The sequence below is a fragment of the Engystomops pustulosus genome, chromosome 3, assembly GCF_040894005.1.
Source record: "Engystomops pustulosus chromosome 3, aEngPut4.maternal, whole genome shotgun sequence".
Lineage (NCBI taxonomy): Eukaryota > Metazoa > Chordata > Amphibia > Anura > Leptodactylidae > Engystomops > Engystomops pustulosus.
Window position 1 is genome coordinate 183,019,998 of NC_092413.1, and position 72,089 is coordinate 183,092,086.

Here is a 72,089-nt window from a genome sequence, read left to right on the forward strand (position 1 = left end):
ATTATTATCTCTGCAAGGTATAATGTCACAGGATCGTGTGATAAATGGAATATTAGATACAAGGAACATAAATTCTCTGAAATTAGAAAATTGCATTTTATTTCTTCCAAAATTTTATAATACCGGATTGTTTAAACCACATGTATAACCTGATGCTAATGGGTCCAAATAGCCAATCTTGACCTTGCCCCCACTTAACATATGATATTTATAAGTGGTGTCTTGTCATATGGGACAGAGCAGTGTTGGGTGATATTTTTGCATATTATACATGCACCCGATCATTGCTACTGCTGCTGCTAAGCACAGGCCTTAGAAGTGATGTCAGCTTGTACATAGTTCCTAACCATCCCGTATTTGGTGGGACAACCCCTTTTTTTTTTACTGCTGTTCCACCGTTGGATGATTGTCCTGGGGTCTTCCACTTTGTCCCACCTCCTGGTCCCAGTACCGGCACATTACAGCTGCAGAGACATCACAGCCAGAGCATCGAAACTAGGAGACATTAGCCTCTTGCTGCCACCACACACGTATGCTTCTGCCCTTTTTTAAGCATGTGTGAAGAAAACACCTCTCCTAGGCTGGTCTTGCCCCCCTCCTCCAATTCTGATTCAGAGCCCCGGCTGAAGAAAAGGAAGCAGGGCTGTTGTGGGTGAACAAGGGAAAGGTAACTAACAGAGTTTTTTTGTTTGATACCCAGTTACAGGAAGAGGATATGGGCTACAATATGAGGGGGATGGAGTACACGGGCCATAATATGAGCAGCCTGGAGAATTGGAGGCCACAATGTAAAGGGGACGGAAGACAGAAGCTACATTATGAAGAGGATAGAGGACAGGGGTCACCAGATAAGGGGAATGAAAGACAGGGCCCACAAGATGAGGAGGGGTGGACGACAGGGCACACAATATGTGTAGGATGGAAGACAGTGGCCACAATATGAAAAGAATGGAGGTCAGGGGCTACAATATGAAGGGGGTGGAGGACAGGGGCCACAATATGAGAGGGATGGAGGACAGGAGGCCACAGTATAAAGGGAATGGAGAACAGAGGCCACAATATGACAGGGATGGAGGACAGGGGCCACAATGTAAGGATGGTGGAGGACAGGGGGCCACAATATTAGGGAGCTGAAGGACAGGAGCTGCAATATGAGGGGGATGAAGGACCCCTCATATTAGGGAGCTGAAGGACAGGAGCCACAATATGAGGGGGAAGGAGGACCTGAGCCACAATATGAGGAGGATGGAGGACAGGGGCCACAACATGAAGGGGGGGCGGACAGGGCCACAACTTGAGGAGGATGGACGACAAGAGGCCACAATCAGAGGAATGGAGGACAGGGGCCACAATATGAGGGGGATGAAGGGCACGGGCCACAATATGAAGGGGAAGGAGGACCTGAGCCACAATATGAGGAGGATGGAGGACAGGGGCCACAACATGAAGGGGGGGCGGACAGGGCCACAACTTGAGGAGGATGGACGACAAGAGGCCACAATCAGAGGAATGGAGGACAGGGGCAACAACCTAAGGAGAATGGAGGACAAGAGGCCACAATATATAGGTAATGGAGAAAAGAGGCCACAATGTAAGGGTGGTGGAGGACAGGGGCCGCAATATTAGTGAGTTGGAGGACAGAGGCCGCAATATGAGGTGGATTAAGGGCATGGGCCACAATATGAGGGGGTAGGAGGACATGGACCACAATATGAGGAGGATGGAGGACAGGGGCCACAACATGAAGGTGATGGGGGACAGGGCCACAATTTGAGGAGGAAAGAGGACAAGGACCACAATATGAAAGGGATGGAGAACAGCAGCCACAATATGAGGAGAATGGACAACAAGAGGCCACAATGAGAGGGATGGAGGACAGGGGCCACAATATGAAGTGAATGGAGGACAGGGGCCTCAATATGAGGATGGACAACAAGAGGCCACAATATGAAGGGGTTGGAAGACAGGAGCCACAATATAAGGGGGAATAAAATTAAAGAGGGGGCATTATATGTGGCTAATTTGCATTAGAGGTATTATATGGGTCCATAGTGGATTTTGGCTACAGGAAGGGGGGATTATACTACATGGGGGTCATTAAGGTCGTTATTATACTATGATGTGGGTGAGGCAATGGGCAAAGCAAGACTGGAGAAATGCATAACCACCTTCCCCATATACTCCCGGGGCACTTTCTTGAATTACCCAGCTCAATAAAGTGCCAAGTTAACCCTGTAGTGCAGAGACTAAACTAGAAACAGCATTCATCAGTCCAGGTGCACCTTCCCTAATTGGTCAGGAGTACACCACATGGGCATGGCTTAGGGATATGACATAGTTTTGTCTCTCTTTCTTTAGCCCAAAAGCAGAGAGGTATGGCTTGTATAATACATGACTCCTGAGGCCAGTGGTTAGTTATAAATATAATTTCATGTACAACAAGCCAAGACCATGGGACTAGTTAACAGTGGACAAAGAGATTGGAGATTAAAGGCGTTGTCTAGTTTGGAAAAAAAAATTGCAGCATTTATCTGGTCCCATCTGTACACAAAAACAGGGACTATAAGTATAGACAGATTAGGCTCTTAAAGGAAATCTACCATCAAATCCAAGCTCCGATAAACCCATGACACTTACTCACCGACCCAGGGATTGTGACTGCAGTAATCTTCTTATATTTGTTATCCATTGCCGCCTTCCTTCTAAATTCAACTTTTACTTTTAAAATATAATAATGAGCCAGAAGTGGTTTTGGTGGGCATTACCAGAGCCCCTATATGCTGTAGCCTTACAGGCTGTTACACTGTCCAGGAGCACTCCCACTGTATGGCATTATCTCAGACAGGAATCATGGCTGTTTCTTGTGGTTTGATTAGTGACTGCACTTAACCCCTTAAGGACCAGGCCCTTTTTTGTTTTTGCTTCTTTATTTTTCACTCCCCACTTTGGGCGCTATTTGGGCACTATTTTCCATTACGGTGTTAAACGTAGGAAAATGTAGGGAGAGGCTGATAGAATGGGTTTATCCCTGGGACAACTCCAATGTGTGGATAGGGATACCTGGGTTATGAAGGATGGGGAGCCTGTGGTGGTGAACAGCCTGATTCAGGTCATCCAAGTGACTAGTGATACACGTGGGGTCTTCACCCCAGCTCCCCCCTCCGCCTCCTACTCCACGATTTTTCCATTATTACAGGTAAACTTGTGCCTTGCACCGTGCTCCCCTTTTTCTTACCCAGCATATTCTCTGGTATTAGTATCCCAGTTCATGCACATATATATTTATGAATTTTCTTTTTTTGTGTGGTTGAGCACGGCTATCTGTGTATATAATCTAATACTCTTTCGGAGTGAGGGGGGCCTCTTTGCAGGCAGGGGAAGCTTGCGGTTTGCAGGGTGGCCAGCACTATCATATGTTGGGTCGCCTTGCATGGTTGGATTTGTGTGCTTTGTTCACACTTTTAGATGTTTTTATTGTTGTCTGTTTCTGTTGTGGTGTACTATAATATTAAGAAACTTGCATATTTTGATGGTCATATAGCATACATCTTTGTCTCTCCATTCTTTTGTTTAGAAATTTTGGGTATAGCTTTGACCTTTATTTATTTGATTTTGATCTGAGTAGTGCTAGTCCCATTTTCTCAGGACAAAAAGGCATTTTGTGTCACCAAATCTTATTTTTGCTAGCATAAAATAGATTTTGTGAAGGCAACTGACAATTTTGTGTATGAGTATGAGTTATGTGATCACTAAATGAATTTTGTGTCACGGAACACATCTTGTGTCACAAAACAGATTGTGAACAAACGGTGCCCCATATACTTGTGCCACTTTAGTCTAGTTTGTTGTACTTGTGTGAGCTTTGTTTTTTTGCTATGCATGTGAACCTTTATAGAGGCGGTCCCCTACGTCAGGACACTCGACTTACAGACAACCCCTAGTTACAAACGGAGCTCTGGTAATTGGTAATTTACTGTACTTTAGTCTTAGGCTACAATAAGCAGATGTAACAATTATCAAAGGTGTCTGTAATTAAGCTTTATTGTTAAATGTTTATCCAGCATTTTTAAAATCCAATTGTCACAAAGACCCCCCAAAAATTTGACTGGAATTACAATTATAAAATATACAGTTCCAACTTACATACAAATTAAACTAAGAACAAACCTACAGAACCTATCTTGTACGTAACCCAGGGACTGACTGTAATTGATGGTGCTCTATAAATAAATACAAAATAACAATCAATGGTGGTAAATGGAGTCACTGGGTCACAGTACAGGAACAGAGGCGACACCTACTAACATTGAATCTTTGACCCTAAACATGAACCTGACACAATCACTATGTGTTTCACAGGGAATAAACTCAAATGTTTAAGGGGACTCCATTAGGGAAGGAGACAACTCTGAGAGATAAGTACAAAGAAGATAATATGACAATATGCACAAATAACTTTACCCACACTTGGAAATACCTCATGGCTTGAAATGTGCCTAAGCAATGGTTCAGCTTCACCATGGTGCAAAGAACCTGTCTAATAGCCCACACATAAAATAATAGTAATAGTGATCACTACAAATGTGTTTACTTTTCAGAGCAAAATGCTTCATTTTGCCTTTAAACCATGGATTTATCTGCCGCTGAGCTGATGCCGATTTAGCTCAATTGTAGCTGGGCCGATATCAGTATACACCGGATGTCAGCTGTAAATAACAGCTGACACCCCAGTGTAATACCTGTGGTCGGAGTGAGCGATGATCACGGCTGTTTAACTTGTTAAATGCCACCATCGGTGCTACCGCAGCATTGAAATTGCCTGCTGGGGGTTTCTTCCCCACGCTTGCCCACCCCCGTCTTCAGCTCAGTCTTCAGGGGGCTCCGATTGTTTCTATGGCAACGCTGAGGTCTGATCTTAAATGCACAGACAGTATCAACCTATGCATGTGCAAAGGCTGAATGAGCTAATACCCCACAAAACTTCAGTATTGCAGATTATTGCTTGATCATGTCCCATGGTGGTACTAATAAAATAGTAAAAAAAGAATTAAAAAAGAATGTTCTGTAAAAATAAATATGTAAAGTAATAAAAATGCCCATATGCCCCATTAACCTATAATGAGACATATAGGGGCAGATTTATCAAGCTGTCTGAAAGGTTCTGGGCTCTTTCCCCTGAGGTCTCTCCAGGAAAGCCCAGAGAGTGCTACAAATTTTAAGATGAGTTTTCTCTTTTTATCTTGGAAATGTGTAAATTTTAGGGCAAAGTGAATGAATTACCGACAAAATTTGACCATTCTACATTTCAACTCCATTTTGTTTTAATTACTATGCAGCGCTCAACAGGTTAAAAATCTTGCTAAAAGCAGTTTCTTGTAGTTTGAAGGGTGTACTTTTAAAAATGGGGGTGGTTCATAGGGGGATTCTAATCATTTTATATTTGTAATTCATTAAAAAAAAAAAAGAACCCAAAAATTTCAATTTAGAAATTTTAGGGAAAAAATGAAAACCTCTGTTCGATGTGTAAGCTGTCGGAGGTTAAACTGTTTGTCTCAAAAGCAGGTCATTTCAAATTTTGAAAAATTACGAATTTCTCAAAAAAATTGTAGTTTTTTTTATCAACCATAATTTTTGAGTACAATGTGTAAAGAAAAATCATTCTCAAAATAATTTTGATAAGTTGAAGTGCTCAAAACAGTCACTTCCCAGACAGATATAACAGAGCAGCTGCTGAACCCCAGTCCAAAGTCGATGCCAGACCCCCAACTAGAATTTATGCTTCATAGTACTAGTCTTCTCATATCGGAAAGTGACACCTTATTGGCCCCCTAAGTCTCTTGGGCCCGGTTGCGACCGCACCCTCTGCACCCCCTCAAGTTACACCCCTGTATATATTGATCAAGTATAGTGAGCACCAAGAGGTGCAAATGCGTGGACCATTAGTGTGAGGTAAAATTCAAATGTTTATTCATAAAAAGAATGAAGGCATTTCCGGGGTAAACTTTCCTCTTCATGAGATCCAGAATGCGGCCCCCTTGATGTGTCTCATGTGGAAAACACATCAAGCACTGCTTTCTGTATCTCATGAAGAGGGCAGTTTTCCCTGTAAATCCATCATCCTCTTTCTGACTGACCTTCTGTACTTTCCCTCTGACTGATGGTCCTCTCATTAGTGTCTCTTGGCCTGATTTTTTGGACAAGCCACTATCCTTGATTCATCTCAAGGACTAGGACACTTTTCTGCCTCTATACATTACCCCAAGGGCAATCACAAGTTCAGTTACAGTAAGCTTCCACCTATCCTTTTCATAAAGTACAATTCTATGGGAGTGTTCTATGCCATTTTATCCCCATATATCTATATAATAACCAGAGATCATAGTATCATAATTTATACTGTTGAAAAAAGACACATGTCCATCAACCAAGGAAGGGAAGGGATTGGATGAAGGGATTTAGGGGAAACAATTCTATATAACATAACTGCCTATGTTATATAGGTGTAAAAAGGCATCTAGACCCTTCTTAAAGCTCTCTGCTGTCCCTGCTGTGACCAGCGCCTGAGGCAGGCTATTCCACGAATTTGATTTAATAGATCATTGATGATTAACTGTATAATATAGTTGTGTCCACCCTAAATGCAGTGAATGACATACAAAAGACCCAACTTATTATTGTAAAATAATATTTATTCCATAGCTAGTCATCAGATAGTACTCATCTGCGGATACGCTGGAGCAAATTTCCATATATTATTTATAAATATGCATTATTCTGTGCCTGTATACATTTTCACACTTGTATTCAATAATTGGAGACCTTCTGACAAAGAAATGTTTAATGTCAAATTATGATTGCATCAAATCTATGGGTAATGAATGGCATTTACATATATTGATTGGTAGATCTCATCATATCATGGAAGACCATCTGTAGTTACTTGTTTTGTTTGAATGTCCCTTGAAACTATTTTCAGATGTTGGCAGTCATGGAGATTATTACTAGTCATGACTCACAAGATGCATCATGGCTTTGTTTTGTCAATATCTCCAATCTAGTGAAGCAATCGACTTTATTTCCATGCAAATCTGAGGCAATAAAACAGCACTGCCGAACTGAAAAGAGCAAGAAATGTGACATGTGATACCGGTACATATTTATGAGCTAGAAAACAGATAGATAGATAGATAGATAGATAGATAGATAGATAGATTCCTGTACTCTAAAATAATTTGTGACTGATATTATTGGAAAGTGGACATTTTTATGATCCACAGTAACTCTGCCACAAAGTAATAAGTTATAACTGCAACGCCACCCATCGGGCCTGACCTTATGTTGTGGGGGAAGCTGGGTTCCCCGTGTATCTGAGTGGCTGACTGAAGCGTGGCCTGGCACTAGTAACTAGTAGCAGGGCCAGCTAGGGGATGCAAGAAGAGGGGGAGGCCGCAATATGATGGCTCCCCCTGAGGCACTCCCAGTGTATGTGTGATAAAGGGTAGATGGTAGAGGGGAGGACCGTGATGTTTGCGGCAGCCAGGGATCACATGTGGAGACAGAGGTTATGAGCATTAAACTCATAGTTTCTTTATTCCAAGAACCCAATGCAACAACGGTTGCAGGCTGAGGTAGTTGGGTCCTATCTTCCAGGTCTGATGTAGCTGGTGGTTGGATGCAGCCTGCAGTCTCACAGACCAGATTCAGCAAGTTGCTGGTCTCTTACAGGCCTAATGTCTAGATCAGACATAGACTTCAGAACTCTCTGGAACTTCACCCAGAGGTAGAATTTATAAACTTCCATTCTGGGAGGAGGCATCCAACCAATCACTGAGCTTGGTGCAGATCAGAATTAATAATATATAATATTGATTATAATTGGCTCTCACTTTAACCTAGATTGAGAATAAAGCTGCAATACCAAATATTAACATTAATTAGCGGCAAATATAAGGGACCACCTAGACCTGTACAATAGAATTGACAAGACTACATGAACTATATAGGGGGTCAGATAAAGAATTTAGGCTTGTAATGCTCTCCTGAGTGGGCCATTACATACCCCTTGGTAACTTAACATGCTGTGATCCTAGAAACTACAAGCCTGCGAGTCTAACTTTGGTTAGGGTTTGTTGGAGATGCTATCCTGGAGTATCTCACTGTACATAACCTTATAACCAATTATCAGCATGAATTTATGAGGAACTGGTCCTGTCAGACTTATCTAATCGACTTCTAGGAGGAGGTAAGTTCTGGACTCGACCTGGGGGACGTTGTGGATGTTGTTTATCAGAACGTTTGTATGGACTAGGTAGTGTGCAGGTGCGGCACTGCACTTTGTATCCCTCCACACCCCGTTTGCATGGACCTGGCATACAGGGGATAATAATAATAATAATAAAGGCAGTTTGCAAGGCATTTACTTTTATTTATTTTCTGTATTTTATATACTGTAGAATCATATATGATGGAATGAGACAGAACCTAGAACTTTATTCCCATAGGCCCATTTTATAAATGCTGGTTTATTCTTTGTTCTTGTTTACACATCTCCGTGCTGAATGAGTTGCCATATGTAGCAGTAATGCAGATCTTTTTATGTGCTCATTCTTCAAGGCAGGGCCTGGAGGAAGGAGAGGGTTACTGAAGCCTTTTTAAGGAAGCGTAGACATTTAAGGCAGTAGAACAAGTTACAGAAGCTAAAAAGTGAAGGAGACCTTAATTAGCCGGACTTAGATAATGACACCCCTCTGATATAATGCACCCTGTGCATGACCTGCACAGAGTTCTCTCCATAACCACATCAAACACCTTTGGGATGAACTAACCCTATACCCAGAGTATTCTGTGACCTAAAGCGGAAACATCAAGACCCCGCCTGCCTACAATGGCCTGTGAGGTTCAGTTATGATATCAAATGAGATGAAAAAACAGGTTCCAGTTTATAAAACCAAGATAGGCAACACGTTTCTGGAAGGATTAGAGGTTATTGCAACCTAGGTTCTAATAGAGATCCACACCACCCTCTACCTACTGTGCCCTCTATCAGATGAGCAGCACCAAGAACGAGCACTATTTTGACTTTATATCTACCATTTGATGGAGCGAGGAGTGTTTTCTCATTTAGGCGCAGCATTGGTCACATGACCTTGACCAGGATCTTCCAGTGTGTCCCTTTCACAATGGATCCACGATACACATGCATTTTATGAATTAATTTTTATAACTGGTTAAAAATATGTGTATCTTCTATTATGTTTCCATTTAAGATGACAAGAAATAATCTTCCAGGATCTAGCATTCTCCAAGTGGAATAAATAAAACATATGATAAGGCTCAGTAAGATGAAAGCTAATAGAAATCATCTGCTCAGCTGCTGTCCTGTTAAATTTTTTAATTTGACAAATTTGGATCATTTTCTGTACATGTTATTGTGACCTGGATCATAGTGAGCAGTCTTCCCTCTGGGGCCCCATAAATATACCTCAAACGCTCTCTCAGAACTGACTCCAGGACTGCTGGAAGCTCTCTGAAGCCCTAGGATCACTAATAAAGGCCGTGTTATCTTATGGAGGACGTCATTTACAAAGCAGCCTCATTTTTATCATTTGAAGTAAAACAATTATTTTTTGGGAGGTAATTTTTTTAATTTATAAAAAAACAATTAAATATATGGTATATAAGATAAATATACCACTTTATTCATTTTAAACATATCGGTTTTAATTCTCTAATTGACTACAGACACTGTACTATCTGATAAGCCCCTCCTGCTCTATGGCAGGACAGTATGAACAATCTACTCTGCTTCCCATGTTCTATACCAGTGATGGCGAACCTTTTAGAGGCCGAGTGCCCAAACTAGAACCAAACCTACTTATTTAAATGCAAAGTGCCAACCTTTTGCAAAGTGCAACTTAAGTTGTAACACGTTGCTACCTATTTTGTCAAGGCGTTTAATTGTAGCAGCCTCCGGAGGGCACCAAAACAGTTGCAAGAAAGGAGAAATTCAGTTTATCATTGTAGCTTCTGCAACACCCTCGCCGATCCAATGGCGAAGGAGTGCTTGCGAATAAGCCCCACAGCATGTCATCACGTCACACAGGGGACATTGCAGTGGTAGAATCCTGCCTGGCAAGGCAGAAGTTAATCTGTGTATGATGTAAGATTTTCGTATCCAATGATCTGTGTTATATCTTGTCCTCTGTAAGCTGAGATGTGATTGGAGGAGTAGCCACCACCTGACCAGAGGAGTTACAAAACCCCTGGCCAGGAATGTTCTAGAGAAGTCTCTCTCAGGAGAGAGGAGAGAGAAGTCTCTCCCAGGAGGGAGAAGAGACCAGTCCTGGTCAGACCTGAGGGTCTGCAGGACATCAGCTAGAGGTTAGTTTTAGCCTAGCTTAGATGAGAAGAGAAGCAGACTGGGAACTCCAGTCCAGAATCTATTCAGCCAGCATACCAGATAAGAGCAGGAAGAGCCTAGCCCCTGCCTCTGAAGAGTGGAGCTAATAGATTAGCTAGTATAGTGAGGAAAGGGGTATCATCCTACCTTCAAGGGTGATACCTGAAGCACTCCAGGACGAGCTGAAGCTTCCTATTAGGACACAGCTACCTCCCAGCCTGCCCTCTGCATCCAGGATGGCGATCTACCTCCTGTGGCTTCCTCCAAAAGCATCTCAGTACTCCATCACTCTGTTAAAGGCACGTTGCTGAAGTTCCTGTCGGTTCCAATAAAGAACTGTAAGTTGTTTTTGTTCAACCTCTGCCTCCGTCTGGTCCCTGCTACTACAGCTGCCATCATCACCGGCACCCTGTCCACCACACAGAGACTCATCCTCTAGAGACCAAAGGGTTGCCCCAGGGAGATCCGCTATAGCAGCCTCTCCCTCATCATTTCTTGCCAACACCACCCTGCTGGAGACCTGCCAGGCTGTAGGACAGCCCTCCGGTTCCCCATACCAAGCACCGTGACACTAGCTTGCCTAGGCCGCAACCGCCAGCCACTAAGGTACTGCGGGCTCCAGGCTGACTCCAGGCCCCGAGAAAAGGCTAGGCCCCGGTGGGGGATGTTGCACTTCCTTCCAGGGTCCCCTGAGCAGGAAGAATTGTCGGGCCCAGGACAGTAGCTTTAATAATAATGCAGCCTTGTCTGCACCTCCTTACCTCTCATGTAGTCCCAGGCAGCTAAGGATGTGTAGCTTTAGCACTGATCACAGCACATCCTGGGGGGCCTGGGACTGCAGGAGGAGGTTTTGAGACCTGTCTGGAAACTTTGTGCTGTGGTGATGGCCTGGGTGCCCACAGAGAGTGCTCCGAGTGCCACCTCTGGCACCCGTGCCATAGGTTTGCCACCACTGCTCTATACCATTCTGCCTGCAGATAGGTCCTTTATGGTCAGAACAGCACGAAGAGGAAGAGATAGAGCACTACCCCTACTATACCTTACATCTTACATCCTATCCAGTATCCATGGGCACAGCACAGTATTACTACTCCTATCCTGTATATATGGGCACAGAACAGTGCTACTACTCCTATCCTGGTCCCTGCTACTACAGCTGCCATCATCACCAGCACCCTGTCCACCACACAGAGACCCATACTCTAGACACCCAAAGGGTTGCCCCAGGGAGATCCGCTATAGCAGCCTCTCCCTCATCATTTCTTGCCAACACCACCCTGCTGGAGACCTGCCAGGCTGTAGGACAGCCCTCCGGTTCCCCATACCAAGCACCGTGACACTAGCGTGCCTAGGCCGCAACCGCCAGCCACTCAGGTACTGCGGGCTCCAGGCTGACTCCAGGCCCCGAGAAAAGGCTAGGCCCCGGTGGGGGATGTTGCAAGTGGCGTCACGAACAGGATTGATACTTCTGTGCCTTATTCCGGCATTAAAGACTATCCTTTATTGAAAAAGACTGTGCTGCCTAACCCTGCTGCCATCCGGGTTTAGGCCCAAGTGATTGTGTGTTTCTGGATTGAACTGTGTTGTTGCTGCCACGAGCTGTCGAGCGCCGCTCCAGCAATCAAGAGGTTAATCCCCGCAAGAACTGTACCAGCTCTGCTGCATCCGGCGCTGCCGCGCCTGAAGATTTTACCTCAGAAACTGTGGCGCAGCAAGTAATTCCAGCCCGCCAAAACTTTCACTGGCGGGAAACCCAGAGACATCGCTAAGCTCCGCCCCCTGCACGTATGGCGCGAATCCTTCCTCAGCGCGCTGTGGCGCAGCAGAAAATTCAGCCCGCCACAGCTCATGGCGGGAAAGACTCAAGCTCCGCCCTCTGGCGCGAAACTCTCTCGCGCTGCAACGCCAGTGAGAGCCCACGAGGTACCTCAGAGTCAGCGCAGCCGCCATCCAGCATCAGAGAGGTTAATCGGCCATCTTGGATTTCTCCACGTGCTGTCTCCTGTCCTGCCGACGTGCCGTACAGCCGCCGAGATGAAGAACCAAGTGTCGCATGGCTTGCCCACGAGCCTCATGCTGCACCGCTTACTGCTGTCTCCCGTACGAAGTCTTCAATGGCGGATTCTCCACAGCGGCTGCCTCCTCCGATGATGGACCTCCTGAGGACCACCGGGGATGTGAGTACCATGGCCCCCAGGGCCTATATCACAGTGACTGTCACTATATCTCCCTTAAACCCGGCTGGGGTACAGTCCGGCCTCCCTGCAGAGGGCCAACATCTCCCCATAGGAGGCCTGGCTACAAAAGGGACTCTCTTAAAGGGGCCTGACCCCTTATCTAATGCTGCTGAACGTCCTGCGGAGTATCCAGGACCACCTACTAAGAGGCCCAGGCTGTCCGGTGAGAACGCCCTGCCAGCTACAGAGGTTACCACCGCCAGCGCAACAGCGCCCCCAAGAGCTACAGGTCAGTCCAGGAACAACAATCCTTCAGCTGTCAGCAGTGAAGAAGTTACAGCTCCTGTGGTCATCATCATGCGCTCCACAGCGCCCCCAGCTACAGAAGGTCAGCCATAGAAGTGCCTGTCTCCTTCCTTTGCTGAGATGCCTGCCGCCGTAGATAACCTCCCTGCTGTTCCAGCTCCAGCTTCTGGGTGTTCCATGTCAGCAGTTCCAGTGTCTACCACCAGATGTGTTCAGGTGACAGATCTCAACACTGCTTTCTTCACCCAGGCTGATGATGTCCCTGCTGCAGTTCCTGCTTCCTTGCCTGCAGCCATTGCTCTTGAGCATCTGATTAACCCCTGATGGGCTGAAAGCCTTCTTCAGGTACTGTGTACATATGTAATATTATTTCTGCATATCCCCAAAGAGCCAGAAACTGTCCTGAGACTCTTACCCTTATTTATCTCAGTCAAGAGATTTTCTACTGTTTTGTGCTATGATAGCACCCCTTCCTCTGCCACAGCAGAGATTCTTTCCAAAGGACTCTGTCCCTCTACACAAAGAGGAGACCCTTTGCATATTTCATGGCACTTTTCCCCACATCAAGGGCTGTACCCAGAAGATGGACTTTGTCATTAAAGACCTTCTGTGAGACTTTTGCCAACTCCAAGGAAAAGTTGCTATTGCTATTTGACTACTTATTATTTTGCACTTAATGCCTCCCTTCTAGGTACAGACATTATGCTTGCACCTTTTTATGCCTTTCCTTTGCAGGAAAAGAGACATTCACTATCTTGCTACCCGGAGTAGCCTATCTATCTGTAACGTTGTAATGTTATAAGATGTGTACCCATTGGGCTTCTAAACCAATGTGAGTTAATCTGTTTGCACACTGTCAAAATATCTGCCAGTAGTCTGCATTAACCCTTTCATAGGCTTTACAGGTTGTAGTGTGGCTGTGTCGGACCGTCTTTTTGTAAAACACTGACCGCTACCTTATCCCTCAAACCGAGGTTTGCACGTGGGGGTAGTCCCAAACTGATAAGGGGAGAGAAAAAGATTAGTAAAATATTTCTAGGGGTTTGTTATAAGGCTCCAAATATAATGGAGGCAGCAGAGGAAATGCTGATAAGTCAAATGGATGCTGCTTCAAAGCATGGTGAAGTACTTATCATGGGGGACTTCAGTTTTCAGCAGCTAAGAGGACCTAAAATCCATAAACTGGGACAATGTTTTCAAAAACAAAAGAAACTCATACCATATAAGCATAAGAGAAATAAGAAAAAGCCAATGTGGTTAGCTAGTACTGTAAGGATAGCAATAAGCGAGAAAGATGAGGCTTTTGCATTGCTAAAACACACAAAAGTATCAATGAGGCGTTATAGGATTACAGAGAGAAAAATGAACTCTGTAAAAAAAACATAAAGGCAGCAAATATAGAGGCTGAAAGAAATATTGCCAAGGAAAGTAAAAATAATCCTAAATTATTTTTCAAGTATATAAATGATAAGAAACCAAAATGGAGAGTGTGGTCCTTCTGAGGAATAACCTGGGGTCATGGTGGAGGGAGATGAGAAAAGGGCCAATCTACTGAATGTCGCCTTCTCAACTGTCTTTACACCTAGAGTAGAGGCGGTTCTTTCATCCCCATAGACAGGGGGCATCCTCTACACCTAGAGGAGAGGTGGTTCTACCATCACCATAGACAGGGGGCATCCTCTACACCTATAGGAGAGGCAGTTCTACCATCACCACAGACAGGGGGCATCCTCTACACCTAGAGGAGAGGAGGTTCTACCATCACCATAGACAGGGGGCATCATCTACACCTAGAGGAGAGGCAGTTCTACCATCACCACAGACAGGGGGCATCCTCTACACCTAGAGGAGAGGCGGTTCTTCCACCACCATAGACAGGGGGCATCCTCTATACCTAGAGGAGAGGTGGTTCTACTATCGCCATAGACAGGGGACATCCTCTTCACCTAGAGGAGAGGGGGTTCTATCATCACTATAGACATGGGGCATCCTCTACACCTATAGGAGAGGCAGTTCCACCATCACCATAGACAGGGGGCATCCTCTACACCTAGAGGAGAGGAGGTTCTACCATCACCATAGACAGGGGGCATCATCTACACCTAGAGGAGAGGCAGTTCTACCATCACCACAGACAGGGGGCATCCTCTACACCTAGAGGAGAGGCGGTTCTTCCACCACCATAGACAGGGGGCATCCTCTACACCTAGAGGAGAGGCAGTTCTACCATTACCATAGACAGGGGGCATCCTCTACACCTAGAGGAGAGGGGGTTCTATCATCACTATAGACATGGGGCATCCTCTACACCTAGAGGAGAGGCAGTTCTATCATCACTATAGACAGGGGGAATCCTCTACACCTAGAGGAGAGGGGGTTCTATCATCACTTTAGACATGGGGCATCCTCTACACCTAGAGGAGAGGCAGTTCTATCATCACCATAGACAGGGGGCATCCTCTACACCTAGAGGAGAGGCGGTTCTACAATCACCATAGACAGGGGGCATCCTCTACACCTAGAGGAGAGGTGGTTCTACCATCACGATAGACAGGAGCATTCTCTACACCTAGAAGAGAGGGGGTTCTACTATCACCGTAGACAGGGGGCATCCTCTACATCTAGAGGAGAGGTGGTTCTACTATCACCATAGACAGGGGGCATCCTCTACACCTAGAGGAGAGGCAGTTCTATCATCACCATAGACAGGGAGCATCCTTTACACCTATAGGAGAGGCGGTTCTACTATCGCCATAGACAAGGGACATCCTCTACACCTAGAGGAGAGGCAGTTCTACCATCACCATAGACAAGGGACATCCTCTACACCTACAGGAGAGGAGGCTCTACCATCACCATAGACATGGGGCATCCTCTACACCTAGAGGAGAGGTGGTTCTACTATCGCCATAGACAGGGGACATCCTCTTCACCTACAGGAGAGGAGGTTCTACCATCACCATAGACAGGGGGCATCCTCTACACCTACAGGAGAGGTGGTTCTACTATCGCCATAGACAGGGGACATCCTTTACACCTAGAGGAGAGGCGGTTCTACCATCACGATAGACAGGAGCATTCTCTACACCTAGTAGAGAGGGGGTTCTACTATCACCATAGACAGGGGGCATCCTCTACATCTAGAGGAGAGGCAGTTCTATCATCACCATAGACAGGGGGCATCCTCTACACCTATAGGAGAGGCAGTTCTATTATCACCATAGACAGGGGGCATCCTCTACACCTAGAGGAGAGGAGGTTCTACCATCACCATAGACAGGGGGCATCCTCTACACCTAGAGGAGAGGAGGTTCTACCATCGCCATAGACAGGGGGCATCCTCTACACCTATAGGAGAGGAGGCTCTACCATCACCATAGACAGGGGGCATCCTCTACACCTACAGGAGAGGTGGTTCTACTATCGCCATAGACAGGGGCATCCTCTACACCTAGAGGAGAGGCAGTTCTACCATCACCATAGACAAGGGACATCCTCTACACCTAGAGGAGAGGTGGTTCTACCATCACCATAGACAGGGGACATCCTTTACACCCAGAGGAGAGGCAGTTCTACCATCATCATAGACAGGGGACATCCTCTACACCTAGAGAAGAGGCAGTTCTAGCATCACCATAGACAGGGGGCATCCTCTACACCTAGAGGAGAGGAGGTTCTACCATCACCATAGACAGGGAGCATCCTCTACACCTACAGGAGAGGTGGTTCTACCATCACCATAGACAGGGGGCATCCTCTACACCTAGAGGAGAGGAGGTTCTACCATCACCATAGACAGGGAGCATCCTCTACACCTACAGGAGAGGTGGTTCTACCATCACCATAGACAGGGGGCATCCTCTACACCTAGAGGAGAGGTGGTTCTACCATCACCATAGACAGGGGGCATCCTCTACACCTACAGGAGAGGAGGTTCTACCATCACCATAGACAGGGGCATCCTCTACACCTAGAGGAGAGGCGGTTCTACCATCACCATAGACAGGGGACATCCTCTACACCTAGGGGAGAGGTGGTTCTACCATTGCCATAGGTGCCAAGGTTCTTTACTGTAAGAGCAGTGAGACTATGGGACTCTCTGTCGCAGGAGGTTGTTATGGAGGACTCTATGTATATGTCCAAGAGAGGCTTGGATGACTTTCTGGAGAGTAAAAATATCACTGGGGGAAAAAACATTTGTTTAAAGGTTGTACTTGATGGACCTGTGTGTTTTTCCAGCCTTACATATATACTATGATATTATATGGATATATGGGCACTGCACAGTACTACTACTCCTATCCTGTATATATGGGCAGAGCGCAGTACTAATACCCTTATTTTGGATATATGGTCACACTACAGTGCTAATATATTGTGTAACTTTTGTGGTGTGGATCCATATATTCACCAACTAGATATCGTTGTAAACATAAATCCAAGATGCAGCTGGTAGATGTGGTCATGGCATCCCTGGTCAGATGAAAGAGACAGGAAATGTGGATGAACACAGAGATGTTACCAATAAGTCCCTACATTGTCTTAGGGTACATGCAGTATGCGACTTACAGATGACTCCTATTTATAGAAGGAGTTCTCAGCCAACTATGACCTCTGATGAAGCTCTCTGGATACTTTGGTTTAGTCCCAGGCTGCAATGATGAGGTTTTATTGAACCAATGTTCCCAAGACAGCACAAATGTAGAGAATCTGATAGAGCTAGTAACTGATTCCAGTCTTTCCTCCTCTGACACCCGACCCTATGGAACCTTCTAACTTTCTTTGTAATTGACATTCTCCCAGACATATTGATATATTGCTGCAAAGGCTCCTTTCCCTTTAATAAAATAGACATTGATAAATATCAGATGCCAAACAATCAAAGGTTCAGGGAATTTTCAGTTGACTGATTTTATGTAGACCTCAGAGACCTGTCACACCAGCAGATGACTTACAGTGCTAGCAATACAATATTCCAGCTCTGTGTCAGTTGTGATCCTGATGGTCATTATCATGGAGATAGAAGCATGGATTTACAGTCAATAATTTACATCTAGTTATACATCCCAAAGCTTCATGCAATATATATTAGAATGTAAATATAAAACGTGCAAAAGTGATTCTATGCAGCCCTTTTTGGGACATATGGGATCATACAGCTGAGCTGGCATTTGGGTAAGTAATCTTTGTAATATCCAAAGGTGCAACGGTTCTATTAGAAGATTATAAAAAATAACCTGAAAGGATTTTCCTATAAAGAAACTGTGTAAATATAAAGAAAAAAACAGAGACCTCTCTATGGGCATCAAGCCCCTCCCCAGGCATGGAGCATGTTTAACTATAGATTATAAAATAACATTGGACCTTCACTTTTTTTACCTTAAAGGGAAATCGTTACAACTGCCGTGTTGGACCATTCCTGCAAAAACATCTTTTATTTCTTCTATGGTGCATCAGGCATTAAAAGGGGTCCCATGAAAGAAAATTCTCACATTCCTATCCCCTAGTGATATTAAAACAATAAAGATCATTTGAATCCCTTACTTTACAATGTTACTCAGTGTTATTGTTGTTTTTGCTCCTATCACTCCCTAGGCTGCTCAGTGCAAAATCCCAGAGTGTGGGCAGGGACTCTTTAAGCAGACACATTATCACCCATCTAGTTCTGTGGGATGACAGTGTGGTTAGATTATCAGGGTACAGGTGTATATACACTTTCATCTGGCTTTGTACTAAAGTACTGACACATAGAAAGAGAGATGAGACATATAAGAGATGAGATACCTATTACACACTGTCTGCCCTGCTACATCTCCGTTCTCACAGATATGTGCCTGCCTCCCCCTTCCACCGTATCACTTGTCTCCTTGTAGTTTGCAGCCTCTCTCTCTGCTCACAATGTGCTGGCAGGAAGTGAATCAGTGAGTGTCTCTGAGCTCCGTGCAGGGGGCATGGCTACAGGCTCAGAGCAGAAAGACATCGAAACTCAACAGCACGGCTGTGACACAAAAATCCCATTTATGGCCCGACCCTAAAGTCAGAAGTTATACGGTCATGTCTAGGGGCAACTGAAATTGTGTACAGCACGACTGATAGAGACACGTTGGAATTATATCTGTAAAATACTGCATTTTCTGTTAATAACAGTGAAGAAGAGAAAGTGTTATTTTGTTATCCTGAGTGCATATAAGAAACTTGTCTTTGTGGGAATACCCCTTTAAGTCAAGAAGATGGGGTAGCTCCAGTATCAAGTCAAGCTCCCTCCTCCTCTCGTGACAGAATGCTCTTTTAAATCCAGCGCTTGCGTGGTGCCCCTGTAAGTTCCGTGGCAGTACTGTGTGTCCTCAGCCAGCTTTACAGGTACACCGTGCAGACATGGCAGTCCACGGTGTGCATGAGCTTCAGATTAGCTCGCAAGACACCTGTCTAAAACTCGTACGCATAGCTGTGCTACACACAGTACTGGCGCATGCTTCGATTTGCTTTTAAAGCTGGACGGGACGTGCAGGGCTACAGACGGACAAGTGAACTGTGTTGGAATTCAAAGAGCATTCTGGGATGTTGGGTTTAGGGTTGGAAAGCCAATGGGCTCAGGCTGAAAGGCCGAGAGGGGCTGGAGAGAGCTTGACTGGATAATGGAGATTACCTGTCTCCTTGACTTATTTTCCATTTACCAAAGGGGCAATAAAAGTCGAGGATGACTGGTCCCATTATGAAGCTATTTTTTTTATAAGGAAGCTCTGTTTTTGGCCCATAAGGCAATTGCCATACCCTGGATGGCTGATCGCTCTCCTACTGTATCTCAGTGGAAGAAATTAGTTATCTGACTTTACCTTACAAGAATATAGTTTACAAACACCGCGGCTGCCTGGATAAGTTCCGAAGAGTGTGGGGCTCTGGGTGCTCTTCCCCAGTTTGAGAGAGTCTCTTGTCCCTTTTCAATGAGTGCTATACTCGCAGTACATACTACAGTTGTAAGTGGGTGCGGGGACCCTTCCTGCACTCCTCTGTGCACTGTTGACAGGAGGGATTCCTTAATCTCTAGATGTAGGGTGGCTGGTTACCTTGTTGCCTAACCATTGTCACCACCTTTTCTTTAACTCCATTTCTCTCTTGACACCACTCGACCAGGTTGGTTACTGTTCTATGTATGTATTGGGGAGGGATATACTAGATCGCTGTTTTTGTACAGATGTTATCACAAATGACAAATGATTGTATAAAGATATATGTTGTTATATCTGTTGTACCTCAGCTTATGCTCCTTGTTTTCTTATGTTGTACCGTTTCATTTCTGTGCCAATAAAGCGATTTCTTGCAGGAAAGGTTCAATGTAGAGGACTGAGAATGACCACAATAGAACATTTTGAATTGGAAACTAATGGATAAGCTGTTTTAGGTTTATGGGCCATGGAAAGAGATGACAGGCTCCTTTAAGGAAAAAAAAAGAATTGCACAAAAATTGCTGCTGAACAATTTGTTAGAAACCAGCCTAATGGCACCGCTTTAATGATAGGAAGCAAAAGAAAAAGCTGTGACACTAACTGAGATGAGATTTTGGTACAATTTGACTTGCAGATTTGCTGGGGTGGGGTAGTTGTATCTTGCAGCAGGTCTAAAAGGTAGAGAGCAAAAACTTTATATAAAGTCTTTAAACACGTTACAACTCCTATCTCTGTGGAAGGAAAGTATATATCAAGGGTCAACACATCACAAAGAACACAAAGTAGAGCGTTCCCATCACAATGAACATCTGTAGAGCGTTTCATTGTTTGCTTCTGCATTTAGCGCTTGCAGATCAATGTTGCTCCAGAGTGTGGTTGTTTACACATGTATTAAACATAACTCGATGAAGAAGGTTTCGCTACTATCATATCTCGTTGCTATGGCTACCGGATCCTAGGGACATATTGAGCGTGTGGTGACTAAGAGGATAGCAAAAGGAACATCCATTATGCTGCCGTCTCCTAGTACCGATGTCTCCAAGATGTTGAGTGAAGAAAAGTCGCCTAATGATATTGCTTTTATATTTGTACCAATTACAATGCACATACTATTCTTACTGGGAACTGAAAGTTATAATAAGCACAGAAGAAATGTGTTACCTTAATGGAAATCTACCATCAAAATCCTGGACACTTACTCATAGACCCAGGCACCGTGAACGTGTAATGTTCTTATATGTGTTATCCGTGGACTCCTTCCTTCCAAACTCAACTTTTTTTTGCCTGGATCTATGTGTGGCACCATATTGCTCCATGTAGCCATTGCCGTCTGTGGAGGACTTATGTACGTCCGCAAGCTCCCGGCCGTACATACGTCCCCCATATGGTCATGTGAACACGGCGTTATTGCCCCTAGTTTCTCATGCTTGGTTTTGAAGGTAGATATCCTTTAACAAAGTGAAAATAACAATACAAAACTTTAATGTATCGTCCATATTTGAGTTCAAGTTACAGTGTTTTGTACTGACAGATGTGTAGAGAAGGTGTCACAGCTAAATGTGTTACTCTAGAGAAGAGACAGGTGAGAAGTATGGAAGCCTGTAAGAGCCAATGTCATAACTTATTTCTGTCTGCCCACCTAATGAAAGTATGAAATGTTGTGGATATGTCATGGATACTTGATAGGTACAAGGTTCCACAGTTCAAGTAAGTCCCATAGACCTACATGGAGAGTGGCCACTCTTACCAATTCTCCATTCGAACCAACCAGTGGATCAATATTCTTGATCTATCAGATATCTACCATCTATCAGATATTGACTAATCCTGTGGATATGTCATTAATGCTGTCATTAATAACCCTTTATCCACAGTACAATTATAAGTTATCGCACCATTCCCATGAAAGGACATCCTGAAAGGATGGAAAAATCTACAATTTACTACTACAGAAACGATATCATTAGTCAGGATTAGTGAACCAATTTAGCTTCTCTGATACATTGGTTATAGGTAGAGTTGCATTTAGCTAATTGTTGCTGTTATTTTTGAGACCCACCCACCCATACCTATACAGACAGTCCCCGCGTTACGTACACAATAGGTTCTGTAGGTTTGTTCTTAAGTTGAATTTGAATGTAAGGCGGAATGGTATATTTTATAATTGTAACCTGCAATTTTTTTTTAGGCTTTGTGACAATTGGATTTTAAAAATGTTGGATTGTCATAAGAATCTGTAAATTACCAACATCCAGAGGTCCGTTTGTAACTAGAGGTCATCTGTAACTCAGGTGTTCTTAAGTAGGGGACCGTCTGTATATTGCCTACACCAGGTTAGGGCTGTTGTTTTGCAACTTTTAAGTATGGTTCAGTAGTAAACATCTGGAGCATCTGGAATCAGATGAAAAACGAAGACAAATAAGGTGCAAACCAGAAGTCCTGGTACATGGCAAACTCCTAGAGCTTTGGAGATTGATTTGGGGTTTGTACCCCCTAAGTAGCTAAAACTGCTTTCACTTCTCTGTGAAGACTGTGTACTGAACCCCCCCTGATAACCAACATGGCAGCTTACTGCAGCAATTGGTGGTAGCAGTGATCTTGAGACTTACCTGCAGGTGTCTGCTGTATAATACAACACACACCTGCCCTGTATGGGGAGGGTTCAAGCCCTTGACCCTCTCCATACATCCCTATCTGCTCCATACAGTTACACTATGATGTGTCCCAATATATCTGTCCAGATGATGTTTGCCCCTTTTGTATAAATAATAGGAAAAAAGTACCTGCATTGAAATAATTTGATCATTTACATTCATTCGATCTATTGATTTATACATAACAGTTTCTGCGGTGCCCTTATTGACCCATGTTAGCAATAGTAATTGAAAGTAAACATGTGCAGATGGTAGTATAACTCCCACCATTGTCTTTATTGTGCTGTAAATGGTTTATTCTATACATGGTAACCACGTGCTTACCATTTTACTGGCAGATAAAGGAAAGCCATGGCAACACTAAACCTGCACAAACCTTCCAAGGTCACTCATCTGACAAGCATTGGTCCTGTCACAGCCGCATCTCTCCACATACATCTCATTTTTATCAATTTCAGGATTCCATTACAGCTATTAACATGAAATCTGTTGTATTCTTAAATTCTTAGTAACATTTGAAGGAGTCTTCTGCCCCCTATACTGGTAATGACCTGTCTTTGGGATAGTCCATTAGTAGGTGATTGGTAGGGGTGCAACAATCAGCGACTCTGGCAATCAGGAGTTAGAGGAAAACGGGTCACTAAAGGGGTTATATGGAGGTCTATAAACATGGCTGATTTCTTCTAAAATAAGCTCCTCTCCTGGCCATGGCGATTGTGTGGTATTGAAACTCAACTGTATAGAGTTGAATCGAGCTTAATTGCAATACAACGCACTATGGTCAGGAGAGGAGCTGGTTTTGGAAGCAAGACACCTGGGCACATTTACTAAGGATCCGTCGGACGCATTTCCGTCGTTTTTTTTTCCAATTTGCCCTGAATTGCCCCGGGTTTTTGGCTCACACGATCAGATTGTGGCGCATCGGCGCCAGCTTGCATGTGACACAAATAGGGGGGCGTGGACGGAGGACAACCCAACTGTTTCGGACAAACTGCAGAATTTAAAAATGAAATTGTATCGCAAGATCAGCACTTACATGCATCGGGAAGAAGAAGGTGTACTCCGGCAGACCTTGCAAGAAATTGGACGCACAATCTAAGTGAATCGCGGAAGCTCCAAATCCTCGTCGGACATTCCGCATCGGCGGTGTCAACGGGACGAGTAAGTAAATGTGCCCCACCATGTTTTTCAACCACCGGACGACCCATAATCACAGGGCTTTTTTGCGTCTTCAGGACAAGGGAAAATTTGTCCATTTTTTGCAGTTCTTTTAATGGCTCTAACTTTATTTAACTTTTTGGGCTGCCGATTTAATTTTTGTGGTGCTTTTCCTCGAGCGGGAATTAATCTGATAAATTAAAATGTTTCAGAAAACAGGCGATTGCTGCTGAATGGCTGCAGGATTACTACTGGTATAAATTCCGCACCCATTGCGATATGTATGCAAATAGCCTTAGATGATGGACACAATTGACTTCTATTACACACAGTTACAGTCCGGTACACGCAGCACCTTGAACAAGCTGTGCAGCTACACAGCAAAAAAAGGGTAGCTTCTATTCCCGCCCAGATTTGCGGTGTAGCTGTGGTTTGCGTGAGGCCTTTGTAACAGTTCTCAGTGTTTGGGTGGTGCTGGGTGTAGATAGACCCAGCAGAAACTTTTTATCATGGATCAATCACGGGGATAAACAGAGACATCAATCATTGAAAAACGGAGAAGACAGATGCAGTAAATCCCCCTGCATACTTCTCTCTAGAGTCCCCGGTAGTCATACAGCTGGAGATCCACTATTCAGAATCCCCATCACCCAGACAGCCACCTAAAGCCTGTGCTGTAAATTTACTTGGCATATAGTAACAGCATGACCATGGGCCGTAAATGTAAATCGGGCATTTAGAAATAAGTTAATAATATAGGGGTCTGGAAAACCTCTATATTCCTATGTCCCTAGGAAACAAGACTACTTTACTGTAAGAACTGTGAATGTGTGGAATAGCCTTCCTCAGGCGCTGGTCACAGCAGGGACAGCAGAGAGCTTCAAGAATAATCAAGATGCCATTTTACACCAAAATAACATTGATGGTAAAGATATAATGTAGAATTGTGCTCCTTTACATCCCTTCCTCGTCCAATCCCTTTCCTTCCTTGATGGCCATTTTTCTACCGAACTAACTATATTACTTTGTCCATTAGGGTGTAATATTTCCTATGATGTAGCAGCAGCTTAATAGTTAGAACTCACGCTCCTTGCTGCTACACACTTATGAGTTAAGGCCTTGATAATATTGCTAAGCAACAGGTATCTAAGCACCAGATCGTCCATGGCCTTTGTGATGATTCCTTATAGTATACGCAAGAGCCTCTTGGTTTTCTGTCTTTGTGCACAGAATGAGGAGTTGAGATTGGAATCTGCAGATTGTACAGGTCTCCATATGTTTCTTACTGAACAAGTTCATTAACTTTCCACCAGTTCTTCGCTTACATCAGGAGTGTGAATTACGCCAGACTAATGATATTATGCAAATCCCGCCAAATGGCGCATATGCCTCGGGTTGCCAACACCTGCAGTGATTTTTCTTATGCTGTGACTATTATTCAACAACTTCTTAACACTGTCAGGGAATGTGTGATACACAAAAATGTTAAAAAGTACATTTTTAGCTAAAAATCCCTTGCTCTCTACATACAGTTTTATTAGCTCTTTTTAATGTGTGTAAAAACGGCCATTAGCTTCATGGCCATTATAAAAGCCATTTTTGGTTCTGTATTTTATCACATCTGGAAAACCTTCTTGGCCCCTCCAACCAGTGCCATGAGAGCGGTGTTCATAGAGGGGGTGCATTCAATGATGAGCGCACAACCCCCTGACCTTCTGGAAGTCCATACAAGAAATCCTAAAAGCTGCTGCCATTGGGGTCTCAGTACCATGGATGGATTTAGACAAAGTGGGGACCTGGGCAAAACTAAAAGTCGGTCTGCAAAATAAAACTATTTTATGAACAGTCACAATCAGTAAGAGGCTCCTTTATCCCTGCACAATAATAACACTTTGAAGTTACAAGCAGTAGTATGGTAAGTATCTGTAATATGGGACTGTAGGAGAATGATATAGGAGATAGACAGATGATGCGTAGATTGATGATAGAAGATAAATATAAAAGATGATATATATAGAGGATAGATAGATGCATAAATATAAAGTAGATTATAGATACATGATAGAAAGAGTAGAAGAGATATAGAAGATCCATTGATAGATAAAAGATATATAGATAAATAGATAGACAAAAAGCTAGATAGATAAATGGTTAGAAAGGCAGATTTATAGATAGGAAGTAGAGAAATTATAGGAGATAGATAACTAGACACATAGATGATAGACATATGATAGATGATAAGCATCTTCACCCGGGCATTCAACCAAGGGATATTAAAGGAGCAATACATCCACATGCAGCGGGCCCCTTTAGGACAGGAAACCTTGGGGAAAATGCCCAGTTTGCCGCCCCCTAATGCCAGTAAACTAGTAAACTAGAGGTATTTAATTTATTTAACATACATACACACAACATACATCAGTTACATAACTCTTTGCCATCAAGTTTACACGCCCTTAGCTACCTCCATTTTCCTGATGACTTTTAGGCTCCATGCACACCAATGTATGCCCACTGGGCCTTAGACCTCTCCCCTCTCCATTATGATGCATGGCGCACGGCACCGTAACACGGGGAAAGATTGATATCCTACATTTTCCCCATGTACGTAGTGGTACGGTGCCGCACGTGTGTTGCACTCTATTGCTGTGTGTGCCCATTGCTATGGCTTGGGGCCTTTACAATATCCTCCTCATGTCAAATGGGACACCTCTAAAATGCAACTTTATTAAACTAAATATCTGGCCAAAGATTAATTGCTTCAGTGCCACCCACCTATTTAGAGGGCAACAGTCTCCATGTCAACACAGTCCTATCTCCAGGCAGCATGTTACAGAACAGGTGGAGCTGAAATATCTGCAGGAAGCATGTTATAGAACAGGAGGAGCTGAACAGATTGTACATGGTGTCCCATCTGCAGGTAGTATGTTATAGGGCAGGAAGGGCTGAAATATCCGCAGGTAGAACAGGAATGGCTGTGCAGATCGTAGATAGGGTCCTATTTGCAGGTAGCATGTCATACAGCAGGAACAGCTGAGCAGATTTGTCCTATTTCCAAGCAATATGTTTTAGAGCAGGAGGAGATGATCAGATTGTAAGTAGTGTCCTTTTTTAAGCAGTGTGTTATAGAGCAAGAGAAGCAAATAGTTTAGTGGGAAAAAGTTCAATAACCTGTCCTCAACCAATCTAAACTGCCCATCCTGTTCTTAGATGTCATATAGGCAAGCCTCAGTTACTAATAAATGTAAAATAATAATACAGAGGAGTTGGCCTATTGCTGATTAGCGTCTTCTTAAAGAGGTTTCCCCAGGAAACAAATTAGGCCCTATCCACAGGGGCCTAACTTGCTGATCGGTGGGGTTCTCAGTGATGAGACCCCCACAGATTACGAGAATGACCCTTCGTCGCTCCCCAAGATTAGCGGAGCAGACGGCCAAGTGCCGCCCCCGTCCATACCACATTTGTATCATAAAGATCCCGATGAGCAAAACATTTTAATAAAATAGAATATTGGTTATAATATCATTCTTGAATATGTAAGTTTTTTTTAATATCCACATTATGGCTTTCGTATATTTAGAGGATAGCAACACACGGGTAACTAGGGCAGGAAATGGGTCAGAACATTATTTGACTTTAAAAAAAAAAAAATTTTTTTAAATGCTTTCTAGATACAGATGCATCAGGCAAGCAACTAACGTTAAACAGCTTGTTCTTTAAAGACCCTGACAATAAATCACCTTAAAAAAAAAAAATTGTCAGGATTTTTAGGTTCCATATTAACATTTTGTTCGATGGAACATTCCACAGCACGGCTATGGGGGTCTCATTTCTCAAAATGGTCCAAAAGATTTTGTTATCTTGTCCCCCTTGGCAACCGTTTAATCAAATTCAGCACAGCAACACATGGGCAGCTAAAGCTAGTGCCATTTCAGCCTGTTGGGAGGACTGTGGGGGAAGGGGGGGGGGATGTATCAATCAGAAAACTGGAGTACCGTAATTTGCACCTGAAATGCCCAGCTGCAGGGCAACTAGGTCTTGGTCCCTGCTGGTGCTGGGTTGCTGCGGCGGTGGATGCCATGTGATGCCGCACCTAATAACGCAGTCACCGTGAAGTGGTTGATGGGTTGATGCAATTTGATCAAAATGTAATTAAGAACCTCAAGTTTGTTTTGTACCTGTAGCCTAGTGGCAATAGATCATTGTATGATGTGTGGATGTGCGGTCCAGTTATTTTTTCTCTTCCAACGTTCGATCACATATACTGCAGGTTTGAAACTATTTTAAGCTGTTTTCAGACCCCTCAAAAAGGGGGCATGTCCTCTGTAAAAAGGGGCTTGGACGCAACATAAAATAACCTGTGTGCCAGAAAATTCAATATTGTGATGCAGCAAACTAGACCAACTAATGTGCAAAGTAGGACTCCCCAGTCTTATACTGCTCCAGATTAATCCTCCAGCATCAGACACAGGGATTCATCTGGTGCAGCAGAGAACGGTCTGGTCCTAGTCTGCACTGGTCCAACACATTCATATAACTCCCCCAATGACGTATATAATGAAAATGAGAAAAGAGAACATAAAAATTACAATCAGAAAGGCAAAGTCTCCGTGTTATAAATGTGTATCAGGAGCCCGACTAATCCTCTATAGTAGCTGTGATAGGAGTTGGTGTTCCCCCTGTGGAAAGCCTGGATGGTACAATTGCATCAACCTGATGCCTGAATAGATATTATCTGGAGGGCTTCCTTAAGCCGCTTTTGGAAAATACAAACTTAATTTTTTTTCAGTTTTCAATTAAATTCGTCCACGAGGTGTCGTCCAGATCTTATAGTGCGGTGCAGTTACTTACAAGGCATTGTAAGTAACTGCACCTGACGAAGGCTCCCGCCCAGAGCCGAAACATGCTGTACCTATTAATAATAAAATTATTCTTATGGATAAATACTGTGAACAGATCTCTGAGTGAAGCAGAGCCTATAAGATCGGGACGACACCTCGTGGATTTCTGTTTTACCGCCGGGTCCGTCACTCTGGATGAACGGACCTCTCCACCCAGGGGCAGCAGCTCCTCCACCGTACAGCACGTATATGATATGCTTTCCATACAGCGACATCAGGCGAGAGTCACTCCCTAAGTAATTTTGTTCTTTTTAAAAGATCTCACTTGAGTTCTCTGTGCTCTTTATCTCGTTTCTCTATATTGGCTCTGTTGCCGTACGTCCGCGGAACTCCACGGTCCTCTACCCAACGCCAGTCCCTCTGCAATGAAATTCGTCGTTATAGGTAACAAACACCGACTGTAAGACAATTTTGATAAATGAGACCTAGAACGTCCATGCACAGGTATTCATCAATATGTATCAAGGTATAAAAACCTATTTCTCTTGCTTTAGTTTGCATTTTAAGGCAGTCATTCTGGTAGCGCATTACAAGAATCAAAATGTACATAAAAAAATATTTTATTTCTCCTTTAAAAAGCAAGGTTCCCTTTGCATAAGTGTATTCAGATTGCGTACATCTAGGTCCATACAGCTGCAAAGGGTTGAGTAAGGTAGTCTTGATAGTCATGTCCCACGTGATTTCATACTACCCCATTGCAGGATGGCTGGAGGACCGCCCAGCGGTGCCCTCCAATCTCTTAGTGCAGTTGTCTCGGCTTCTTCATAATCAACATTCTCCCTGTAGAATCTACTTCTGGTCCGGGTGACGAATCTTCTAAAGTCTCTCACTCAAAATGTTGGTTTGTTCATGTACTCCTCCATTGTCTAAAAATAGTACAGACAGTTATTAAAAGGCCAGATTTCATTTACACATTTTTTACTTGTTTCTAACAACAGTAAAAAAAAATGGTCTGAATTCTACTCTAGAGGAGTAATACAGGACTGATTGGGAACAGACCAACCTGAAATTAGGGTTTATTTCTGTCTCTTATCTCAAAAAAGGGCACTTTGACCCCAAAATGCGTTGATGTTGAGACATACGATTGCGCCAAATTTAAAAAAAAATCCTCACATTCCCATCCATTTTTGAGTTTCCACAAACTCCGATACTAGTTGGGTCTGTATTCTGGGAGATACACTTTAGTGGGCACGGTGGCTTAGTGGTTAGCATTAAAGCCTTGCAGCGCTGGGTTCCTGAATTCATGTCCCAGGACCAACATCTGCAAAGAGTTTGTATGTTCTCTCCGTGTTTGCGTGGGTTTCCCCTGGGTCCCCCGGTTTCCTCCCACACTCTAAAACATAAAGGTAGGTTGATTAGATTGTGAGCCCCATTGGGGACAGGGACTGATTTGGAAAGATCTGTGCATCGCTGCGTAACCTGTGTACGCTATATAAATATAAGAATTATTATTATGGGGACCATTTATCAGGCTTTGTGCGCCATTTCGATTATTTTTCCCTTTACCTCACAGCAAGTTTCGTGGAGGGGGTGCAGTCGGCAGTGAAGAGGGCCAGGACTGGACAGTCCTTCTCTGCGCCTGCACACCCGCTATAGTCTGCGACCATCTGCAAAACTGAAAGGTCGCTGGTTAATAGCGCAGACCTACGGCGTAAGATAAATGGCTGTGTCTGCTATTGCCGCTTATCCCATAGTTTAATATACAATTGATAAAATAAAGTCTACATTTTGATAAATTCACTACAGGTGAATATGTTTTAGTGAAAAACATCACATCCACCAACTGCATAGTCCGAATTCTACAGCAAGGTGTGCAGTAAGGAATCCACATTCTGATTTTATTTATTAGTTTTTTTTGCCTTTTCAGATATTAACCATTTAAATCTTCACATCATGTCTGAATTACTTGATACCAATAGAATGTCTTTCTGGAGGAATAGAAATAAGATTTACATGTGAAGAATGGAAGAACATACTCCTGCGGAGACCGTCCTGGAGTATGGCTGGGGTCAGTAACTTTAGTGTTTAACTCTTTAATGAGTGCCATACAGCTATATATGTCCTAAATGAACATTCCCTGTGCATAAAGAACATGTATAGGATGTCATGACAGTTGCACCCTTTAAGCGGCTATAATCTTCTAAATAATGGCACAGTTATGTTGTCAATTTAAAGGGGAGAATTTTCCCTTTACTATTGCACCATTTTGTTTCTATGTTCCACAGAACCGGAGATATCCGCTGTTTAAAAGAACAGTCAGAAACGTTATTTCTTGGTATATTGTAGAAATTATCGATAAGCGGTAGACAGAAACATAGAAGACTGACTCCAGAAATAGATATATTATATACATATAGATATTTAGAAAAAAAAACTTCAAAACTCAATTTTATTACCTAATTAAGGTGAACCTGTCACTAGGTTTCAATAGCCTATGCTATTCTGATTTCAAAAATGCCTTTTCAGCATTCTAAATACTTTTTTTCCACTACTACTTTATTTCATATTACCTGGCTCCCTTCCAGCAGTTTGTGGCAAGCCCCGGGGAAGAAAGGGGGGAGGGGGTCGTATGCAAGCCTGTGTCTCAGTCTCCTTATGCTCCCTCCGCCCCTCCCTTTTTCCTGTCATGTGCATTGAGCAGGCAGGAGAGGGAGGGGTATGCTGTGGATGAGAGGAAGACTGCATCCAGGAGACTGCTGCAGCTGCCTCCATTCCTCCCTTGGGACTCACCACATGCTGCTGGCAGGGAGCCAGGTAAAGTAAGTGCAGTATTCAGAATGCTGACAAAGAAATTTTTTTAATTCAGCATAGCATAGATTATTAGAACCTGTCACCAGCTAAAAATGACATTCGGGGTGACAGGTTTGATTTAATAAATGTATTTCAATATATTATGTGTACCCCAAAATTGTGTCATTGTAACACAAACAAACAAAAAAAAAAAACACTACTGGTTCAGACCTTGTACAGCTACATATGACTCTTTAAGAAGGTGTGCATAAAAAAAAAAAAACAAAAACCACAACCTCAAAACACCAATAAAAGCCAAAATTAATTGTGCAGTGATAAGGGGTTAAAAACACCTACCCCTGAACTTTATTCCAACCTGTAACATATTTAATAGATTTAATCATGTCCTTACTTTCCCTTCTTCACTTAAGGCTGTATAAATTAATACGGGTGAAACCAGATTAACCTGTGTGTACAAGGTCCGAGACCGAAATATCCCACAAAATGGGATTACACAGAAAAGCTTACTGTCCGCGCCCTGTAAGTACCAGCTGGTTGGCAAGCCTGTTTTTTTCCATAGGTTTCTTATCAAAGTTTGAAGACCAGAAATCAAACAAACATGGTCATAGTCAAGAGGCTGGAAATCACCTTCATTCTTATGGTTAAAGGAATTTACCTCTTGTAACATATCAGAATCCTCAATGGCCCTCACCACAGACTCCTTAGAAGTCTCCTGAACTTCACCTCCCATGAGAAATTCGTCCAGTATGAAATACGCTTTTTCAAAGTTAAAAATGATATCAAGCTCACAGACCTAGAAACAACAGAAGAAAACATAATGGTGGTAATATTGTTACTCATCAGCATTTCCAATAAGCCCACAGGGGCTTATTAACCTGTGGGTGGGGTAGCAGAATCCAGGTAGCTACAGACCTTTAACAAGCCATCAAAAAATAAAATTCATAATATATTTTATTAGAATAATAATACACAGAATGCAAAATACCACGTAATAGGGAAAGAAATAGGGGGAAACAAATAGCCCCCGATGGAAATTGGGGCAACCACAGAAAACATAAGCGCCCTAAAGGAACCCCAGAACCTAAAGGTAAGTAAATAGTAATACAGACAAAGAAGTCTGATAAATAGTAAATAATGCAGACGGGAATGTGAACAGAAGAGTATATCCTCAATTCAGTCCTATGTGAAGTGGGGACCGGAGGTACCTTCCGGCTCCCACTGTACACAAAATCAATTGGTGCTTACCCGTAAGCATGGTGATTGGTTCAATGGGGGATCCCCCATCGAACCTATCACCATGCTTACGGACCATAAATATTTAATAGATCTGGGGATCACCCATGAAACCCATATCTACATATTGATAGTTCCTTATTTTTCCTTATTTTTTACCAGAGCGCCTCCTTGCTGTAGATTCACAGGCTGTAACACTGTCCGAGAGCACTTCCCACTTTAAGGATAAACTTTCTCTGCTGCTGTGAGATTATATCAGGCAGAGCGAGAGGGAAATTCTGACAGGCACGGAAGGAAGGGTGAGACAATGTAGCAGCCTGTACATCTGCAGCAGAGAGAGACTCTGGCAACACCCCCCCCCCCCAGGAGCCCTTCCAGCTCATTAGCATAATTGTTAAAGTTGATTTTAGAAGGCAGGAGGTTGTGGATAACAAATATAAGATTACCATAATCACTGGACCTATGAGTAAGTGTCTCTGGTTTAGAATGCTTAATTTTGATGGTAGATTTCATTTAAAAAAACATAACTTACATTTCCAAAGTATTTATCCAGAAGCTCCACAAATCTATGCACCATCTCCAGCGTCAGCAGCTCATTATCTTGATCTTCTATGGCACAGCAGAAGTACAGGCTGGCATATCTAATAATCAGAAGAGAAAATGTATAGGATGCCCTTAATCATGATATACATTATCCCAGCTGGGGTCATTGTTGTTTCCTCCTATGTGCCACAGGGTGCAACTTAAACAATAAATTATATTTGGGAACCCATGAGCTTTATGATCCTAGTTTCCACATATAGAGAATATGTAACCTTATAGTCAGTTGAGTATCTGATCCATGTATAGTACTTAAAGCCATTAATGGTAGTCCTAAAAGTAACCCTTAAATGGTACCTGTATCAGGATCTTACATTTTCACCTAATGATAGTTTCCCATACTCTTTTTAACCCCTTAAGGACGCAGGGTATTTTCGCTAATTTCTCGCTCTCCATCTTCAAAAATCCATAACTTTTTCATTTTTCCGTGTACAGAGCTGTCTGAGGGCTTATTTTGTGCGTAACAAATTTTACTTTCCCATAATGTTATTTATTATTCCATGCCATGTAGTGGGAAGCCGCAAAAAAATTCCAAATGTGGAAAAATTGAAAAAAACTGCATGTGCGTCATGTTCTTGTGGGCTCAGTTTTTACGACTTTCACTCTGCGCTCCAAATAACACCTCTACTTTATTCTTTGGTTCGGTGCGATCGCGGTGATACCAAATTTATATAGGTTTTATTGCGTTTTAATACATTTTCAAAAATTAAACGAATGTGTACAAAAAAGAAAAAAAAAATTTTGCCATCTTCTGACGCAAATAACTTTTTCATACTTTGGCGCATGGAGCTGTGTGAGGTGTCATTTTTTGCGAAATGAGCCAACGTTCTCATTGCTACCGTTTTGAGGACTGTGCGACATTTTGATCATTTTTAATTACATTTTTTATGTCATCTAAAAAGGTGTAAAAGTCGCGTTTTGGACATTTGGGCGCCATTTGCCGTTCCGGAGGTCACCGCCGTCAATAACCGTTTTTATATTTTGATAGATCGGGCATTTTGGGACGCGGCGATACCTAATGTGTCTGTGATTTTTACTATTTCTTATATTTTATATCAGTTCTAGGGAAAGGGGGGTGATTTGAACTTTTAATATTTTATTATTTTTTTACATTTTTTAAACTTTTTTTACATTAACCCTAGATGGTCTGATCGCTCCTGCCATATACTGCAATACTGCTGTATCGCAGTATATGGCATTTCTGCTCACTATACATTACAATGAGCCACAGGCTCATTGTAATGCATATGCAGAAGCCATGTATCCTCGGGTCAAACGAAGACCCGAGGCTACCATGGCAACCGATCGCCGCCCCCCGATGACGTTCGGGGGAGCGGCGATCGGAGGTAAGATGGCGGCGCCCACGCGCCGCCAAATTTAAAGTGCCGCCGGCGACTTTGCCGGCGGCAAAGAAAAGGTTAACACCCGCGATCGGTGCAAGCACCGACCGCGGGTGATAGCGATGGGTCTTTGCTGCGATATGCAGCAAAGCCCATCTCTGTATGAAGAAGGCTCAGCCCGTGAGCCTTCTTCATACAACCTTCACAGCTCCGTGGCGGATATATCCGTCACGGAGCGTGAAGGGGTTAATACCAATCCCCATTCTGCTTTTATAATAAACATTACTGCTTCGTAGAAATAGAGAAAAAACGGGGTGACAGCACGCAGCCCTCTTCCCCGCCACACTAAACGCAGCGGATTGGACCTTTAGGCAGCACAGCATCTGCCTTAAGACACCGCAGGACTCACTGCAGTGTTTGACCTGATGAAGACGCCATTACGGCGTTGAAACGCGTAGTCACATTTCCAATAAAAATAATCAATAATACACCTCCGATGTAGCGCGTCTAACTCTTTCACCCCGTTTTTTTCTCTATTTCTACACAACACATCTGGATCCATTATCTCTCTCCCCCATTTTGTGCATACTTTTGGCGCCTGGCTCTAGACAAATCCCTCACAATTTTTTCCTCTCTTCCTCACATTACTGCTTCCACTCACGTTTAAAAGTACCGTATACATAAGTTTACCTGGTCCCTGCCAGCAACCTGCATAGAAACATGGGGTCGCCTGTTACAATGCTGGAATCATCATCATCATTATCTGCTCGCTGCTCTGCTAGATCTTCAATCATGCTCCAACCACAAAACTAAATTTCACAATAAGTGAAAAATCAACACAATTGATGGCCAGTATTGGACGACAGGGGATTTTACCCTGCTCACAACAGGTATTAGAAGCATGAAGATTCCAGGCTCCAAGGCAAAATATGTAATTCATGTGCCCTCTATAACAATGGTGTGTTCACCCTCAGGCGATAAGGCGACTATTACCACTGCACCCTATAAAGCCACACCCAGTGTTGGAACTTATACACCGATGTTGTGTATGCAATATATTGTTATACCCAGGATGATTCACTGGTTTTATAAGGCATTAAGTGAAGAGGATTAAAATGTGCTTTCCTGAAGATAAAGCTTCTTTTATACAATACAGAATATCAATCTTCCACATTTATCACAGGAATGGGACTATATCTCGTTGTTTCTGAGTCTGTAAAATCTTGCCTTCCGTTTACCTATAAAAGTCATGTGAAAATGAAATCTAGGACAGAGCCTCATAAATATAACAAAAAAAAGAGGAATTCTGTTACCAGTGACCCCCCACAAACCACACACAGTACCTTTTAGATGTGTTTATACATGTTCCTATGATGCCTTCCCTCTATCCATGGGATGAGAGGCATCATTCTTCAAAAAAAGGCTTTATGTCCTCTGTTCTAGTCTCGAAGGTGGGGAGCTGCAGTATAGAGTCAAGCTACCCTGACCTCCTCACAGAGACCGACACTAACCCGGCTGAAGAGAATTGCTAAGGGAGGGGGGAGGAACAAAGCTGAAATCTCTTAATATAGTCCGTGTCACTCTCAAACCCCACCTTCCTGAGGGTGTGGTTAATGATGTAGCCAAGCCGAGTCACACAGAACTACCGTCTCTCTCATCCGTTCCTTGCCCCATCCTCAGGAATTCTCTTAAGCCTCACATAAGAAAAGGAAGCTGTATATGTCTGCAGATGGTCCCTAAGTACTAGTTTCATACGGTAGAATGATGGTAGCAGTGAGACCTGTCAATCATGAACAGGGAAGCAGGGAAGTGCAGAGAACAATGAATCAACTGGACTCACTTACTGTTAGTGGACTTATGTGAGTAACAAAGTTTGACATTTTTTTTTATTTTTTTTTTTAAACATCACAGCCATGGAAAGGAAAGGCTTCATTTAGAGATAAGGGCAATGCTTTTTTAAAAAAAATTTTATAATTTTAATTATAGGTTTTTAATCAAGTATTGATTCTGGATGGGTTAATTTGAAAGACCGGTTCCTTTTAAGCCTTTTTGTACATGCTCTCACAAACTGATCGAGCATGCTTACCTCTGCTCTATTCATGGTCTATGAGAGCACTCTACCAAACCCATTCTGTAACCTGAAATAAAATCTACAGTGTGCTTCATATTTTTATGAATATTTTGCAGCTCCACAAAGAATGAATCATCTTCGGTAAGAGAAATCTGCAGTAAAAAAAAAAATGTTTAAAAATGGACCAGTCAAGTGGAAACAATCTGCTCCATGTTTCACGTTACATCTTAAGATTGATAATAAGATTTGTGTGGCTATACCTGCTAGAGAAAACGTGCGTCCCAGGACAGCAAGGAGGAACCTGCCTGGTAAGGTGGAGGTGGAAATACCAGCACTAGCTACATTCTAGATTCCCACTTTGGGAGTTTCCAGGATAGTTCATGTTATATGTCTGCCAATTTTTGCTTTCCCTTTAAATGTTCCCTTATTGAACTTTAAAGGGAAGGTGTCACCAGAAAATTAACATAACAGGACATGCAGAAAGTACAAGTCACTTATAGAATAAGAAACAAGACAGACAAGGAAACAGGTTTCCTTAGAAAACAATTGGGCACAAGGAGTAATCTACTTTGCTCACTAGGGTCAATCCATTGGTAGTGGGTTTAAAGATCCAAGAAAGGAAGAAAGACAGCAACCCCCTTCAGGAGTAAATTCCCATGTAGTTGATGCTCGCAGCTGATGATCCTGGTGTAGGGATCCACCATAGGTCCAAAAATATTAGAAAGCCACAGCATCCAGTAAAGTGAACAAGTTGGAATTTTCTTCACACGAACATGTGGAGGACGTATAAACGACCCACACAGATGTCTATGACACCCGGGCTCGGTATGGTGAGCACAACGTGTGCTCACTATACCATGCCATGGCCGCAAAAAAGATAGAACATGCTCTATCTTTTGGTTGCAAGCATGGCGTGCAGCACTATTCCATATGGAGAGGGGTGGGCCGAGCAGCACTCTCTTCTCCTACTCTTCACCGCGCCAGACAGCCGGGTGGGCACATGTTTGTGTGCACTCAGCTTTACATCTGCAATGTTTTGTATTACCATTTATCAAAAGATTCATTGACAAAGATTCATGGTGAATAAACCGTTGCAGATGTTATGCTCAGGTGAATAAAATACCAACTTCTTCACTTTAATGGATGCTGTGGCTTTCTCATATTTCTGGCTCTTATGATCCATCACTGCCCTTATAATCACTATGACTATTCCACACTAGACCAGGCTATAAGGCAATGGTGGTCCTAGGCCTTCAGTGTCTGGTCGAACTGAAGTTTTCTTTTTGTAACCTCCTCCCTTTATTCCGGTTTAGTGCTTAGGATGTGTAACTATGGCTCTGGCACTAGTAAAGAGATTCTTGATGTTACTGGAACTTGTAGAAGCCTCAAGGCCACTTTTTTTTTTTTTTAAACAGCTGACATCGCAGAAAAGTCAAGCATTCATGTATATATATGTGTGTAGCTCTCTCAGGGAAAACAATCTGTCTATGACTAGCCTAAGGGTGTAAACAGAGCCTACCCTTGCATTTTTACCAGGACAATGGCAGGGTTGCGTCAATAAAACTTTAGTACTTGAGTGGCCTGTTCTGGCCGCATTAAGTACTAAATCATAATACTAAATCAAACGGTCAAAGCACTAAGGATGCGGCCTGGCACCGGGCTCCCTTTACTTGGCGATGTGACTGGGCCCCAGTACTGCCTTTATAGTGGCCCTGGCTGTATATATGTAAGTCCACTTCAAACTTGGAGATAATATTGCTTTGGCGTACAATATTCACCTTACCTAATGGAAACTTCTCTGAGAAGATTTGCTTCCCATTTTATTCAAGTTTGAAATATTCCAAAGTGCTGTTTCCCCTCTGCATAAATTAACTTGCATTTTAATACCATAGTCCTTTTATGTTTCCTAATTGTGTATACGTCTTTGGCAGGCTTCAGTTAGGAAGCACAGTACGAAGCCTGAGTGCCAGTAAAAGGCCTAAGAAAGAGGAATGCTTTCCCGATATCCAAAAAAAAAAAAAAAAAAAAAAATCAGAGCAGTTCACTTACCTTCACTTTCAATGAAAGTGAAAGTAATACCTAGAATGCAGTGATCTAATAAATTCCAGTATTGGAACATGGGATCATAGAGCCGGGTCTCTGCTGTGTTAAACAATAGTTCAGTTGGCGCCATTAACCCCTTAAGGACCAGGCCCTTTTTCGTTTTTGCGTTTTTATTTTTCACTCCCCACCTTCAAAAATCTATAACTTTTTTATTTTTCCATGTACAGAGCTGTGTGATGGCTTATTTTCTGCGTAACAAATTGCACTTCGTAGTGATGGTATTAAATATTCCATGCCGTGCACTGGGAAGCGGGAAAAAAATTCTAAATGCAGTGAAAATGATGAAAAAACACATTTGCGCCATTTCTTGTGGGCTTGGTTTTTACAGCTTTCACTGTGCACCCCAAATGACATGTCTATTTCATTCATTGGGTCAATACGATCACGGGGATACCAAATTTGTATAGGTTTTATAATGTTTTCATACATTTACAAAAATTAAAACCTCCTGTACAGAAAAAAAATTCTTCATTTTGCAGTGTTCTTGCGCTAATAACTTTTTCATACTTTGGTGTATGGAGCTGTGGGTGGTGTCATTTTTTGCGACTTCTGATGACGTTTTCAATGCTTCTATTTTTAGGACTGTTCGACATTTTGATCACTTTTTATAGAATTTTTTCTATTTTTCAAAATGGCAAAAAAATGCCATTTGCGACTTCGGGCGCTATTTTCCGCTACGGGGTTTAACGCAGTGAAAAACGGTTATTATATTTTGATAGATCGGGCATTTTCGGACACGGCGATACCTATTGTGTTTATGATTTTTACTGTTTATTTATATTTATATCAGTTCTAGGGAAAGGGGGGTGATTTGAATTTTTATGTTTTTTTAATATAATTTTTTTTTTTTTTACTTTTTTTTATTTATTTTTTTTACTATTTTACAGACTCCCTAGGGTACTTTAACCCTAGGTTGTCTGATTGATCCTACCATATACTGCCATACTACAATATGGCAGTATATGGGGATTTTGCATACCATCTATTACAATGTGCAGATCGCACATTATAATAGATAGCCCCGATCATGACAGCCTGGGATCTTTGTGTGATCCCAGGCTGTCATGGCAATGGATCGCCGCTCCCCGGTGACGTCACGGGGAGTGACGATCGGAGCCAAGATGGCGGCGCCCACGCGCCGCCGGCTCTTTAATGCCGCCAAGTGTAATGGTTACGACAAATTTTATTGGTAGCAGTGATATCCAGTAACGCGTTTCGGGGAGACCCCTTCGTCAGACCAGAACTAGTAGAATATATATATATACATAAAATTGATGGAGTACAATGAAATACATGAAGTGTGAACACATATAAATCGATTCGTAATTAATAAAATACAATTATGACGAAAATACATGTATATAAATATAATAAGTTAAAAAGTATTTAATAAATAATTATATTAAAAATACGCGGCAATGTAAAAGATGTATTGATATAAAATAAAGAAAAGAAAAGGGGTGTACAGTACGAGAAAAGTACATAAACATATAGGGAAAGTAGTAACATAATATCTGGGTCATAGAGGATGTACTGGGATGTACTACTCCATGACTGTTCTCTAACACTGATCAAATGTCTGTCTGATAAGAGATCGGCTCTCACCAATACTGCTACTGTGAATATCGATAATATTTGTTGTAAACTTAAAACCTATGAACAACACCCATTATATCATAAACTAAACAATAGATTAAATCTCGAGATAGAATCGTTTGAGAAAGACATTCTCAATAGAAAAACGGGAAAACTTGATAGAGACCGTACTGACTATAATTCTAATAACATCAAATTTTGGACAAAAAACAGTAAAGCTAATCTGTTAAAAACTAGACCCACCAACACGAATAACACACACCCCCCTGGTGGGACCCGTCCATATAGACATCAACCTTCCACCATCACGGCCAAGAATCAACCTATCAAGAATTGGATCAACACAATACATAATAAAACGCAATACAAGAATCCTCCACCAACATCTACCACACATGGACGTACCTTTGTGACCTCTAACAAAGCATCCATTGGTCCAGCCCTACCAGTCACAACAAGTCAGCCCACTAGACCCAAGACTCATCCTACCAAACTCACATCAACAGCTGGATCTCATAATCCTATTTCCAATTGTCCGTTCGATTTCGAACTACCCAAACCTACCTTGCCCTCGGGCAAATTTGTAGAACCCAATACATCTATTTTCACTGTACATGACAGTTTCTTGGGACCCGACAGCCCACAAGAGGATGCTATATTCTTTACCCCGCGAGTCACCTCCCACAAGAGAGGTCACCTCATCGATCCATTACAGGACCCCCCCTCCACCAACGAGTCCAGCTCTTCTTTTTTAGGACTTCCTCAAGAAGTGACAACAAAGACCCCCACGTTCCACTATACACCAAATCTCAAAGAAACGGTGCATATGGCAGCCCCCCTAGGAGTAAAAAGAAAAAATCTCGCAAGAGAGGCACCAGAGGAGGCAAACATAGATCCATGCAGTCCATCCTCAGAAGACGAATCACCAATAGAAACACCAAAACTAAAGAGATCAAAATAACCCCTGATCTCGATACTGCCACTCCCCAGACACCTAGACCTTCAATCTCGATCCCCCAAACATCAGTTGATACGCGCACAGCTAACTCTGCGACTCTAGTTAAAATCTTTAACCTCTCTAACTATGTCTTGAACGAAATCGAGACCAAAACCCTAGAGAAGGGCCTCTCGTTCTGTCCCTCATCAACTTCGGATGACTTTGACCTGTTTGTAGACCTGAACAGATTTATCCGCAAATTAACACTTAAAAGACACTTCAATATAGTAAATCCCAAACAAGACATTAATGAGGAGTGCACCACCACCACCAAACCACCCTCACCCAACCCCGCATCAATTATTCATACAGATCTCAAACCGAGATCTACTTTCTACCCTACCCAACATAAAGGTAACCATATAGAAACGTTCTACACGTTAGTCTCATCTGACTTTAAGAAACTCACGTCCAGCGCACATAAACAACAGAACCAACATACCTTCAGAAGCAATCTCACAACTAAAGAAAGGAAGGCACTTAAGCAACTATCTACTAACGACGAGGTCATTATCAAACCCGCCGACAAAGGGGGTGGGATAGTCCTCCTCAACAAATCTGACTATATCAAAGAATCTTTTCGTCTCCTGTCAGATACGGCCTTCTATTCCAAGTTAGAAAAGAATCCCACACACTTGTTCAAGTCACAACTTTATACACTCTTGGACGAGGGTTTTAAATCAGGAGTCCTCTCCAAAAAGGAGCTCCAATACCTACGAACCGAAGAACCAGCAACGGCAACGTTCTACTATCTACCCAAGGTGCACAAAAACACCACCAACCCACCTGGACGCCCCATCATTTCTGGGATCAATTCCCTCACGGCCAACCTATCCCATTATGTAGATCTGTTTCTACAAAAATACGTTAAGAATTTGGTCTCTTTTACCCTAGACACTTCAGATTTAATCAGACATGTTCTTCCAGTTCCCTGGTCTGATTCCTATTTGTTCATTACCATGGACATTTCCTCCCTCTACACTGTAATCCCCCACGACCTAGGTGTTTATGCGACTTCACAATTCCTTGCCCGTGATCCTAGTATGTCCAACACCCAGAGGGACTTCATCCTGAGGGCTATTACATTTATCCTCCATCATAATTATTTTTCTTTTAATGACCAGATTTTTATACAAAAAAGAGGCACAGCGATGGGTAGTAAATTCGCTCCCAGCTACGCGAACTTATATGTAGGTCTCTTCGAAGAACAGAACATCTTCACGCATTCATCTTATGACCAATGTGTCGTCTATAAGCGATATATAGATGACATCTTTATAATCTGGAAAGGGAGTGAAAAGGAAGCTCTGGATTTCATTGGGGACCTCAACACGAACAAGTGGGGCCTACAGTTTACATCCAATATTACATCCAACTTTGTGGAATTCCTTGATGTCACGGTCTATCATGTGGACCAAAGGATCCTTACCAAAACTTATTTTAAATCCGTTGACAGCAACAGTTACCTAGATTTTGCCAGCAACCATTTCAAAAAATGGAAGACGAATATACCTTTTGGTCAGTTCAAAAGAATAAGGCGAAATTGTACCACCGATGCTGACTATATCACACAGAGCACAGTTTTAAAGGATAGGTTCAAAGCTAAGGGCTACCCCCCTCCTCTCATTTCCTCTGCCTGCGCCAAGGCAGGCGTCTTAAGCCAAGACGAATGCCTTAAACCGAGCATAAAGAAGACCGGAGAAACTTTCAACCGAGCCAACTTTATCACCACATACTCTAATGATGGTGGCAAAATTAAACATATCCTCAAGAAACACTGGAATTTATTACTCCACGACCCATACCTCAAAAATAGCATTTCTGCTAATCCCACCGTCACTTTCCGACGACCGCTTTCTTTAAAAAATATCCTTGCACCTAGTCGGTTACGCACCTCCAAAAAAACAAAACCTGACCTATCCTTCTTTCCAAAAGTCTTAGGCAGTTTTAAATGTGGTCATAACCTCTGCAAGTGCTGCGATACCATCCACCACCGAAGGTCCACTTTACAATCTAATACAACTGGAGAGTCGTTTGAAATTAAAAGTTTCATCAACTGCAGCTCTAACTTTGTTATTTATTTAATTGAATGTACTTGTAAACTACAGTACATTGGCCGCACTATCCAACCACTGAGAGAACGAATGAATAAACATCGGAGTAACATCACGAACGGTTTTCTCCTCCATAGTGTATCAAGACATGCGGCCCTGTACCACAAACAGAACTATAAGGAATTTAGCATAACACCTATTGAACACGTTAGTCCCTCCACCCCCCAGCGTTTCGATCATCTAAAGAAACGCGAAATGTACTGGATTTATAAACTTCAGTGTCTCATGCCTGCCGGTCTCAACGAATCTCTTGAAAATATCTTTTAAATCATACACACATCTCTACTTATACTCTGAGTCCATTTCCACTCCATTGAGGTCAATATATCTTTTAATAGAGTATACAACTCCACACAACACATCTTAATAACGTAGGAAATTTATTTATTAAACAATAGATTACATAATTTCACAAAATATATTTTATTACGTATATAATCTATTCACTGAACATTTTTTACTAGTCAGTTTAATATTTTTGTGTACTTTGTCTCATGTAATTTACTGACCATTATTTTAACACCACTAGGTCTCATGTTTTATCCAATATCTATTTAGCTTATACCAATGGACCTATGACTCACTGCTTATTTATGACTTAGGCATCAAGATTTTTGTCACTTTTATATACCTTATTACGTGTTTCCCCCTAGTTATTTTTTATGTATCTTTATCTACTACCCAAATGTATTATGTATTTATTATTAATTGTATTTTTATTAATTGTGTATCATTCATATGTATTATTTCTTTCATCCATTTATTTATTCAATCACCAAAATTTATCTTTAAATACCTTATCCTACTATTTAGGTGCTGTCATGTTTAGTCCTTTATTCCTTTTCCCATCTGCCATGTACTTACACTCTGCACAGATACACAGTGCCGACATTTGTCATCCCCTGTATCTTATTCACCGAGGTTCCGATCCCAGTGCGTGTGCGCCGGCTTTCAATTTGTGTTGCACTGCACGCCAGCACCAATGCGCATGCGTCTATCCCCACCGCCCGCCGCTCTACACGCAGGCGCCGGCGTCCCCATCCCTATATCAGACCCAATCCCCGCGCGCCTCCTTCAGTAGCTGACCGACTGAGTTCCCTCTCAGCGCTCTTTTGTAAGTACAATGGACTTCATCCTTCTGTTTATCCCTAATGCCTGTTAATTAAAGGTCCATATCTTGATCCCTTGCCTTCCTTTTTTTTTTTCCTTTTCAGTCTGAGTTCCCACTCAGTGGTCCCATGTAAGTCTCCTATCTATTATCAAATTTTTTGAGTTTCAACTTTGCTTCTTAGGCCCTCTAGTAATTATAATTACATTTATTTAATTTTATGTATTAGATTTACCTATCTACTACTTGGCCTTTTCACCCCAATTAATCTATTTACCTATTTTACATCATACATTTACATAAGCCCACTCCATTTCTCATCCTCCACTATCCATCTATCTAATTTCCTGCGCATACATTACAAGTAATGCTCATCCCTTTTATCCTCTATGACCCAGATATTATGTTACTACTTTCCCTATATGTTTATGTACTTTTCTCGTACTGTACACCCCTTTTCTTTTCTTTATTTTATATCAATACATCTTTTACATTGCCGCGTATTTTTAATATAATTATTTATTAAATACTTTTTAACTTATTATATTTATATACATGTATTTTCGTCATAATTGTATTTTATTAATTACGAATCGATTTATATGTGTTCACACTTCATGTATTTCATTGTACTCCATCAATTTTATGTATATATCTATTCTACTAGTTCTGGTCTGACGAAGGGGTCTCCCCGAAACGCGTTACTGGATATCACTGCTACCAATAAAATTTGTCGTAACCATTACACTTGGAGAGATCTTTATTCGGTTACAAGCGCACTTTCCAGGCCCCCTCCACTTTTTCCATTATTGCATTATTCATTTTACGGTACCTCTGGCTACCGGTCTCTCGGAGCGCCCAAAAGTTGCTGCAGTAACCTAGATCAAAACCTCCGCACCATTAAGGATCCTCCCCCATATTGGATAATTATTACCGCTTGTACCCAAGTGGTCACCAGGTGAGCACCCATTTTTCTCACCACATTCGGTTTACCTGTCTCTACGTTATCACGCGAGGCGCCGTCCTCCTTCGTTGTTGTTTTTTTTCTTTTCTCCTTCTCTTTAATGCCGCCGGCAGCTTTGCCGGCGGCAATCAAAGGGTTAACACCCGCGATCGGTGCAAGCACCGATCGCGGGTGTTAGCGACGGGCGTTTGCTTCATTATGAAGCAAACGCCCGGTGAGTATGAAGAGGGCTCAGCCTGTGAGCCCTCGTCATACTCCCCCATGCGCAGTAAGACGTAAGGGTACGTCTTATTGCGCTATGGGGTTAAACGCCATTAAAGATTTTTACAATCTTGCCGCTGTAATTTCCTTAGCCTCAGTATACCCAAGATTTTTGCTACGGAGGATCCAGTGCTAGAGTTGAGCAGACCCGATATTCAAGTTAAGCATTCGTCTTTGGCCGCCTATTCCAGACATATTTCCGGATTGTGGCCAAACAGCCAATGCAGCAAAGGGACCCCCCTAGCAACTAGCCATGGGTATGATTGGCCAGGGGAACATCCCTTTGCCGGATTGGTTGTATGGCCGGCAATATGTTATGTTAGACGACTGAACCAAATGCCAAATTTGACCGTTTGGTCCACTCATTCCTATGCAGCACACATGTTGGTATAGCTATAGGAAGTAAGTGACTAATATTGTATGCAGGGAAGTGGTAGAGGTTGTGTAAGGTATTTGACAATGTACCTCTTGTATACAAGTTTCAAGTCCTTCCAGTCCACAAAGCTGCTCGTCTTAGGACTCCGAGTAAGAATGATTTGCATCAATTCCCGTGTTATCTTGCGTTTCTCTTTCTCCGTCAGAGTTATGTACCATTTCTGCAGTCTCAACTTCCCTTGCCGGCTGAACAAAAGAAGAAATCGAATCTACAAAGAGACACCAGAGGAATGGTAAAGAGCATACCCATGCGTAAAGTGTAGTTCATGAAACTTAACAGAATGGCTCAGAATTCGCTGATAAACTGTGCTGCTCCACAGCCCCTCCCCTCTGTTATGAATAACAGCAGAGGGGAGGGGCTGTGGAAAAATACATTGTAAATAGCTGAAAGCTCTTCAGGCTGAAAGATCCCACCCAAGAGAGCTGCAAACATGGATTAAAAATTCCCATTTCACAGTCCTGCTGCTACATACTACACATAAATGTATGATTAGCACGGCCTATACCTAGCACGGTCTGCTGTTTTTAAGGGTCAAAACAGATGACATATTCCTAACATTACCCATCATATATTTTGAGGAACATTAAACCTAAAATATGTGTCTGTCAAGCCGCAAACTTCCCATAAAAGTTAGAAACTGGGAAAAAAGAATCCCCTGTATCCTCTCCATTATGAGCAAAAATATTGGGAGGCGGGGCAGAGGTTAATTTGTCTGGTCTTGCTTGTAATGAAAAGGCTGAAATGTGACTATACATGGGGCAAAATTAATACAAAATATACCTAATGCCTCCTGTTCTGCTCCAGGTGCCGTAGATTTATCCATTTCATCATCTAAGTATATGGGTGGTGAATAAAGTTACAGAAGTTACAGCCTCACTCTACATTCCCAAACCGATTATTCTCATGGTTTTCCTACTGGTCTTAATAACAGGAGAATGAAATAAAGGGAATTGTAGAGGAGTCTTTAGGGGGAGGGTGTAAGATTAGTGATAAAATGTCAATTACATCATTGGGGATCTCCCAGGCCTTACACTCAGCGGAGGTCGGGGATGGATGCAATACTGTACAGAGGCTATTATGACCTTGCTGCGTTTTTCAATCCAGTGTTTCCTGCTGGATGCGACATATACGGAGCAGACGGGGGCCAAAAAGAATGCCTCATCTGCCAATATAAGTCTATGGACACGTGCAGTGTATATAGCGGTAGCTATCTGGTAAATACACTCAACGTATCCAAAAAAACATGATATTAATGTAGCCGAAGTACTGGAGTAATATCCTGATTCTGTAATTTTCTTATATTCTTATTGTCTAAATTTATTTATTCTTATTTTTTTTTTGTTCTTTTCTATTTTTGTTACATTTGTATGGCGTTGGATGCTCTCCCCAGCGTTTATGTAGCTTTCTGCCATGTATGCCAGTTACCTTACTTATTCGAAAATCATACTGATAGTTCCTTCCCAATTGTGGTTGCAACGCTAACCCTAATGGAAGTGGGATGTGTGTGTGTACTGCACTGTGGATTATGTTGGCACTATATAAATTAATCATGGTAAGTATACATAACACTCAGGTTTGTTTTATTGCAGTGTTGCTGGAAGCCATCTACTGTACAATTAACCCTACCCTGAGTAATAAAGCTATTACACAAGCACAGGGTGAGGTAGAAACTCATTATCATATAATATGTCATTATCTAGCACTGTAAACCTCCCATCCTAATAGGAAGCTACAACAACTCAACAGGCAACTTTTATACTTAGATTACCTGTACAGTAATTGCACATTTTACTAGGCGTTCATGGGATTAGATGTTCTGACACACCAATTATTTTACCGTAACGGAAATATTATGATATTTCTAATAAACAATTAGTGAAAATTTTAAACCTTATTGTGTAATGTAACCAACCCTTTGGGTCTTGTCTTATTATTGTTACTATGTTTTTATTAAATATAGGAAGTACAATAGTATAGATCATAATATGGGCGGTTTTGGCAGAAGCCCAGGCCCAAGTCTTCTTGGGGGCCCATGGCCATCCTCACCATCTAACAAGTTTGACTCTCTTGTAAAGAAATAATAAGGGAAGAGAACATCTCAGAGGTACGTGTTGGCTCTTGAAACACATGTTTGCAAGAGAACTTTGAAGGTCCTGTAATGATCCTCAAAGGGATATTCTCATCTGGACATTCACATTTAATTTGACATATATATGCATTTCTTCATTGGCATGTTATTGGAAAAAAAAATACCAGTGTGAAAATAATTTCCCATACATGCAGCCATGTTATCCCTAAGAAATTAGGTATCTGTCCTTGGATACGACCCCCTCCCTGCACCCTGGCAGCAATGGCCAGACACGTGCCATTGAGCGCTGCATGACCACAGGACAGCTGTGACACATCCAGTAACTCTGGAAAATTTCATATGCAAAAAAATATTTGTTTCTTTGTGCAATCAAAGGACAACAAGTAAGTATATGACACATGAAATCAATTAAATGTTAAAAAGAAGTCTACCACCAGGATGAAGGATTGTAAACCAAGCACACTGACATACCGATGTGTGCCCCCTCTGGAAGAATTTGCTCTTCTTTTAGCTTCTTGTTCTCTTGTTTTTTATTATTAAAAAGGTATTAAAAATTATGCAAATGAACCCGAGGGGCTTTTTTTATTTTAAACCAGGGCATAAGAAGCTAAAAGAAGAGTGGATCCTGCCAGAGGGGTCCCACACCAGTATGTCAGTGTGCTTTGTTTACAATCCTTGGCACTGGTGGTTCCTCCCTTTAAATTGCAGAGATTAAATTAGACCCTCCTAATACTCAAAACATTTGGGAGATCGATAATTCTTTAATATACATAATTATAGAGCTGTTATCGGGAACGTGTCAGCACATTTTCACACATACAGCTAGTGACAGGTTCCTATAGAGCCCTATTAACTGACACCCTTCTTTAGCTAAAAATTTTTTCCTTATATCCCTATAAATCAGCTTTATCATATATTACCTGGCATCAGAAGGGGTGTGTCCTGCTTGGCCAACCCCTCCCATCTACTCCTCCCCATGTCACTTGTCTCTTAGCATTTCATGTGACCAGGGTGATGGCATCTAAATTCCTGTTACATATATGGGGTAGATGTTACAAATGTATCCGTTTGCATGAAATCACAGCAGCCTCCATGGACTTCTACTCCTCCACACCCTCCATGGAGGCTGCTGTGATTTCATGTGATCACATACATACATGGGGTAGACATTACAATTGTATCTGATTGCATGAAATCACAGAAGCCTCCGTGGACTTCTACTCCTCCACACCCTCCATGGAGGCTGCTGTGATTTCATGTGATCATATACATACAAGGGGTAGACATTGAAAATGTAACAAGACCTTAGATGGAATCAATCTGGTCACATGACAAAGTGCCCAATGAAGTAACAGAACTCTCTATGAGAGTGCGTTCACATGTGGCGTTTTGGGCATGCATTTTACCCGTTACCATGCATTTGGCTGCTTTGAAAGCGTTTTACTTCAGGTGCTAACACTTTCACAGCTGCTTACACTTCTAGCAATGAAAGAAAATGCTTTCAAAGCAGCCAAATGCATAGTAACATGTAAAACACCACGTGGGAACGCACCCTCAATGTCCACACAGCAGTGAGACCTGTCAATCAGAAACAGGGAGGCAGGACAGTAACTACTGAATATGCTGGTTTTACACTCACTTAGGGCTCTCGCTCAGGGCTCTCATACATGGTAGTGTGAATGAGAACTTACCATGAGATATTAATTTTCTCCAATGTTCCTGAAAAAAGATATCCTCGTACAGGACATTGGCCCACATCTATCAAAAAAGTGTAAACTGCACTATGTGCAGTTTGCCTGTGTAGTGTGCAGAGGGCGCCAGATTCATGATTTGTGCCGCAGGTTCTTCATGAATCTGTCGCTCCCTGCACTGCCCAACAGAGTGTGCAACCTTTTTTTTGGTGCACCTTTAACATAGGACGTTGGACACAATTCTGTCCGACTCTGCATGATAAATGTGTCGCACGGTGTGAGTGTGCACCAGAATCCCCCTTTCAGTGCAGAATTTTGTGTGGTGTTGGATATAGTGCAGCTGTGACTATAGCGGACACTTTATAAATACACGTGTAAGCAGTCTGCACGGAAAAGAATAAGCAAAGTCAGACAAAAAATGGGTGCAGGGGCTTTAATAAACGTGGGCCAATCACTTTGTGAAAGCATGCTGCTCACCAACAAGAGCTGTCCAGAGTGACCCAGATGTGAGGTCACACGGTGGAAATTGCTGCTTAGAAGAAAACCATAAATAGAGCAATTTTACAAGTGGATGATCTTCTGCTAAGTGTTTATGAAGCCCCAAAGGCTGAACTCTTCCAATAACATGTGTCATGTACCAACATGATACTATCGCTAGTATTTAAATACAAACACATCTAAACATAACATTGTCTTTCTGGACTTAGGTTGCAAAGTCAGCCAAAGGAGAAGTGGGCCGGTTCATAATAAAGACAATAGAACTGGAAAGTCCACAAATTAAACTTGGAAAAATTAGAACAAATACCTATTTATGTGTCTAGCAGCGTCCTCCAAAATCTGTTATGCATAAACAAAACAAAGACTATATAGGCGTGACCAAGCCGATTCTCCTCTTGTAGGCCCGGGATGCTTCCCTGCGGCAACCATTTTGCACCAATCCTTATAAATTCTAGTCTATAAGTGTTCTGTGAAAAATGAGACTAGACTAGGATACATTCTAGATTTCAACAACCCCCCCATCTTTCCCTGTTAGGGTCTTTTCAGCTCCCTCCAAGTCTCTACTTCCCTGGCCTATTGTATCGATATTGCTAAAATTTACAGGACAAGGGCCTATGAGCTAAACCCCTTCCACCCAAACTAGGGAATAATAGGGGAATTGTGGCCACAGCTTTATCTCTATACCATATAATGTAACCTCCTGGTTTCTAGACTAATACTACAGTGCCGTGCACACTCCAATTCCAAAAAAAAATTTTATCACCGGTCCTACCCTTCCCACGTTTTGGAAAAGTGCCTGGAGAAGCACAAATGTATCAAAAGTCTCAAGTGGGTTGGAAAAGGAAAAGGGGCAGGTGGAAGGATGTGGAAGCCAAATTGAGAGAGCTGGATGAAGGTGAGGAACAAGTACAAGAACAAGACAGGTCTTGTGAGAGTCCTCAGACTGTAGTAATTAGTATCCATAGTGATTTAGGTGTTGATTGCCCACCACTAAAAGTAGCCAAAATGTGAGGCATTTGGGAATCAGACCTGGACCCTCTAGCTAAAGAAGCCAACTGCTCATATGAATCACATTTTGTATAACACCATGTATCAGGTCATGTATTAGGAGGAGGAATAGCACATAGTAGTTGACAAACCATCAACTTCCAGTATGATAAACCGGGGTCACGTACTCATAGATCCAAACACTGTGACTGTGCTAATCTTCTTATATTTGTTATCCATGGCTCCTGTGGGTGTTACCAGATCCCCTCCATGCTGCAACTTCACAGGCGCTTCCCCCTCCTTCTGTGTGCTAGAACTTCCTCTGCTGCAGTGAGATTACATCAGGCAGAGGGAAAGGGGAGTGCTGAGGGAGCCTGTGAAACAGCCTGTGACTCTGCAGCAAAGAGGAACTATTTTTAAAAGTTGATTTTAGAGGCCATGTATAACAAATTTAAGAAGAGTCATGGTGCCTGGGTCTATGAGAAAGTGTCCCTGGATTATCAGGATGGATTTTAGAGCTTATTCACATGGCCGTCCCCATAGACGGCAATAGCGGCGGGGCGAAGATGCGGTGCCACACATGTGTGGCACCGATCCGGCCCGCACACCGCAAAAAGATAGAGTATGCTCTATCTTTTGGCATGTGTGCGGCCGTGCGCCGCTTTTCTCTATGGAGGGAGGAGGGGCCGCCTCCTCCTCCTCCTCTCCAGCACACAGCGTGTGAATGTACCCTTAATTGTAGATTTCCTTTAAATGTCAACTTAAACGGGTCTCTTGAGATGCTGGACATTGCATTTTGGAACTTGGGCACAGAAATGCCAGTTCTGTGGCTGGGGAAGAACAATTAAAGTCCAGCAAGGCCCAATCTAAAACTGAGGAGAATGAGACAGTCATCCTGAAGGTATCCACAGGAACATTTGCTTTGGAAATGGTCCATGCAGTCTAGGAGGCCTTCGTACTTGAGGGAAAAAGCCCCCCGAACAGTGATGCAAAGCGGCAGGTAACTTAGACATAAGTCACCTCCCCTCTATGCAAAGAGGAGCCCTGCAAAAAAGCGTGACTTGGCACAACCTTTAAATATGAAATTTCAATGTTGTTAGTTACCGACTAGCACCCATTGTAGCCATTCACTGCACCTTCAAACTTGCGCCATCCTGTGGCTGGGGATTCAGCAATCCGCATACCTGTGCTCTTAGCTTTACCTTCACCTCCACATTGTTAGAAATCTACAGGACTGATGCTTGAACTCTGACCTTAAGTTTCACATTGTTGACAGAAGGGTGTGTGCCACCTGTCTGGCATTTTTCTTTAGCCTTTGATTACTTGGCAATCCTGTAGGCACAGCCCTGAACTTGCCACAATCCCCTGTGACAATCCAACCAGGACCAGACTAGTCAACTTACCGAAAAACAAACTTTGGCTCAGAGGCATAAAAAGTACATACATGTTAGAGTATACGGCCACAGTATACTCTATGTTAGCTTACAGAATACTGCCACAGTATACTCTATGTTAGCTTATGGTATACTGCCACTGTATACTCTATGTTAGCTTACAGAATGCTGCCACAGTATACTCTATGTTAGCTTATGGTATACTGCCACAGTATACTCTATGTTAGCTTACAGTATACTGCCACAGTATACTCTATGTTAGCTTATGGTATACTGCCACTGTATACTATATGTTAGCTTACAGAATACTGCCACAGTATACTATATGTTAGCTTATGGTATACTGCCACAGTATACTCTATGTTAGCTTATGGTATACTGCCACTGTATACTCTATGTTAGCTTACAGTATGCAGCCACATTCAAGGACAGTTTTTAATAATCTTCTCCATTTTCACATTTCTGTCACTGAGGGAATAATTTAACAACAAAAACATTAGAAGATGACTGGTTATTAAAGCATAACCCACTGTGACTTCCCCCATCTACAACCTGCCAGCTCTGGAAGAACAAGCAGAACACAGCATGCAGTGGGTGTCATGCATCACCAAAGACGTCTTCTAAAAATTACATTTTACACCGAGAAAAAAAATTGGAACTATTTAGGATTTACTCATAACCAAATCTAGCTGCCCAGTTAATCTGTCATGTAACAGCCTGTGTGTACAGACTTAAGGCAAGTGCATTGACTGGAAGAGTCCCAGGTACCGGCACTTCCTATCATTGGAACGGTTCCTTCCACTTTACTAAAAGCAAAGTGATATTTGACCAAATATAATATAATGGGTTACTTAATATGGCAATACAATATTGTAGGGCAAATGGACATCATTTAGGGGTCTCTTTCCACTCCTCTTAATTGGCCAAAACAGAAATGCTGCAATGAACAGATTCAATGTTGCCAGACACCTGGCTTGTCCATATAATACATGGTCCCAGACTTGTTAGCTCTTCAAACATAGATTTATGGCATATCGGAAAAAAAGTTTGATTTGTTTTGGCATTTGAAAGGTGTTTGCTGACATAAAAAGTATGATATAATCACCTGTCCTGAAATCATAAAAACACAGTCCCCTGTGTTAATACTATGTGGAAAGACCACAACTCCACTCATGGAGGGTTCCTGATGGCTGGACTCACAGCAATCAGACACTTAAGGCCACAGTCACACGTACTGCTAGGCTTCAGTCATAACGTGACGCTAGTGCACAGGGGGAGATCCTCGGCCCGAACACACATGCGTTTCCATGGAAACGCATGCGATTGATAAGCCGATTGCATGTGTTTCTCTGGAAATGCATGTGTGTTCGGGCAGAGGACCGCCCCTTGTGCGCTGGCATCGCGTTATGAACGGACGCCTAGCGGTACGTGTGACCGCGGCCTTACACTTAAGATTATTCTTGTCCGTGTGCTTTCTGTTCATTCAATGGACAGCACATAAACACACAAACTCAATAATATACAGGTGGTCCACTACTTAAGAACACCTGACTTACAGACTACCCCTAGTTACAGACGGACCTCTTTGTCCTCTGGATGCTTTACATTAGGACCAGGCTGCAATTTTCAGCTGTCTATAATGAAGCTTTATTGATTATTCTTGGTCCAATTACAGCATAAAATTTTTAAACTCCAATTGTCACTGGGGCAAAAAAAAAGATGCCTGGAACTATAAAAATATACAGTTTCCATAGGTTTGTTCTCATCTTGTATGTATCCCGGGGACTGCCTGTAGTACAATGGTGCTGAGAAAGAATGAAACCCCCTTTTATAGTGATTGTGGGGTGTCCCAACATTAGGTCCTCCAGTCATGGCAGGAAGGGGGTAACAGGTTGCCTACAGATCCCTAGCTTGTTCCCTTCTATGGGCGAGCTACTATACTATTACATCCTCAGGGGAAGAATGGACCAAACACAAAAGTCATTCGCGAAACTGGCCCAGAAGCCCCGGTTTGGATGACAGCTGTTCAAGATCAGATTTTTTAAATATCCCGACCCCCCCCCCCCCACCCACCCACAACTAAGATTGGGTCTCGTTGGTTGTCTATTCAGTAAGTAAGGCATACCTGTTTTATCTAGGTTTCCATTTGGGAACCTGCTGGAAAAAAAAAAACTATAAAAAAAAAAGGAAATTTTTTCAGGGGGTTCTTACTTAGGCCCCTGAAGAATATGACACATTAATAAATTCTACTCAAACTCAGACTGAAGAATATTTTAAAATAACTTTTTCAGGGATCCCAAATGAGGACATGGAAAAAACATTCCTAGTTTATTGATTAGGCAGTCAATAAGACAGTAATCTTAGTTTAGGGGGGGGGGGGGTATTTAAGCTTCACTTAAAAGGGAACCCGTCATCAGGAGCCCTTTTTCTCCCTCCCCCAGAGAGAATAGTGTACACATTGCCAAAGTGTATATAGTAAAACTGTCAGAATAAAAGATAAGTTAGATAAAAGTTTACCTTTCTGTATGCAGAGCTGTGTCCCTAGTCCCATGGGAGTGGCCAGTGAGGATTGGGGGTCCTGAGGGCGATGAGGGGGAGGTGATACGGGGGACATGGGAGTTTTTTTAAAATTTGAAATCAACACATAATGGAGCGGTTTCCTGAGCGTGTGTGGGCAGGGTTCCACTCCTCACTAACTACTCCCATGGAACTTGGGACACAGCACTGCATACAGAAAGAGGTAAGTTAGATGAAGGTTTACATATTTTTGGAAATAGACAGTTTTATTATAAAAATTATTTGGCATTGTGCACATTATTCCCTATGGGGAAGCCAGAAAAAGGGCTCCTGATGATAGGTTCCCTTTAAACCTCCCAGGAAAACCCCTTTACATGTATAAGGCCTACTGTATGTCTATATCTCTCCTCCACCAAATGTCTTACTTCCTGCATCAAGAGCTGATCCCCTGGACAAAGCAGAACTATGAACCTACTGTTTGACTCCAATTATATTTAGGTTGTAAGCTTTTATGTGCTGATGGTCTAATTTTTTTGTAGTTTATTGTTTCCATTCTTTTACTTATTATACCTTGTGTTACCCCTTTCATCCTCATAGACTGTAAGCTCTTGTGTCACCCTCTTCACACTAATAGGTTGTAAGCTCTTGTGTCACCTCCTTCACACTAATAGGTTGTAAGCTCTTGGGAGCAGAGCCCTCATTCCTATTGTTTCCATATGTTTTACTTGTTTTGCCTTAATTTATTTGTTTATGTCTCCTATGATTTAAAAGCGCTACGAATATGATGGAACTATATAAATAACGATGATTATTGTTACATATTTGTAAAGATCTGTGTAATATATTGGAGCTATATAAATGAAGACTATTATCTCCAGATTCCATAATGAACCAGGAGAACCCATAAACAATAATGCATGCCCGTCCTAATAGACCAGACACTCTGATACTTCTGCATTTGCTACATGAACCCTGCCGAATATTGGCACCGTTGTATAATAGATCACCCAGCATGATGCTAGTCCCCTGACAATTTTCATCACTACCACAAGAAGCTTAGGAGAAGGACAAATAGAACAAAGGCAGTTTCCTCAGGGTTTATTGCTAAGCCCCTCATCTGAGCTGCGGCTGTAATATTCAGCATTTTCACAAATAAGAACCAGAAAGCAGAAGTGATAAGAAATAATCTGATATATGCAACGACTGAGCACAGTCACAAGGCATCCCTAAAAACTGGCACATATTAATAAAAATGATAGCATACATGAATTATGGACATTTAGGCACTTGAAGTGCTGCCATATGTGCCCACACGGCACCAGAAGCAATACCACTGAGAAAATCTGCACTACATGGAATCCAATATAATTCCCAGGCAGGAGGAGGTAAATATGACCCAAAGCAGTGTGCTGAGTATTATGGATCTTTTCACTGTGGATCAGTAATACTGGCCCTAATAATAGGCACAGAGATGACCAGAACACACATAGGACATGAGCCCCCTGACCCGCTGGTGGTCCACAGGGCACGGGACATGGCAGGAAGTCACAAAAACTTCTGCCAATAGGTCAAGTGACTTGTAGCTTCCCCGGGCAGAAGGGAAAAGTTTACCCAGGTAAGTACAATATGGGTGACCCTATAAGGGTATTGTACCCAGGTAAACTTTTGTAGCAAACCCCTTAGCTCCATATGCAATCAAAAAGGTTGAAAAAACACCAGAGCCTACTAACTGTAGGAAAATCAGTTTGATGCAATGATAGGATGACAAATGACAACTACTGCTATAGTGCTGGAGACAATTAGCAAGCAAATAAAAGTTTTATAGCATGTCCCATACTAGTTCCTACTCATATACTGCCTTGTCACCAGTTATAGCTGACAGCAACATTATCAGGATTATATTATGATCACAGACAAAGAAAAAATTAAATACCTACCATTACATAGATCAGGGGTGGGTAAGTAATTTTCCCATGGGGCCACATTAGAAAAAGGAAAGGTTTTAGAGGGATGGACTAATATACCGTACTTAACTCAGTTCTACCCAATACTCAGGAGCGGTAGCAGCTGCTATGGGGCCCACAGTGTAAGGGGGCCCCGACATCACACATTTATACACTATACAGGTCTGAGTATACAAATATGTATATTTTGTGAGGAATTGGGGGTCTCATTCAGAAGTCTATGCTATGTGGCCCTGCCTCTCCTAGTAACACCACTGCCAATAACTATATACAGCATAACCATTCTCTACATAACAAAACTGTAAATAAATGTAATAAAACATTACAATGATTCAATGAAATTATGGAGAAACTAATTGCATCATTATTAAATGAACGGCAGGAGAGGGAAAATTTTTCAACGATCTCAAAGGGGCCGGTTAGAGGTGGTTAGAGCGCTGGATGTGGCTCACAGGCTGTAAAATGCCCAGGTCTGGTTAAGCCCCTGTATCCTGTATCCGTCCATCCTGCGATGCCCCTTGCAGCTGCCTGCATCCATCCTGCATTGCTACCTACAGCAGCCTGTATCCTGTATACTTCCTGCATGCTTACAAAGAGCAGTCTGTATCCATCCTCCATGGTTACTTACTAGATGTCACCCGCAGCAGCCCCTACCCTGCCCTGTCCCCTGCAGCAGCCCATACCCTGCCCTGTCACCCGCAGCAGCCCATACCCTGCCCTGTCACCCGCAGCAGCCCATACCCTGCCCTGTCACCCGCAGCAGCCCATACCCTGCCCTGTCACCCGCAGCAGCCCATACCCTGCCCTGTCACCCGCAGCAGCCCATACCCTGCCCTGTCACCCGCAGCAGCCCATACCCTGCCCTGTCACCCGCAGCAGCCCATACCCTGCCCTGTCACCCGCAGCAGCCCATACCCTGCCCTGTCACCCGCAGCAGCCCATACCCTGCCCTGTCACCCGCAGCAGCCCATACCCTGCCCTGTCACCCGCAGCAGCCCATACCCTGCCCTGTCACCTGCAGCAGCCCATACCCTGCCCTGTCACCCGCAGCAGCCCCTACCCTGCCCTGTCACCTGCAGCAGCCCATACCCTGCCCTGTCAACCGCAGCAGCCTGTACCTTTGTCTGTGTCTGGACATGGTCTGGAGTACTTAATATCTAAGACAATAGAAACCGCACACTCTTTTCTAATGGTGGTGCTCAATGTGGGATTCTCAATCCAATCTGTATCCAATCGGAAAACATGGCACACACTTTCTGTATTCTTATTTCTCTCTTTTTTTTATTTCTAACAAAATTTTTCACATGATATAGCCTTCACCATAAACAACAAATCAGTGAGAATTTTTCAAAAGAGACAGATTACAAAATTACGACGTTTCGGTCATCCCGACCTCTGTCAAGTTAGATCTGACTGCAAGTTGTGTAGTAGGAGGTTTTGGTGAGGCTTTATCATGTGAAAAATGTTGTCAAAAATAAAAAAAAAAGAGAAATAAGAATACAGAAAGTGTGTGCCATGTTTTCCGATTGGATGGTCTGGAGTACTGGCAGTACACAGGAGGTGACCCCGCACCTCCGAACATGACATCAGGAAGCAGCTCACACACCGCGGCTTTTCCCTTTATACGGCAGAGCCAGGGAATAACAGGGTTAATGCAGAATACTACCCCCCCCCTTTTCAGGAGCCCTTTAACCCTGTCAAAGGAAGCGCTCCCCCGAGCTGCTTCAATCACAGCCGGAGACAGGTGCCCGTCATGTGTTCAGCAGCCCCCAGCGCCAAAACCCCCGGCACTTGAGCCCCCAGCCCTAAAGCCCTCGGCATCTGAGCCCCCAGCCCCGGCACCTGAGCCCCCAGCACCAGAGCCCCCAGCCCCGTTCTCACCATTTCTGTTCCGGCGGAAAAGGAAGACACAGGTGACAGCGACAGAGGTGAGACTGGTACAAGCACTTCACCGGCGGCGCCCCGCCCACCTGTACGATGCCCCGCCCATCCATACACCTGCCGCTTATTGACCACGCCCTCCGGTTTACGACACGCCCTCGGATTCTATGAGCCCAGCAAACCGCTCGCTCTGCATATGAGCGGCTCCTAGCAATAAGGTCAGCGGACCGCACCCTCATTCTCCGCCGGACCACGCCCACTCCCGTGTCCTCCCTGTACCACGCACCAGTGTGCGCCGCCGCTCCCGCCCGCACAGTACGTGTCCGTGTCGTGTCACCATTCACACTGAAGTTGTGACTGTCAAGCGAGTTACATCGGGCGGTCACCTATTTATATAGAAAAAGCCCATTACCGACCTGTGACACTGCAGATCCTAATGACCCATCTCTCCGGTGACCTGCACTAGGATGGCGGCGTACACCCCGGCACTAAGAGGTGCAGGTGCATAAGGTGCACCTCTCTGAGCCCCAGGCAGAATAATAGGCTCCACAGGTGCAGCAGCCCATGGGCAAGGTGTGCAGGGAGCTAGGGTGTTGCCTGCCTCTAGTTCAGGCTCAGTTCACATCTGCATTTAGCCTTCTGTTTTTTCAAATAACTAATTGTTTTTTTTAACGGACGACTGAATGGACCTGAACAAAGTACTACAGCCACTGTAATTTATTCGTTCTTAAAAACACATGCATAAGGGTGAAGACACACATGGCGTTTTTAGGCCATTTTTGGACCGTTTTCAGATCGTTCAAAACGCATGCGTTTTTGAAAAACGCATGCGTTTTTGACAGGTTTGAGCAATTATCTTAATTCAAACTGGTCAAAAACGCATGCGTTTTTTAACGATCTGAAAATGCACTAACTAAAAACGGCCTAAAAACGCCATGTGTGTCTTCTCCCTAAGGCCAGCGCCACACAGGGCGCTTTGTCTGCGCTTGCAAACGCAGACAAAGTCGCGCCCATCGGGGCGGGCCTCGGCCCAATCGCATCGGCGGTTCTAAGGAAACGCCTGCGATCGGGAACGAGCCGCCGGTGTTTCGCGTTAAATTAACGCAAAACACCGGCGGCTCGTTCCCAATCGAGTGTGGCTCTTCCTGAAGGTGAGAATGCAGTCAGTGGATACCCATTCCTGAGATAGGAGCAGGTCTCAGCTCTGAAACCCAAACCTTTCTGTATTTATTACACATACGGTAAGTGTATTGTAAATTCCTGATGTGGAAACACTTTCTTATGACTCCTTAAAAAACATTCACCCCCACCCTCTCCCAATTCAGCAAACCCCATAAGCTGACTATAAAACATAGGAATAAGGTCAGTGGTTGTCCCCTGAATAATAATAAACATATACTGTACAGACACAGATACAATCCAGCAGTACAGTATCAATAATACAGTGATTGGTAGAAAGAAAATAAGACATAGTAACAAGTAAAACCAAACTGTAGAGACCCCTAAACCAGAACCAGCTCCTGCTTGGAGAAAGCCGCAGCAACATGTACCATGTGCAGGTTACAAAGGACCACAAAAAAGTCAGGAACCCTGCCTGCATGCAATAGCAGCACGTAGGGAACCCAGGGGTGGTAAGCACAACTGGGTCAGACTCCAGTTGAGAACTTACTTGTAAACTGGGGACATACAGGTCACAAGAAGGAAACTGTAATAATCGTACAGATGGTCATCTGCCTCATTAGAGCTCCCTGTTAAAGGGAACCTGTCATCAGGTTTTGATCTGTCAACCTTATGACAGGTTTTGTAGTTTTCAACGCCCAGAAACCAAACACGCTATTCTCAAAAAAGTCCTGTTGAGGATAAATTTAAAAAGTCATGGGGTTGGTTCACAGAGTATCTGAGTCATGGAGTCATCCTGTGAATCTCTCCCATCATCCCCATCCTCTCTCCTAGTGATGTAGTTCCAATCCGGCTTGGGGCATGCACACTGAGCAGTGGGGTTTATACCACAGCTTCACTATCTCTATGCGCATGCGCTGAGCTAACCTTACTTCTCAGTGCTCATGGCAGATGACCTATAAGTCACAATCACCTTCTTATATCATGGTGGGGGTGGGTTTAAATGAAGAAGTTGGTAAGATTATGTGCTTGAAGGCAGGGGACAAGGTTACTGTGACAAAACCCAAATGTAACCAAAGTTTTTGTAAAGCTTAGGTTTGTAGCTCTACAATCACTATGGTAGAAGGGTAAGGACACACAGTCCTGCTATTTGGAGGGTGAGACAGTGTAACAGTCTATAAAGCCAGACCACGGAGGGGCTAGGGTAGCCCCTCAGACTCATAAGAATAATTTTTTAAAGTTGATTTTAGAAGGAAGGAGGACATGGATAACAAATATAAGAAGATTATCACAGTCACACTGCCTGGATCTATGTGTAAGTGTCCCTGGTTTATCATGACAGATTCTGATGGTAGATTTCCTCTAATGTTATGGATGATTGAAGAATATTTCCCAGTCTTATAAAAGGAGTCAGACTCATAAGATTAGTCAGGGCCCAATGGGTTACAACTTCTCCCAAGGACACACATTGATCTTCCTTTCTTCCAGGTAGGTCTCCCATTGTGTGAATTGGTCTCAGAGCTCCATGATGTGAGAGTGTCTTATTTTTAGCCCAGGTAAATTGGTTTCATGGTTTGTGATGTCATTGTGCGTCAGGCACAGCAAGCCTGTTTATCCTCTTCCATCAATCCTGCCAAACAAGTTCAACACGATCCCTGAAAGCTCAGCGTCTCGCTTACACTAAGGCCTCTTACTATTACATAGAGTACACAGAAGGGAAGAGCCGGGAAGACGGAAAGCCTGAGAAAGTAACACTATCATTACTCTACGTCATATTTACACTCATTGATAACCTGACAACTGCTCTTGGATCCTTCATTTTTGGGGAAAAAAAAGTTACTGCTCCATATCATTCATATATTATTAAAGAGAATCCTTATTTTATTTTAAGAGACATGAGCTTAACCCATTCCCGCCCATGCCCTTTTTCATTTTTGCGTTTTCACTTTTTGCTCCCCTCCTGAAAAAAAAATTTGTATGAGGACTTTTTTTCTGCCTAAAAAATTGCACTACCTTGTTATGGTATTTAATATAATAATCTCTATTTATATAGCGCCATCATATTCCATAGCGCTTTCCAAATCATAGGGGAGAAATACAAATATAATATTACATTACAGAGAACAGTGATATGGAACAATAGAAGAGAGGTCCCTGCTCACAAGAGCTTACAGTCTATGAGGATGAGGGGTAGACACAAGAGCTTACAGTCTATGAGGATGAGGGGGTGACACAAGAGCTTACAGTCTATGAGGATGAGGGGGTGACACAAGAGCTTACAGTCTATGAGGATAAGGGGGTGACACAAGAGCTTACAGTCTATGAGGATGAGGGGTAGACACAAGAGCTTACAGTCTATGAGGATGAGGGGGTGACACAAGAGCTTACAGTCTATGAGGATGAGGGGGTGACACAAGAGCTTACAGTCTATGAGGATAAGGGGGTGACACAAGAGCTTACAGTCTATGAGGATGAGGGGGTGACACAAGAGCTTACTGTCTATGAGGATGAGGGAGTGACACAAGAGCTTACAGTCTATGAGGATGAGGGGGTGACACAAGAGCTTACTGTCTATGAGGATGAGGGAGTGACACAAGAGCTTACAGTCTATGAGGATGAGGGGGTGACACAAGAGCTTACAGTCTATGAGGATTAGGGAGTGACACAAGAACTTACAGTCTATGAGAATGAGGGGGTGACACAAGAGCTTACAGTCTGAGGATAAGGGGATGACACAATAGCCTACAGTCTATGAGGATGAGGGGGTGACAAAAGAGCTTACTGTCTATGAGGTGACATAAGAGCTTACAGTCTATGAGGATGAGGGAGTGACACAAGAGCTTACAGTCTATGAGGATGAGGTGGTGACTAGAGATGAGCGAACATACTCGTCCGAGCTTGATGCTCGATCGAGCATTAGCGTACTCGTAACTGCTCGTTGCTCGGACGAGTATTTCGCCCGCTCGAGAAAATGGCAGCTCCCGCCGTTTTGCTTTTTGGCGGCCAGAAACAGAGCCAATCACAAGCCAGGAGACTCTGCACTCCACCCAGCATGACGTGGTACCCTTACACGTCGATAGCAGTGGTTGGCTGGCCAGATCAGGTGACCCTGGGATAGACTAGCCGCTGCCCGCGCTGCTCGGATCATTCTATGTCTGGATGCCGCTGGGGAGAGAGCTGCTGCTGGTCAGGGAAAGCGTTAGGGTGTTCTATTAGCTTACTGTTAGGCAGGAGTGATTCTACAACAACCCAACAGCCCTTCTTAGGGCTACAATAACGTTATACTTTTTTTTTTATTTGCTTGTGGCTGGGCTTGCTGGCACTAGTAGTGCAGCTAGTACCATATTGTGAGGAATTAGCAGGGGGACTTGCTACCGTTGTGTTTAGCTCTTTGTGACACACATATCCACCTCAAACACCAAAGTGGGAAAATTTATTAGGGGTTTGATTTCAATTAGGCACAGTCTGCCAGTTTCTTTTTATTTTACGTTTATTTTTTTAATAACTCAGTGTCATCTCATCTGGCATAGTAGTGTGCTGTAATACTTGGCTAGAAAATAGCCATAGGAGAATCCAAACGGCTTACTTACGCCTACAGTAGCGTTATATATATTTGATTTCTGGTTGATCTGCTGGTGGCTGTAGTTGCTGCAGTGCATCTACTAGCAAATTGTGAGCAATTTGGAGTGAGACTTGCGACCACTGTGTTTTGCGCTTAGTGACGCACATATCCATCGCAAAGACCGAAGTGGGAAAATTTATTAGGGCCCGGGGTTGTATTTCAATTAGGCACAGTCTGCCATTTCCTTTTTTATTTTAGGTTTATTTTTTTCATAACTCAGCGTCATCTCATCTGGCATAGTAGTGTGCTTTCATACTTGGCTAGAAAATAGCCATAGGAGAATCCAAACGGCTTACTTACGCCTACAGTAGCGTTATATATATTTGATTTCTGGTTGATCTGCTGGTGGCTGTAGTTGCTGCAGTGCATCTACTAGCAAATTGTGAGCAATTTGGAGTGAGACTTGCGACCACTGTGTTTTGCGCTTAGTGACGCACATATCCATCGCAAAGACCGAAGTGGGAAAATTTATTAGGGCCCGGGGTTGTATTTCAATTAGGCACAGTCTGCCATTTCCTTTTTTATTTTAGGTTTATTTTTTTCATAACTCAGCGTCATCTCATCTGGCATAGTAGTGTGCTTTCATACTTGGCTAGAAAATAGCCATAGGAGAATCCAAACGGCTTACTTACGCCTACAGTAGCGTTATATATATTTGATTTCTGGTTGATCTGCTGGTGGCTGTAGTTGCTGCAGTGCATCTACTAGCAAATTGTGAGCAATTTGGAGTGAGACTTGCGACCACTGTGTTTTGCGCTTAGTGACGCACATATCCATCGCAAAGACCGAAGTGGGAAAATTTATTAGGGCCCGGGGTTGGATTTCAATTAGGCACAGTCTGCCAGTTTCTTTTTATTTTACGTTTATTTTTTTAATAACTCAGTGTCATCTCATCTGGCATAGTAGTGTGCTGTAATACTTGGCTAGAAAATAGCCATAGGAGAATCCAAACGGCTTACTTACGCCTACAGTAGCGTTATATATATTTGATTTCTGGTTGATCTGCTGGTGGCTGTAGTTGCTGCAGTGCATCTACTAGCAAATTGTGAGCAATTTGGAGTGAGACTTGCGACCACTGTGTTTTGCGCTTAGTGACGCACATATCCATCGCAAAGACCGAAGTGGGAAAATTTATTAGGGCCCGGGGTTGTATTTCAATTAGGCACAGTCTGCCATTTCCTTTTTTATTTTAGGTTTATTTTTTTCATAACTCAGCGTCATCTTATCTGGCATAGTAGTGTGCTTTCATACTTGGCTAGAAAATAGCCATAGGAGAATCCAAACGGCTTACTTACGCCTACAGTAGCGTTATATATATTTGATTTCTGGTTGATCTGCTGGTGGCTGTAGTTGCTGCAGTGCATCTACTAGCAAATTGTGAGCAATTTGGAGTGAGACTTGCGACCACTGTGTTTTGCGCTTAGTGACGCACATATCCATCGCAAAGACCGAAGTGGGAAAATTTATTAGGGCCCGGGGTTGGATTTCAATTAGGCACAGTCTGCCATTTCCTTTTTTATTTTACGTTTATTTTTTTAATAACTCAGTGTCATCTCATCTGGCATAGCAGTGTGCTTTCATACTTGGCTAGAAAATAGCCATAGCAATAGGATAGCATCGTTTGGTTTTAAAAACTAAAAAACACACAAAAAAAAAAAAAACACAAAAAAAAGTTAAAAAAAAAATTAAAGTTATAACTCTCATTTTCAAAATGTTTAACCCGAGGGCTAGGGGTAGAGGACGAGGGCGGGGACGTGGGCGTCCAACTACTGCAGGGGTCAGAGGCCGTGGTCCTGGGCGGGGTGAGACACCACCTGCTTATGAGGGAGCAGGGGAACGCCGCAGAGCTACACTCCCTAGGTTCATGTCTGAAGTTACTGGGACTCGTGGTAGAGCACTGTTGAGGCCAGAACAGTGCGAACAGGTGATGTCGTGGATTGCCGACAATGCTTCGAGCAATTTGTCCACCAGTCAGTCTTCCACGCAGTCCACCCATGTCACCGAAATCGGCACTCCTCCAGCTCCTGCACCTCAGCCTCCTCCCCCCCAGTCTGCCCCCTCCCAGCAAAATTTGCCATTTGAACCGGCATAGTCTGAGGAACTGTTTTCTGGACCCTTCCCACAGTCACAAACCACTTGTCCGGTTGCTGATGAGCAATTTTCCGATGCCCAGGTTTTCCACCAGTCGCAGTCTGTGGGTGATGATGACCTTGTTGACGTACTGGAAGAAGTGTGTAAAGAGGTGTCCGACGATGAGGAGACACGGTTGTCAGACAGTGGGGAAGTTGTTGTCAGGGCAGGAAGTCCGAGGGGGGAGCAGACTGAGGGATCGGAGGATGATGAGGTGACAGACCCAAGCTGGGTTGAGAGGCCGGGTGAACACAGTGCTTCTGAGACGGAGGAGAGTCCTCGACCAGAACAGGTTGGAAGAGGCAGTGGTGGGGCCAGACGGAGAGGCAGGGCCAGAGCTGGTGCATCAGCGCCAAATGTGTCAACTAGTGAAGCTCCCGTGGCAAGGGCTCCTGCGGCGAGGGCTAGATTTTCAGAAGTCTGGAGGTTCTTTAAGGAAACACCGGATGACCGACGGACTGTGGTGTGCCACATTTGCCAAACCAGGATCAGCAGGGGTTCCACCACTAATAGCTTAACTACCACCAGTATGCGCAGGCATATGAATGCTAAACACCCCACTCAGTGGCAACAAGCGCGTTCACCTCCGGCCGTGCACACCACTGCTCCTTCCCCTGTGTCAGCTGATAGTCAGCCCCCTGCCCAGGACCCTGCCACAAAAACCCCATTGTCGCCTCCACGATCCTCCACAGCATCCACCAGCGTTCAGCTCTCCATACCCCAGACGCTGGAGCGGAAACGCAAATATAGTGCAACCCACCCGCACGCCCAAGCCCTTAATGTGCACATCTCCAGATTGCTTAGCCTGGAGATGCTGCCCTATAGGCTAGTAGAGACCGAGGCCTTTCGCAGCCTCATGGCGGCGGCCGCCCCTCGGTATTCGGTCCCCAGCCGCCACTACTTTTCCCGATGTGCCGTCCCAGCCCTGCACCAGCACGTGTCAGACAACATAATCCGTGCCCTGACCAACGCCGTTTCTGACAAGGTCCACCTGACCACGGACACGTGGACGAGTGCTGCCGGGCAGGGCCACTATATATCGCTGACGGCACATTGGGTTAACTTGGTGGAGGCTGGGACCGAGTCTGACCCTGCGGCTGGTTATATACTGCCGACGCCGAGGATTGCGGGGCCTACCTCGGTCCAGGTGTTTCAGGCCTACTATGCCTCCTCCTCCTCCCACCCCTCCTCCACCTCCTCCTCCGAACGACCATCCGTGGGCATGGCGCCATCAGTCGGTAGCTCTAGGCACAGCAGCAGTGCCATCGCTAAGCGACAGCAGGCGGTGCTCAAACTGCTGAGCCTAGGCGATAAAAGGCACACCGCCCAAGAACTATTACAGGGCATCACGGCGCAGACTGATCTGTGGCTGGCACCGCTGAACCTGAAGCCAGGCATGGTTGTGTGTGACAACGGCCGTAACCTGGTGGCGGCTCTGCAACTCGGCAGACTGACACATGTGCCATGCCTGGCCCATGTGTTAAATCTGATAGTTCAGCGTTTCCTCAAGACATACCCCAATCTGTCTGATTTGCTCACGAAGGTGCGCCGCATCTGTGCGCATTTCAGGAAGTCCAGCACAGATGCTGCCACTCTCAGGGCAGCGCAGCGCCGCCTCCAACTGCCCGCTCACCGACTGTTGTGCGACGTGCCCACGAGGTGGAATTCAACACTGACCATGTTATCCAGAGTTTACCAGCAGCGCCGAGCGATTGTAGACTGCCAGATGTCAACTTCCACCAGAACTGGTAGTCAGGTCAGTCAGCTTCCTCAAGTCTACAATGAGGAGTGGACGTGGATGTCTGATATCTGTCAGGTGCTGAGTAACTTTGAGGAGTCAACACAGATGGTCAGTGGCGATGCCGCCATCATCAGCCTCACCATCCCGCTGCTTGGCCTGTTGAAAAACTCTCTGGTCAGCATGAAGTCGGAAGCTTTGCGCTCCTCACAAGAGACGGGGGAAGAAGATTCCCTTGTTGATAGCCAAAGCACCCTTAGGTCTGTTTCTCAGCGCATATCGGAGGAGGTGGAGGTGGATGAGGAGGAAGAGGAGGAGAATGTTGGCGAGACACAAGAGGGGACCATTGTTGAGTCCTTCACTGTTCAGCGTGTATGGGCAGAAGAAGAGGAGTTGGAGGAGTTGGAGGAGGAGGAAATGGACAGTCAGGCCAGTGAGGGGAGTGAATTCTTACGCGTTGGTACTCTGGCGCATATGGCAGATTTCATGCTAGGCTGCCTATCCCGTGACCCTCGCGTTCAAAGAATTTATTCCAGCACCGATTACTGGGTGTTCACTCTCCTGGACCCACGGTACAAGCAAAATCTTTCCACTCTCATCCCTGGAGAGGAAAGGAGTGTGAGAATGCATGAATACCAGCAGGCCCTGGTGCACAAGCTGAAACAGTATTTCCCTTCTGACAGCGCTAGCGGCAGAGTGCGTAGTTCTGCGGGACAAGTAGCGAGGGAGAGTAGGCGAGCAGGCAGCTTGTCCAGCACTGGCAAGGGTACGCTTTACAAGGCTTTTGCCAGCTTTATGTCACCCCAGCAAGACACTGTCACCTGTCCCCAGTCTCGGCAGAGTAGGGCTGATCTTTACAGAAAGATGGTGAGGGAGTACGGAGCTGACCATACCATCGTCCTAAATGATCACACAGCTCCCTACAACTACTGGGTTTCAAAGCTGGACATGTGGCACGAACTGGCGCTGTACGCCTTGGAGGTTCTTGCCTGCCCTGCCGCTAGCGTGTTGTCCGAGCGGGTTTTCAGTGCAGCTGGTGGCATCATCACCGATAAGCGTACACACCTGTCGACTGACAGCGCTGACAGGCTGACGCTTATCAAGATGAATAAAGCCTGGATTTCTCCTAATTTCCAATCTCCACCAGGTGAAGGAAGCTCAACCTGAATAATTTATCCACTCCTCCTCCTCCTCATTTTCCTCCTTCTCCTCCTCTTTGTACAGTAAAGCAGAGGAAACTGGCTATTTTTTGACAGGGCCCACTGGCTCTAGCTATAGTACTTTATGCATTTAATTTTTATGGAGGGCCACCGACCCGGTCCTCTGTTTTAAACAATTTTTGTGAGTGCCACATACAGGCACTCAATCTATTCAATTTTTCTGGAGGGCCACCTACCTGCTCCTCTGGTTTGAAAACTTTTTTGGACTGCCACATACAGGCACTCAATCTATTCAATTTTTCTGGAGGGCCACCTACCTGCTCCTCTGGTTTGAAAACTTTTTTGGACTGCCACATACAGGCACTCAATCTATTCCATTTTTCTGGAGGGCCACCTACCTGCTCCTCTGGTTTGAAAACTTTTTTGGACTGCCACATACAGGCACTCAATCTATTCAATTTTTCTGGAGGGCCACCTACCTGCTCCTCTGGTTTGAAAACTTTTTTGGACTGCCACATACAGGCACTCAATCTATTCCATTTTTCTGGAGGGCCACCTACCTGCTCCTCTGGTTTGAAAACTTTTTTGGACTGCCACATACAGGCACTATCCAAATTGAATTGTCTCCATAGCAGCCTCCACACGTTGTCTCCATTGCTACCTCCAAAAGTCGTCCATATAGCTGCCTCCATACATCGTCCCTTTATCAAACGAGGTGTGTCAGGCCGAAATTTGGGTTGTTTTCATGGATTCTACATCAAAGTTGTTAACTTTGTCGCCACCCTGCTGTGTTATCCACAAAATACACTGGCAAACTTTTTTCATTTACGGATATTATTTCAGCGCTTCTTGCGCATCTGTTTACATTCCCCTCACCCGCCATATCCTAAACTTATAAGAACGCTACTACACTTGATTTTATACAAAAGGTTCTTAGAAGTGCTGTTTGGGGAGTAGCCTAGAGACAGGGGCTTGGATTGGCAAAAGCTCGCCTGGCAGCGGAGCGCCAGCTCCATCTCAAGATCCAACTAACATAGTTTTAACTGCAGCACCTTTAATCTACTACTAGTTCACTGCCTCCATACATGGTCCCCTTATCAAACGAGCTGTGTCAGGCAGAATTTTGGGTTGTTTTCATGGCTTCCATGTTAACTTTGTCGCCACCCTGCTGTGTAATCCACAAAATATACTGGCAAACTTTTATCATGTACCGATATTATTTGAGCGCTTCTTGCTCACCTCCTTTGGTTCCTCTCTGCCACCCATTGGTTTGAAGCCTGAGTCCATTTAGGGTATGTCGCCATGCCACTCTCTAGCCTGCCGCTGCCTCTGCATGCCGTCCCCTATAGTGTCAGGGTCAATTATTGGATGTTTTAGATGCTATCTAGCCTCATTCGGTCACTCTGTCATGGCCATGCTGTTGCCCATAATTTTGGCATAATGGTGCGTTTAAGCAGCCTCAGAGGCATCCATGCATGCTGCCCCTGCTGTTTCATGTCCATTTCCGTGGTGTTTCCATCCTTTTCTGAGGTTCCCAGGTGTTTGGCCAAGCTTCCCTGTGCAGAGCCTTGGTCCCCTTGAAAAATGCTCGAGTCTCCCATTGACTTCAATGGGGCTCGTTATTCGAGACGAGCACTCGAGCATCGGGAAAAGTTCGTCTCGAATAACGAGTACCCGAGCATTTTAGTGCTCGCTCATCTCTAGTGGTGACACAAGAGCTTACAGTCTTTGAGGATGAGGGGTGACACAAGAGCTTACAGTTCATGAAGATGAGTGGGTGACACAAGAGCTTACAGCCGATGAGGGGGTGACACAAGAGCTTACAGTCTATGAGGATGAGGGGGTGACACAAGAGCTTACAGTCTATGAGGATAAGGGGGTGACACAAGAGCTTACAGTCTATGAGGATGAGGGGTGACACAGGAGCTTACAGTCTATGAGGATGAGGTGGTGACACAAGAGCTTACAGTTTATGAGGATAAGGGGGTGACAAAAGAGCTTACAGTCTATGAGGATGAGGGGGTGACACAAGAGCTTATGCAACATCCCCCACCGGGGCCTAGCCTTTTCTCGGGGCCTGGAGACAGCCGGGGCCCGCAGTACCTGAGTGGCTGGCGGTTGCGGCCTAGGCACGCTAGTGTCACGGTGCTTGGTATTGGGAACCGGAGGGCTGTCCTACAGCCTGGCAGGTCTCCAGCAGGGTGGTGTTGGCAAGAAATGATGAGGGAGAGGCTGCTATAGCGGATCTCCCTGGGGCAACCCTTTGGGGTCTGGAGTATGAGTCTCTGTGTGGTGGACAGGGTGCCCGTGATGGTGACAGCCGTAGTAGCAGGGACCAGACGGAGGCAGACGTTGAACAAAAACAACTTACAGTTCTTTATTGGAACCGATAGGAACCGCAGCAACGTGCCTTAACAAAATGGTGGAGTACTGAGATGCATTTGGAGGGATCCACAGGAGGGATCATCAGCCTGGATGCAAGGGCAGGCTGGGAGGTAGCTGTGTCCTAATAGGAAGCTTCAGCTTTATCCTGGAGTCCTTCAGGTATCACCCTTGAAGGTAGGGTGATATCCCTTTCCTCTCTCTGTCTAACTCACTGCTTTGTCTGACTGGCTAGTCTTTCTGACTGAACTCTGTCAGACTCACTTCTCTGACTGAACTGACTGTTGGAAATCTCCAACCGTCACTTTTTCTCAGCTCTTGGTCATGTGGTGGTTACTCCTCCAATTACATCCCAGCTTACAGTACATTAGGATAATACATGTGATTGGATGACACATCTTACATCACATCAAAGAATTAACTCCTGCCTTACCAGGCAGCATCTACCACTGCAGAGTTCATCTGTGTTATGTAGTGACATGCTGTGAGGCTAATCAGACCCTACACAGGCTGCAAGCTACATGGTGGGACGTATTTGCAAACACAGCTCTGCCTTGCATTGGCGAGGGTGTTGCATACCCCCGGGGCAATTGAAAGAGCCGCCCTCGGCTCGACTACAGACTGATTGGGGCGCAGAGGTAGATAGGGGCACTTCTGTGAAGTGCAGGCTACATGATCTGTAGGGACAAACCGCCCATGGTCCTGGAGACAGGCACCTGGGTTGGTGTCGGACTAAGACAAGGACATGTGTGACAGTTGGTTGCTGACGCCGTTAAACCAAACTGTACAGTAGGAAAGGTGTGG

At 43.8% G+C, this 72,089-nt stretch overlaps 1 protein-coding gene across 1 annotated transcript; it reads right to left on the reverse strand.

Annotated features, from left to right (window-relative positions):
* Nucleotides 1-29,083: 29,083 nt before the first annotated feature.
* AP1S3 (adaptor related protein complex 1 subunit sigma 3) lies at nt 29,084-59,290 on the reverse strand. The gene is made up of 5 exons (XM_072143152.1): nt 59,135-59,290; nt 46,143-46,321; nt 33,056-33,164; nt 31,946-32,083; nt 29,084-29,405 (listed from the first exon to the last, which is right to left on the reverse strand). The coding sequence occupies exons 1-5, from the start codon at nt 59,135-59,137 to the stop codon at nt 29,370-29,372; spliced, it is 465 nt and encodes a 154-aa protein (XP_071999253.1). The 5' UTR covers nt 59,138-59,290; the 3' UTR covers nt 29,084-29,369.
* Nucleotides 59,291-72,089: the final 12,799 nt, after the last annotated feature.

What these genes read in the sequence shown, in the direction of transcription:
- AP1S3 (XM_072143152.1), bottom strand. An exon ending in TTGAAACTTGTATACAAGAG is followed by an intron (nt 33,165 to 46,142) that starts GTACATTGTCAA and finishes TCTGATTATTAG; the next exon opens with ATATGCCAGCCTGTACTTCT. An exon ending in ATTCTGATATGTTACAAGAG is followed by an intron (nt 29,406 to 31,945) that starts GTAAATTCCTTT and finishes TACTATTTTTAG; the next exon opens with ACAATGGAGGAGTACATGAA.